Raw genomic sequence first — 69983 nt, forward strand, 5'->3', positions numbered from 1 at the left:
CTGGAGCCCAGGGAAGAGAGTGGGTTCTGGAGGAGGGGCAGGGGGCCCCCCAGAGGCCCCCACACACAGCAGGTGGTGCAGGAACATAGGGAAAACTCATAGCCTCGAGACAGCTCACTGGAAAACTTGGGGGTCCTGGAGGGGTCAGGTGACTATGTCCAGCTGCATCAGAGCATGTCTCGTCAGGAAGGGTACCCCGAGACACCCTAAACACGTAGCAAAGCTCAGGCTGGTCCCCAAAGCACTAGACACCATGTGGAAGCAGAAAGTTTGATACAAAACGTTTTATTAGCAGTCTTCACTTCTGGAAAGTGTCTGAGCTTCTGTCCACACATCTTCCCTCTGGGCTTCACTCCGATTTCTGTCCTGTTCATCCAACAAGAGGCCCAGGGTTTCGCTCCCACTGGTACCGTCGGCACCATGGCATGAAAGGAGAGAAAGTTCTCTTTCCTTCTCCGAGGTCAGGGCGGCGACAGTGAGGGGCTGGCGCACCAGAGATGAAGGGGACCCTGCCGAGCAACACCTCAGAGCAGGCGTGCACACGTGCACACACATGTTCACACACATGTGCATACATGCAGACGCGCACAGCTGCTGGCCAGGTGCCGTGCTAACCAGTTGAGGCCAGCAGGGGCAAGAAGGGCCCCCTGCATGACAAGGGGCAAGCGCGGCCCCAGGCAACACCCTTCCCTGCACGTGGTGGGCACTGCTGATCACTCTCTTCTGGGCCACCTGCCTGGGGCCAGAACTGGGAGCCAGCCCATTGCCTCCACCCTCCCCGCTTCCCCTTCCCTGCCTCGGTGTCCCCGGCCTGGAGAGAGGAGGCAGAACCCCCGGGCAGGCAGCAGAGAAGGAAGCTCCTTTATAGGGGTGCCCATGCGCCCTCCCATCCCCTCCTCCAGTCTCCTTGAGGGGCACTCCCTGGGCTGCAGTCTCCTCTGGTACCAGCAGGGGGCGCAAAGAGCCCCCATGGCTTCACACTTCTCTTCAGATACAGGAGAAAGGAGCACCTGGGCGCTAACAGCGAGAGGAACCCCAAGGCGTCAGATCTGGGGGGTCGTTTCCACCCCAGCCCCAGCCTCAGCGGCAGGAACTGAGCTCAGGACCCCCTCTTCCCACGGTGATTTGGAAAACAGCGTGGGTGACTGTGTGGTCGCGGCCTTAGGTCCTAGGAAGAGGGAGCTGCAGAACCAGAAGAGAAGGCAAGGGGCCCCGGAAACACAGATCTGAGCACTGGAACCGGGTGGCAGAGGGGGAGGGGAGCACACCCGCACCCTAAGGTGGCAGCCAGGCTCTGTGGCAACAGCGCCAGCCTGAGGGGCCCCCTGCACGCTGTCACCTGCTCAAGTTGGGCCCCTAAAAACTGACCTGTATCACCCAGTCCAGGCCACTGGCTCTCCTGTCCCGTGATGGACCTTTTGGGGGACTCTGGCAGACCCTCATTTACACAGGGTGAGAATAACCCATGGAGTGTATAACCCACTTCCTAGGGAAAGGCTCCCTCCAGGGCTGCGGCGCTACGGAGCCTGGGTGTGCCACGTGCGGGTTCTGTGGACGCGGCGGGCAAAGGGAGGCTGTCTTCGGGATGGCAGTGTGGCTCCCCCGGCCACAGCCCACAGCCCCGTAACACTGCACCTCCCTGATGCAAGGCTTCCTCCAGGACGGGCCTCACCAGGGATGCCTGCCCTGCCCGCCTGCACGCTTCTCCAGGGACTGTGGAGCAGGCCTTCCTTCCCCGTGTGGGGCGGCTACACTTGAAGCTAAATCAAGATTTTATTTATAAAGGCTGGGTTGGACCCTGGTTAAAAACTGAATCTAAGGCAATCTTCTATTTGTATAAGCGGACTTAACAGTTTGTATTAATACAGCTTCCACTGCGTTTGCCAAAAAAAAGATCCAGAAGTAAAAATTAAATTAAATTAAATTAAAAAGAAACCTCGAGGCATTTTTAAAGCCAAATCCACACAGTCAGTCCACTTTGGACCCTTTCCATTCTGCTCGAGCAGGAACGCAGGCCTCGGGACCTCGGGGTTCCAGAGCTGCACACAACCTAAATGGGCTCCAGAGCCATGATTTACAGGGCAGGGGCTGTCTCTTAAGGGCCACTCTGACACCAGGGTCATCCCATCCCGGAGGACAAGGCAGCCCTTATCCTAGCAGTGACCCGATCAGCACCGCCTGTCCAATCCAGCTGGCCCAGGTCCCCCTCGTAGTGCTGGCTGGCCCAAGGCTCCAGGGCCTGCCCGAAATCCCCCAGCTCAGCTTCCCAGGGGCGATGGAGGTAGTTCATGTGATCGATGAGGAAGGAAAATATCCTTCAAAATCAGTTGGGCTGATCCGCACAATTTTGTGTTTTAGGCAAACGAAGGTGGTCAGAAATTTAGCAAGAAGCCATCTACTTCGCACAAAGTAAGAAGCAGGTAGAAAAAATAATGTGGCAGGGCTGGCTGCTTTCATCTGAGAGTTGTCTGTGCCACTCTCAAGGACTCCGCATCTCAGCGCGGGCAGTGTCGGTGCCACCACCCCGGGAGCCCATGTCCACTTTTCACAGCGTCTGCCCAGAATGAGACAGCGCTAACATTAGGTCTGCTTTCTTAGTCTCTGAACACAGTGAGTTATTTACCCTGAACAGCTCCACAAGTGCTAAAAAGATACACTTTCTTAAAATGAAAGAGAGTTACCAACTTTTGGTTCTGAAAGTGACTTGTCAGAAGAGAGACAGACTTCAGAAGGAAAGCCAGGAGAAAGAAGCCGTAGAACGGATCCCTCCCCGCTAGGCTTTCTGCCCCGCTCCGTGGCAGGGACTCCCCATGTGACCCACAGAGGAGTGGTCCTGGCTCCCCGTCCAGGACTAATGTCACCTCCACAGCAGGAGCAGATTTACCGAGGAGGCCTCTTGTCACCAGCTGTGTTGCAGTTTTAAATCCTGCCCCGTCTGTGGGGCTTTAAATTCTGCATGTAAAAACAAAGCAAACCTTTCTACATCTCCCTAGGTAAAGCTAGAAAAGGTAGTAAGAGACGTCCCACCCAGGTGAGCGGCGAAGCTGATCGCTGGCTCCCACCGACCGGCAGGTGAGGCTGCCAGGTGGGGTCAGAGGAGTCTCCGTGTCACCGGACACAGGCACGCGGCCGCCACTCGGCAGTGCCCTCGGCCACCATGTCTAATGTTCCTCCTTGCTGGCATGGGCCGCTTTACCTCTCTGCCCGGATTTTGTACCGCAGGACAAGGTAGGCGATGAGGCGCAGGGAGACGAAGAAGACCCCCAGCACGATGAAGTCCAGGTAGAGCTTGGCATTCTCCACGTCCAGCTCCCGCAGGATGGCCTCCGACTTTTGAAAGTGGCAGGTCTCATCAATGTCACAGTGCAGGTCTTCTCGGTCCAGGCCGTAGATGGACAGGATGACGCCCTCAAAGCCATACCTGGGGAGGAGGGCAGTGCTGGGCATGAGAGGGCCCTGTGCGGAAGGCCAGGCTGCAGCCTCCTCCTGCCTGCCCAGGTTTATCCTCCAAAGCCCCCTGAATGCATTTGAGGGGTGTTGGGGAGGTGACTGGAATATGAGGGTCACAACTGATGTGCTCTTAGGAGGTGGGAGGGGTGGCCACTGGAGGTGTGGCCTGAAGGCTCACATCCCCCTTCCTCTGCTTCCTGTCCTCCACGCAGCATCGCAGCATCGAGCGGCTCTCCTCCGACAGGGCCCTCTGCTGGGCTGCCCTCTCCTGGAGCCAGCCAACCACAGGTGAAATGTTGGAAACCACAGGCCAAACTAAACCTCTCATTTAGGCTGTGGGTGTCAGTATTGCGTATGGCCCCAGAACAAGGGAGGCACTAAGGGACAAAGAGCTTTCATTCCTGGATACTCCCTTGACTCCTGAAACCTTCCTAAGACAGTGGTGTGGAGCCTATGGCAGGCGTGGCTCAGCAGGCACTCAGAGCCCTTGCCGTCATCCCAGCAGCCAAGCAGCTGATAGCAGTAGCCTTTCCCGGACCAACCCCTCAGGACTCAGGTTCAGCTGCAGTTTGTAATAAATAAGTGGGTTTGGGGCTGTAGTCTGGGTGCTGGGTCTCTACCCTAAGATGAGCACACACAATGCTCCACTCCGTGGCTGCACCCAGTCTTGTTTCTTCCAGACCCCCAGCAAAACCTGACGCGGAACCAACATCAGAGGTGAGGTGAATCAAAGCACACTCGGATTCCCTCCCTGGTTGCGTCTTCTCTAACAGATGCATGTGACGGTGGGTGGGCGTCCCGGCTGGCACATGGGAGTATCTGAATACCCACGCGTGCACCCTCTGCCCTTCTGTCCCAGAGTCGTCTCTGCGGAGCCCAAACACAGAATTCCAGAAGGAAGTCTGGGTCCCTAGAGTCCTGGTGCTGGCCAGCACACAGACTAGTGTGGCTGGGACCCAGGTTCTGTGTAGCCCCCATTTCCCTGCACGATCCACACAGGTCTCAAGGACACTGCAGAGGGGCAGCCCTGTCTCCAGCTTGTGAGGAGCAGCGCAGAGAGATGAAGGCTGGCTTGCTCCCACAGGACTTCTCATTCAGGTGTCTCAGAGAATCCAGCTCTTGTGACAGCATATTTCACACGAGATAGGGAAACAGTGCTGTGTAGGGCAGGCCTGGGACAGCCCTTTGGAGGACAGTGGGGTGCACAAAAAAAAGGCATCGAGCCCTCCAGCTGCGTCCCGCCCGGCTGAGGCCCGGCAGCGCACCCAGTCTACCCGCACCCCCGACCCGACTACCTGACGTAGGAGATGTACGACATCCACTGCAGGTATGTGGGGATGGTGTCGAAGCTGACAAAGAACCCCGAGAACAGGAGCACAGGGATGGCTGTCACGGGACCCACAAATGTCGCCACCTGGGGTGGGGCAGGGACACAAGCAGACCTTGCTGGAGGAGTGGGTGAGTCCCAATCCACTATCAGTTTGGGTGGCCCTGGGCGTGGTCACTGTCTGCTGGGAGACACAGTCCTGGGCAGGGCAGGCAGGGGCCCAGGAGCAGGTGCCATCTGATACTCCTGGTGACGCGGCTCCTTCCCATAGGCCCCCATCTCGGAAGTCCAGACCTCGGGCAGGAGGACAGTGCTGGGGTCTTGGGGAACAGCCAGGGCCCCATCAGGCTGCGGGGACCACAGACACCCCGAGGGCACCACACACCTGCAGGGACGTGGAGGCGGCACCGATCAGCAGGCCTAGGGACTGCGCCACGAGCGAGGTCATGGTGCCCAGCGCGGCAAAGAGCACGAAGCGCACAGCGTCAGACGGCTGGGACGTCATCCAGTACACGATGCTGCAGTAGGCCACCGGGAACAGGATCTGGGGACGCACGGCTGTCAGCCAGGGCACGGTCCAGGGCCCCCTTCCAAAACCCCTGACCTCCCTCTCTGAGCACTCAGCCCGCTCACCTGGAAGGGGACGTCGGCCATGGTCTTGGCTAGGTAGTAGGCCTTCAGGCTGTACCAGTAGTTCAGGTGCTCTCGCAGGAAGACGCTCATCTCCAGGGGGACTAGAGTGGAGGGAGAGCGGTCTGTGTATCCTGCTGGCCAGTGGCACAGGTCCTCTCTTTGCTATAGGACAGGTCCTGGGCAGGGCAGCTGTGGGCCCTGGGTCCCCTCCCCAGCACAGTGAGAGATGGTGCCTGGCCCTGCTCCGGCCTGCACCGCAGCAGGGGTCTCAGGATGACCTGGCTGAACAGAAAGGCCCGCAGTTCCTCTTCTGAGGAGAATCCAGGAGCTGAGCCTGGTGGGGCTTGGCTGTCATCCCAGCAGTCTGGGAGGCTGAGGCAGGAGAATTACGTTCAAGCCCAGCCTGGGCACTTAGTGACTTAGTGGGACTGTCTCGGGATTTGAAAAAAATAAAGAACTGTCAATGGAGATCATGGTTCAATTCCCAGCACTGAAAAACTGAAATCAAACAAAAACAAAGGCCCCTCCCCCCAAAAAAAACACAAAAAAGCATGACTACAGACAGGCTGCTAGGCGGTGGGAGGCTGGGGCTCCTGAGTTCCCCAGGCTGGCTACAGAACCGGGGGCTGCCGTGTCAGAAGCCCTTAGAAACCGCCCTCCATCTGCCCCCACTAGGCTGTGCGGTCTTCCCCAGATGTACGCATTGTATATGCTCATCTAACCCTAACCAGTGAAGCCTGCCGAGGCCACACGCAGGAGGGAACTGGAAAATGCAGGGCACCGCGCCCAGCCCACTCTGCACGGTCACTCACAGGTCAGCACGGTGGGCATGAGGGCGGCGAACATGAGGAACAGCATGGAGAAAAAGAGGAAGCCGGAGTTGCTCAGGACCTTCTTGGCCTCGTTGCCGATGCCCAGGTAGAGCAGGCCGATGAGGAGGCCAATGCCGATGTGTGAGGTGATGCGCAGGTGTGTGAGGACCTGGGGCAGACACGGCTCTTACCTCGGTGCCTGTGTGCATGCGCAGGGGCCGCCCGGGGCCCAGGAGCCCCGGCCTCCACTCCTGTCCCTGTGGATCTCAGCTCTGCCCACCTATGTATGCGTTTATACAACTGTGCATCACGGACAGGTGAGGATGGACTCATGCACACACATGTACGTGTGCATAGCACGCTCTGGGTGCTGTTAAAACCAAAGCCACCGCTGTCACTAAACTGTCTTCAAAATTGGTGGACGAGGACAGTGTCCCTGAAGACAGGGGGCAGCCAGGTTGGCCGCGGTGGGCACGAGCCCTCCTATGAGCCCGTACCTTTCAGCCGTGGTCTCAGAGGTCACACTGGACCTGGCTCTCACAGGCCAGCGGTTGGGCTGTCCCATGAAGGGCGGCACTGTTGGGGGACCCTGGCATCTCTCCCTACAGCCCCGGCAGGAGCTGTTCCTCCATCCCATTGGGCTGCTGCCCACAGAGAGCCAAGGAGGACAGGGGGCCCGGCGGATGGCTCACCGAGTCCCGCATGATGCTGAGGAAGGTCCTTTTGAAGAGAATGCAGAACTGCGTGAGACAGCTGGCGGAGAAGCTGTGGCAGCCTTCCACGGAGGCCGAGTCCTGGGCACGGAGAGGGTCAGTCAGGCCCCGCCCGGCGTCATCCCGCACAGACAGCGCCGTGCGTGGGCCAAGGCTGGCGGGTAGCCATCCCGGGCCGGGGTCTGCATTACCTTTCTGAGCCCCTTTAATGGTTTTGGCTGCTTTACCTCTTCGGAGGGCCGGTGCCAAAGGAAGGGGTTCACCTCGGCTTCGCCCGCGAGGTCCCTCTTGTAGGCCGCGTCGCACATGCCCTCCCGCACGGCTCTCACCAGGCGGCCGTTCTGGTCACCGTACTCGCCGGAGGCCACCTCCATGACTGCGGGGGCAGAGGGCGGTGTCAGGCAGCCTCCACGGGAGACGGTGACAGATGGCTGCTTTCCTCGTGGGGCCCTGGCCTGCGCCCCACTCTGCCCTGGGGTCCACAGACCCTGCCGGCCCCTGGCATCTCCCCACTCCCTGGCCCGTCCTCCGTCCTTCCCTGCTCGGTGGCACCTGGGGCACCGTTCCTTTCCTCTCAGGAACAAACACGCAGCAGCTGCCAGCTGCCGGCCCCCTGGCTCTTAAATGTGCCCGGGTCTCGCCCCCAAGGCAGAGCCCCTCTCAGTCTCCCTCCCTATCGTGGCCTCTGGGTGACTGACAAGCAGTCCTATCCAGTGTGGCGGTGCACACTAGTCATCCCAGCACTCTGGAAGGCTGAGGCAGGAGGATACCAAGTTCTAGCCCAGCCTGGGCAGCCGCATGAGTACAATTCAGGAAATGACAGAGTAGAAAATATGAAATTTTGGGCACGTGTGCCCCGAGGATTTACAGAAAGAATCGCTATGGTATGAGGAGGGCTGGGGGCAGGGAGGCCAGCAGGGGACACTGACGTGAGTCTGAGTGGCCAGGGCCCTGGGGCAGGGTCTTTGTGGGGCCCCGGGATCCTTAGTCCTGGCACCTGAGATGAGCTTTCCCTGGCTGCACCTGAACCGGCGACCGCCATCCCTACCAGGAGTGAGGACTCAGGGCAGGGGCCAGAGCCACCGAAGGAAAAGCCCTGCCTCGATTCCTCATGCTGTCAGCGGGGCACTCAGCAAACCCAGCAGTGCCACCCGGAGGTGGGAAAGGCTCTCCCTGGCTCTTACCGAAGTCCGCGGGGTTGTGGTAGGTGGGACAGTTCAGACCCAGGTCCCGCAGGTAGGGCACGAGGTTGGAGACTTTCCCCCGGTACACGCACTGCCCCTGACTCAGCACATACAGCTGCGGGGAGGAGGGAAAGAAGGGCATTCCATTCAGTCAGTGAGGCAGTCAACTGGCCAGTTATTCAGGCCATTGGCCAGGCAGAGGCCTGGGGACTCCCGGTGGCCTCTGGGGTTCCCAGGCCAGCCTCAGCCCAGAGGGTCTCTGAGGCAGGATTGGGTGGAAGTCGGGGAGTCTGCAGGGGACCCCGGCCACACACCTGGTCAAAGAGCTCAAAGAGCTTGGCGCTGGGCTGGTGGATGGTGCAGACAATGGAGCGGCCGCCCTGGGCCAGGCCCTTCATCAGAGACACCACCTGGAAGCAGGACGCACTGTCCAGGCCGCTGCAAGTCAAGGGCACTGTGAGAAGGGACGTGGCCCGGGGAGGAGGGTCCCCGCTGCCATTCCAGCCCACTGCACCATGGGGACAGAGGACGCCTGGAGCACAGGACCCTAGCACAGCCTGGGCAGGGACCCGGGGATGGGGTGCAGGTCTCAGCCCCCTTGGCCACCTAGATGAACTGGAAGTGGACAGGGATCTTCCCATGGTCCCCGTTTACCTGGTGGGTTCATCGAAGAACATGACTGGGGGGTTGTTGACCAGCTCCAGTGCGATGGCCAGGCGCTTCCGCTGGCCGCCCGACAGGCTGCCAGTCCGCGTGTTGGCACAGGACAGCAGGCCCAGTGCCGTCAGGATCTCCTTTACCTGGGGACAGGGGACAGGGTTCCTGTGAAGGACCGTCCTCTGGACCTTGATGCAACCAGAGCTCCCACCTTGCCGGTCACTCCTCCTGGGGCCAGCGCACACCCCATGAGCCCCTAAGCCCCCAGTCCTGACTTCCAAGCTCAGAGGCCGAGACGCAGTGGAGGAGTTGGACTTGTCCCTGGCTGGTGACCTGGCACTGGGCATGGACCACACTTCTGAGCCTGGCCCAGCGTTCCACATGGAGGAGGCATCCAGTTAGCACTGACCAAGGGATGGACCAAAAGACAATCGTTCTTTTTCCTCTCTTCTCTTCTCCTCCTCTCCCCTCTCCTCTCTTCCTCTCCTCCTCTCCTTTCCTTTCTTCCATTCATCTTCCTTTGCAATACTGGAGACTGAACCCAGGGTCTTCACATTGAGCCAAAACCCAGGCTCTTTTTATTTTAACACGGGGTCTTGCTAAATTGTCCAGACTGGCCTTGAACTTGCAATCCTCCTGCCTCAGCCTCCCAGAGTGCTAAGATTACAGGCGTGCACTGCCACACTGGGCTCCCATCGGGATCCTGACCAGTACAGGGGACCTCCGTGAGTCCCCAATGAAATAATGTAGACAAACTTGCCACAGCAAGCATGCTCTCGGGGTGTGTATTTCTGAGGCTGTCATCACTGATGGGACACATGGGGACACAGTTCCTGCAGGCTCACCAAATGAGCCAGGCCTCTTGGAAGGCCCCTTTGGTGTGAGGATGGAGGAAAAGGGCCTTGGAGACGGTGTTGGTGATGAAGAGACCTCGGCAGGAGGGCCACCCAGCCCTGACCTGGATGGTGGGAACAGCAGGTCCCTTGCACTTCTCCAGAGCAGCCTGAGGGAGGTGGAGGTTGGGCCACCCGTCGTCACCCTACCAGGCCCTCCATGGGGACACAGGCTCAAAGCTCCCTGCAGAATCTACCGGCCTTGTCACCACCCCTGGCAGCTGACGCAGATCCCTGGGGGCCATGGCCAGTGGACCCCAGGCCAGCAGCCTCTCCAGGAAGATGAGGTCATTGGGCGGAGGAGGGAATCAGAGAGTGGAAATTTCCATTCTGAACTTGTGCACGGGCAGTAGGAAAGGCAGCTGAAGGGACAGAAGAAACCAGTGCACTGGAGCCGGACAGCCAGAAGTGGTGTAGTGTTCGGTCAGAGATCTGGGTTCAAATCCTGCTGTGGCCTTAATCTAGGACCACCTCAGGTTCCAACATTGCTCCTCTGGGGGCCGCTACTCCAGAGGACACTGCAGGGAGGCTCCCAGAAAGGCCAGCAGGGGGCGCTGGTGGGCAGGACTCGTTCAGTGGCTCTCTGCCTGGTTTCCCAGCAGGAGGCTCCCAGCTCTCCTCTGACTGCTGGCTGAGGCTGCAGGATGACCCCGCTGTCCCAGCTCACATTCAGTGCAGTCCACGGGCACAGGTGTCTTTGACCTCCCCGCTCCCTGGAGCAGGAGAAGAGGCTACTGTGGGTCTCTGCATTGCAGGGGTCTGTCCTTCTCCACCTCTCCAAGGCCCAGCCTACGTGCTCCAGCACTGTCACAGAGGTGACACCTTCCAGGTTGGTTTTAAGTGACCCAGAGAAGACAAACAAGTAGCTTGTCTGCTTGTATCCATCTCACCAGACAAACCACTCCGGGGCCACCTGACTAGAGCCATCCTGGGGCCTTGCTGTCCGGGGACGAGTGATGCAGCCCCAGTCCAGTGCGCAGGGACCGGGACGGGGCCTTACTGCTGAGGGCTCCTTGGGGCTCCGCACCTTTTCCAGGGACAACAGCGCATCCTGCCACCTGTGGCGCACACCCCGGCTCATGCTTCCAGGAGGAATAAACACCTTCCCTGTCACTGTTACTCACAGGGGCCCAGATGCTGCTGCACCCCAAAGATGCCCTGCAAGGAGCAGGTCCTGTGGACGGCGGGGCTGGGTGCCACACTCACCATGGCTGTGTGCTGGGCGGTGCACACCTGTCCCCACAGAAGGCACCTGGGAAGAGGCTTCCTGGCTCTGTGACCCCTTCATGTGGGGCTCAGACTAACAGGTGCCATGCAGCCTGCTGCCCTGTCACATGTCAGGCCTTGAGTCTTGAGTGACAGATGGTGGCTCAGGTACAGCGGTGTCCATGGGTCCTTGGCTAGGGTGGGTGGGGCTCAGCTCTGCATTCCTGTGACTCCCTCCACGTGGCTCTGCTCTGCCCTGTCACTCATGCTGTGTGAGGCCTCCCCACCTGAAGTCAGTGGCCTTTTCCACGGCCTCCACAGCGTCTGCACTGGGCGCTTCGCTCCAAGACAGCCATGGGAAGGGCTATGGGGTGGACAGTTGTGATGGGCAGCCGAGCATGAGAGGGGACCCTGGGCCCCCCAATCCACTGGCCACTGGGTGGCAGCCCTTTCTGGCTCTCCAAAAGGAAAGCACTTTGCTGAGGGCCCTGTCCTGATGGCCAGGTCACTGCAGTCCCCCAGCAGACTGTGCTCTGACATCTGCTTTCTCCATATTCACCCTCATGCCCAGTGCCAAGTCCTTCATTTCACGTCCATGGTGTGCATCAGCACAGGCTGCTTCGACAGAGCCCTGCCCGCCCGGCAGACACCGTGGAGAGGCCCGGCTCCCGTTCTGGAGGCAGAGGCTGGGTCTCCTGCGGGTTAAGCCCCTCCTACTGCCTCTCTCCAAGCTCATGAAGGGCATCTTCGCCTTGCACCCTCGAAAGGTCAGCCCGGTGTGCGCGTCCTGACCTTTTCTCATGGTGACACTGCTGCCGCAAGGCACCCCTGAAGGACCCCATCTCCACAGAAGGGCGATGCCCAATCAGGTGCCAGCCCAGTCCCTCTGCCCTGGGAAAGGGCCAGGCCTATTCTCGATGCCACGCTTTCCATGCCTCTCCTGGGTTCTACCCTGTTCAGATAACCCACTTTTTGCCTTCAATCTCAGAATGACGGAGCTCCATATGAAATGTCTTCTGAAGCACCCCCCGGGAGTGTGTGTCCGGCACCTGCACTGGAGGGCGGAGGAGGGAGCCCTACAACTGCCCGGTGTTTTCTCCATATAAACAGGGTTTACATTTGCTTACTGTTAACTATTCTCTGCAATAGGGAAGGAGAAAACGGCATGAACAGCAGAGTGTCGAATGCATCCTCCAATGTACGACTGCACCCTGCTGACCATGGCTCTGCTGAGCAAGGGAAGGACCTGCCCCTGCCCTGAGAGGGTGTCCACAGGCATAGCTGTTATGTAAGTGGGATTTCATCAGATTCGTCTCACACTGAAAACCCCAGCAGTGCTGGCAGGAAGTGAAGAGGATGCCAGTTGGGCTTCCCTAGGACCAGGTGTCCACCCACTGGTCACCCTGATCATGCTTTCTGGGGCTCCCACTGAGGCCACTGACTGCACCCTTCCTGCTCCCTGGGAGTTTAAGGAGCCAGAAAAAGTGAAAATGGAATGAGGACATCTCAGTCACGCTGGAAACCTGTTTATTTTCTTTTTTAAAGGCTGGTTAATAACATGCAAGAGCCAAATTTTTTTCTTGCCAGTGTGTGGGCAGAGGGGGGTTATTTTTAAACCAATGACTAAATCATCTGTGTCTTCAGCACGCATAAAACATAGCTTAATCTCAAGTGTGTGTGCTGCAATCTAAAAGTGTCACAAAGGTTTACATTTTTAAAACTCTCTTACAGTAAAAGACTCACTGCTGCTAATCTCCCTCCCTCCAAGCACACCCGTCCCATCATCCTGGCCTCTTCCTGCAGCGGCTCTGCAGTCCTGTCTCCTGAGGGTCTTCAGCTGTGCTGTCCTGGCTGCCTCAGTGTCCTGAATGGATTAAAAATGTGTTCCTTTTATGGTCACTTTGACTTTGGGAGGAGCAGGAAGCCACATGGTATTAGCGCCGGTGAATCAGGCAGACAAGGACACAGCGTCCTGTTTTTACGAGCTGCCTTTCTGTTGGATGGCACTCGGCACAGCATTCACTGTGTTCTTTTCTTTTCTTTTTTTTTTTTTCTTCTTTTTCATTTTTATCGGTACCGGGGATCGAACTCATGACCGCCTGCTTGCAAGGCAGGTGCTTATGCCACTGAGCTAAATCCCCAGCCCATTCACTGTGTTTTTGATCACCTTCATAAACACACTCCAGGAAGAGGACTCCAGAGCTGCCGCAGGAAGGGACGGGGATGAGGGGATGCTGGGAATGTCCTGGAAGTGTGGGGGTTTGGGATGGATTCATAGCAATGTGTCTTTCTTCTTTTCGGTAGTGGGGATCAAATTTGTGCCTTTGTGCCCATCAGGCAGTCGCTGAGCCACTGAGCTACATCTCCGGCCAGCACTGTGGCTTTCACTAGAGTAATTTGTTAATTTGAACGTCCACTGTGTATTCCGATCAGACCCCGTGCTAACCACTGAAGGGGCAGTGCACAGGTCTCCACCCTGAGGTGGCATCTGCAAGGCCACCTGACCCTGGGGTGCAGCCCGAGTCAGAGCTGTGTCCCTGGACTCTGTGACCCATGGCCCCCCCCAAAGTGACCCTGACCTGTATTTGAAAGGAGAGGCGAGAACAAACCAGCAAGCAAAAGCAGATCTGAACCCCTGTGGGTCCTTCCCAATCAGAGGTCACCGCCTCTGGACACACTTACCATCTCCTTTCTGCCCTCATCCTTCTCCTGCAGCTTCAGGTGCGCGGACACCTGCAGGGATAGGGACAGAGGTGCACAGCTGTCAGGGCACAAGCCTCAAAAGCCACAGCGACCCGACAGCTCCTGGAAACACAGGAGGCTCCTCGAAGGTGGGGCTGGTCATGGAGAGGTGGTGGCACCAACCCTGCTTGCACGTCTCAGGCGATGTGGGGCACAGGGGGTCGGGGGCTCAGGCACCCTGCCCTCGAACGTGTGCCTGACTGGGAGTGCAGAGCATGTTTAGGAACCGCACCCACCACTGGGAGCTGGCAGCTGTACACAGTGGGAGCAGGGAGGTGCAGTCCCCAGGAAGGTCCTCATCCTGCCTCATCTGCTGAGGTGTTCTTCACTGGGAAAACTCTGGCAGAATCCGAGCAGAGGTCTGTGCACCCAGCACACATCTGGGTCCTGCTCTCGCAGGACCTGTGCTCTGGGGCCCCTGGGTGCCTCAGTTTCTTTCTCACTGCCTCACAAAGGAGGGACGCTGCTGAGAGGCCAGTGAGAGAGAGAGAGAGGCAGGCAGGCAGGCGTGAAGAGGCCCCAGGCCCCAGAGTGGTGCGGGGCAAGGCCTGACTCCTCTGGAGGACAGCTCTCTGTCACATGACACCGAATGTCATTTTGGTCTGCCTGGCTGCTGTGAAGGCAGAAGCAGCACACAGAAAGGAACAGCTGTGTCTGGTGTGTGGTCAGCATGGGTGGTCAGTGTCATAGCTACCCAGGAGGTGGGACCTTGCTTGGGAAAAGGTGCAACAGGCTCAGGTTAGAAGCAATTCTCAAGGGCATTGTGGAATTCCCCAAATCAGAATCTAGCTGAGTTTGATTCTGGAAATGGACATTTTTCACAGTACCATCTGGGGACAACATTGGGGCGGGACAGAGCGTCACCACCTGTGCCTGTGAAGCAGTGCAGTGACTGAGCTGGAAAGTCAAAGCAATGGCTCCGTCCATCACAGCCACACTGAGGGTGAACTTGGGTCACCAGGATGCAGATGTGAGGCGGGGACCAACAGGTGATGTGTGAAGACAGTGTCCACCGAACACACAGAGCAGCAAGCGTGGGGCAGGAGGAAATCCCACGGCAGGCTGCTTGTCCTGCTCCATCTGAAAATACTCCTAGTTCCCTGTGGCCATCAGAATGCCCACGCAGGGCTTCACTCTACCCTGTTTATGTAGAGAAGTATGCTCCGACCTACAGAACACTCAGTACTGGGGTGATGAATGGGAACAGCCCTGCTGAGCCCTCTCTTTCTGTTCCCTGCAGAACGGGTGAGAAAGAAGACTACGTTGTTTGAAATCACAGCCCGCTTCTCTCTTCTTCTCTGAGCCAGGAACCCCTGGGAATCACGGGAAACGCTCGTGGCTGCTGCTCTCTGACATCTCAGGGAACAGGCTGCACCCCGCCCAACTCAGGAACACAGACAATCCCTCCCTGGGTAGGGACACCACTGCACACGCCCATCTGCTAATCCAACAGCAGCCCAGGCGCCACAACCCTGGTGCTGCCTGGAGAGGCGCCAGCTTACAGGGGGCTTCATGTGACAGGCAGGGAGAAAGCCGAAGAGCAGAGAGCCACATGCTATGAGCCTGGCCAAGCAGCTGGAGCGAGAGGCTGATTGGACTGGTGGCTTCCACCACTTGCATCAGTGAGGCATCAGTGTGGACTCAGCTGCCATGGGCTGGTCCCACCCAGCAGGGTCATAGTCTGCTCAGAGTGTAACCAGTCACTCTGGAAATGTGCTGGCAGCTGCTGCCTGGACACTTCTGTGCCCCAAAGGTATGGATGTTTGTGACCTCCCTCAACACTGTTTCCCCATGGAGGACCCAAGTGAAGACTATGGGAATGGAGAGGTGTGGAGAGAAACAGGGGCGAAGTTGTCACAAGGACATGTGTTGCTAGCCATGGAGCGCCTATGGGCTTCCACCCCACCTCCTGCACCACCCTGTGCCCCACTCCAACCCTGTACCACCAGGCTCCGAGTCAGCCTGGGACCCTGGGCTCCATCTCACACCTGCTTTCCTGAGCTCACACAGCTGATGCATGTGTGCAGGGACGCAGCAGGGGCTCAGCCATCATGGGCTGCCTGCCTGCATCTGGTGGACAGGTGAGCGGGGGGGTGAGCCTCTCAGGGCCTTCACCGGGGCAGCCAGAAAGTCCCTCCACGGCAGGGAGTATCGCCCAGGTCAGAGAGCAGTGATCTCAGAGGCCAGACTGTGCCTGATGAGAAAGGTGTGCTGCACTTGTGGCCTGGGGTTATTTTTTGTGTGGCTCAGCACATAGTGGGCCAAGGCAGGCAGGGTGCTACTGGGAGGGAGTCCAGAGAGGGTGCCCAGGGCAGAGGCACTGGTGGGGTAGGACTCACCATCATGGCCTCCTGCACGGTGAGGTGGGGCAGCAGCATGTCATCCTGCATGATGTAGCAGGACACCTTCCGGAAGCAGCGCAGGTCCCGGGGCAGCCCGTTGATGAGGACCGAACCCTTCATGCCGCTCTCCCTGCGGGCCGAGGACAGGGCAGGCCGTCAGTGCTGCCCCTCCTGCCCTTGCTGCCCAGCTGGGACAGCGCTGACTGAAAGGGGCCCTCCCAGCCTCCTGCAGGGGGACTGTGGGCACTAGGGGATGCAGAGCCAGGAGGGTTCCTGTCCTCTGCAGGGAGATGGCAAGGAAGCGACCACCACACACGCCAGCTCGCTGGGCCAGCATTGCTTCGACAAGGGGAAGCGGTGGCACTTTCTTTGCCCACTGGAAACAGGGATGCAATTAAATTCTTCCTTGGCCTGGTGGGGCTGGAAGATCTACAGCTGCTTCCTCTTCCTCCTCCTCATGAGCGTGTTTGTGCACGTGTCTGTGTTACTTGGGACTGAACTCCAGCCCTTTCTATTCTATATTTGAGACAAGGTCTCTCTAAGTTGCTAAGTGGCCCAAGCTGCGCTCAAACTTTTGATCCTCCAGCCTCAGCCTTCCAGAGTGCTGGGTGTTGTACTAAGATGCTGAAAAATTAAAATAATTGATTAAAAGATAATTAGCAAAAATAGTTAAAAAGATAGTTATTAGCAGTATTGTCATTCTGTACTGAGCTCGTTACCTTAGTAACCAAGCACCAACCACATAGTTATAGATTAACTGACCACTTCGTTATGCTGTTCTGTACGCATCGCCCCCCCCCAAGTAACCTGTGTGCTATGTCAACCTTTGTTTTCCCTTGTAAGAGACAAATGATGCTGTGTCAATCATTGTTCCCTTTATGAGAGACAAATGTTCCCGGAATTGGCAGGCTGAGGGCTATGAATTGGCTAACCACCCACTGTGAAACGCCTCTGACCTCAAGCAAAGGGGAACAAAGGCCCACCTTGTTTCTGTTTCTCATCACTATGTACTTAATGATCAATGAGCTAATCATAAATGAACTATAAAAACCAGTCAAAATTCTAACTTAGTTGCACAGCTTTGCAAATTTCATCTGCACTGTGTTGCTGGGCCAGCTAAAATAAAAACACTTCTTTTAAAAAAGATGTCTTGCCCCGTTTTTCATCATGGGGCCTTCTTTTTGGGTGGGTTACAACATTGGGATCACAGGTGTGCATGTCACGCCCAGCTAACAGACACTCAAGATAAAGTTTCATGTACAGACTGAGCAGGGAAAGATATTAGTAACTGCAAGCAATAATAAAACAGACTAGCAACAATGCACCATGCTGTTCTAAAGTCGCTTGTGTCTGCAGTCTCACAGTTCGGGGCCATTATTTAAGTAAAACAGGAGTCACTGGAAGTCACATGGGGACTGAGAACCAGGGGGCTCCCAGGGATGCAGTGTGGTCAGGCTGCAGAGTGTGGGCTGGGGCAACTTGGAGCTCTTCACAATTCTCAGAAACACTAAGAGTTACACATTTCTAGAATTTTCCACTTAATATTTTTGGGCTGCAGTTGACTGTGGTTACCTGAAACTGCAGGAAGCAACACTGTGGGTTAAGAGGCATTCTCCTGCCGGAGAACTGCAGAGGCCTGAGGCTGGCCTTAGCCTGGCGTGGTGTATACACCTCTAATCCTAGCACTCTGGGAAGCTGAGGTAGGAGAATCTAAGATCGAGCCCCGCCTGATCAACTGAGCAAGACCTGTCTTGGAAAATTTTAAAAACGGCTGAGAATAAAGCTCCGTGTGAAGCCCTTCTGTTCACTGAGGTCTACAGTCACTAAAGTTCCATTTGTTTGTTTTTTGTTTGTTTTTGAGGCGTGGTCTTGCTATGTAATCCAGGCTGGCCTTGAACTCACTCTGCAGCCCAGTGATCTTCCTGCCTCAGCCTCCCAAGTGCTGCAGGCACGCACCCTTATGCCTACCACAAAGTTTTGTACAACTAAGGAAACCTCGACCCAGCCTGGCCGAGTGCTTCCCACTGTCCCTTCTGAAAATGCCTCATCTTATTTCCCAGCACTTCCTGCTTGTTCTCCCAGCTCTTCCTGCCTTCCCTTTCCCTGACCTTGATGATGACTTTGAGCTTCCTACTTCCTGCACCAGCAGGGCCAGCCCAAGGCTGAGCTCACAGGGACACCGCCTGTCTGTCTCACAGCGGGATGCCCTGTGAGCAGCTCGGCACAGCCCCTCCACCCCACACCCCTGCTCACCTGTATCCGGCCAGGATGTTCATGAGCGTGGACTTCCCGGCCCCCGAGGGGCCCATGATGGCCACCAGCTCCCCGCTGCTGAACTTCCCCGAGATCCCTTTCAGTAGGGTCTTGTATCCTGCAAAGGCAGACCACAGTCTACTGGGGACTGTGGCAAGCTTGTCCTCCTGATGCCATTGGACAGCATGCTGGACCCAGGGTCCCCATCTGCCTCCCCAACATGGGTGACTGCCTGATCAGCAGCAGCACCACCTGTGTGTTGCTGGGCTGGCCACCAATCCCTTCCCACACAGGGTTGAGGTCCCACTGCAGGGCTGGCTGTCCCCCACGATCGCATTCACTTGCCTGCCACCCCCGACACTGGGCTCCCTGTATCTTAATTAAACCACCCCGACACTTAACTGACCAATTACTTACTTATACCTCATACATTCACATATACTATTTAGACACAATGCTAAATAACTGCTTTATAGTTAAATAATCAATACATTATTAATTTCTTCATTAATAATGAAAAGTGTTATAATCACATCAGATGGCTTTGGAATTTCTGCCAAGCCTCTCAGATGCCAAGCCTCTCCGTGACTTCCGGAGCAAAGTCACAGTAATTTATGTTCCACGCAGACTGCAGAGATGGTCAAATGGGAGGGACCAGGTGCATAAACTCTGAGCCAGCAAGTCGATGGGGGCAGGCCACCGAAATGCATCATAGGAATGCATCCCCTTTCCAGGGACCTCATGAGACAAGGGATACATGGGATCCTTGCCTGTCGCCAGCTGCCGACCCCGTCCTGGGCTCCATGGGCCGCCAGGCAGGCATGTTTGCCGGGCCCCACTCTGTGGGTTTCCTCCCTGCTGGTTTCCTGTCTCTCACAGATGGGATGCTAACATTCCAGTCTGTCACCAGCTGCCACTTAACTAGGGTGGGGAGTCCCTGCAGCCTTGTTTAATTAAGCCTGGCAGAGAGCAGAGGAAGTCAGGACATTGAAGCAGAGGAAGGTGACTGTTACCCTAGGAGGGCAGGGATTGTCATCCCCATGGGAGAAGGGGCCCAGGACTGCAGGGTGAGCATGGAAGGGCAGCCCCCCTGGTGAGGACAGGCCAGCAGGCACCAGGTGCAGGGACGGCCAGAGAACATGGGGGTGGGCCAGACCTACATCCTGCTTGGCAGGGCTTATGTGGTAAACAGACAGACAGAAGGGCTGGGGACCATGGGCTCTGTCCTCTGCAGGGCCAGGCTCCCAGCACAGCAGGTCCCCACAGGGAGCTAGACTGTGTTGGAGACCAGTGGCTGGGAGAGATGTGCTCCCAGAGACATGTGTGCATCACTGAGAGCGTGCTAAGCCCCAAGCACCTGCTCATTACTGTGTCCATCTGTCCCAACTGACCCAGGGTTACTTCCGGGCAAACCCTCCCTGAGTGTGGCTGTCCTGTCTGCCTTGGGAGAGTCCCCAGCAAGGAACCTGTGTGCCAGAAGCCTCCTGGGGAGGTGGTGAGGGACCAAGCGCAGTCACAGGGCCACAGTGTGCCGGGGACCCAAGGATATCGGGTCCGACCAGCTGACATCAAGTCAATCAGTTGAGTGCGGAAAAGCCTCAGTTAGCTCAGGCCCTTCTGAGCAAGGACAGAGGGGACAAGGGACATCAGTATACAGACCACCACTGCTGGGCCCCCATGATGGCAGCCTTGAGTTCAGAGTGGCCGTGGAGACCCAGACCTCAGGGAAAGGGAAGGGAGAGTTCCTGTGGACAGCTCAGGAGCCCAGGGTCCACACCTGCCTGGCTCCCATGATCGTGTCCCAGGAGCGCTGTCCAGCTCATGAGAAGGTTCCTCTAGTAGGAGTCTGCAGTCACCCACACTCCGGAGGCCCTGAGCCTGACAGGTGTCCCCAGCTGAGTTCCATCTGCCACCTGCAGCCCTGGTCACCTCTGGCCACCATAGGCAAATGAATGCACGTAATGCCACAGCCTTGGGGCCCAGAGCAGTTGGCCTCCCTCAGTGATGCGTCCTGGAGTTCCCAAAGCATCCAGGACCTGAGCAGCTGCTGGTGCCCCAGGCCGTGGTGAAGGAACAGGGATACAAGGTGCCATGGGACAGCCTGACCCTTCCATCCCCTCCTCTCCGCTTCCCTCTCCTCCTCCCCTCTGCTCCCTCCTTTCTCTCTTTTTCTCCCCCCTCAATCCGATTCCCTCCTCCTTTTTGCTCTTTCCTTCCCCCTTCTGTCCATCTGCCCACTTCTCCTCTCTCCTCCTCTCTGAGAAGCAGCACCCCTGACCTCTCCCCCGGTCCCCCGCTGCCGTGGGGCCTCCGAGTTGCATCCTCCGTGTGCAGCAATAGTTTTGGGCACATCAGATCCTGGGTGCTGTCCAGCTCATGAGAAAGGTGACAGCATCTGGGCGAGACTCCCCAGGGGCCCCAGAAGGCCTGGCCTGGCCCCACAAGCCACTGCTCCCACAGAAGCTTTGCTTCCCACACAGTCCAGGGGACGCTGCTGCATGAGGGTGCGACCAGGGCATCAACGAGTGAGGGGCTAAAGAACTGTCCAGGGGGCTACTGGGCAGCCGTGGCTGCTCTGCCTGGGGGAATGTTGTGGCAGCCATTGTCTGGAGCATCAGCTCTCCTTCCTGCTTCCCAGTAGGACAGACCCCAGGGTGCCAGGCACTATGTGCTGCACAGTGGGAAGGCTCGGGAGTACCTGTAGCTGCAGCTGCCTGCACCTTCCAAGGTCCAGCCACACACAGGATGGCATCGTGCCTCTAGAGGAGCCACTGGACTGTGTCTCATGCAGTGGGCACCTAAACCGGAGAGCCCTTCCTGTGGAAATCCTCCCTGTTGGCCCCGAGCCTGTCTGCTGTCCCGACCCTGGCCCTGTCTGGCCGCAGCTGACACCAGGAAGCCAGAAGCTCTGGGGCGAGCTGGTTCCAGGCCGCAGCACGTTTGAGGAGCCCACTGCCCACTTCCCCCAACACGAGCAAGGCCATGGAAGGGAAATGATACCAGTGGACGCCTGTAAGGACTCAGGACAGCGAGCACTCACTGTGTCTTGTGGTAACACGAGAGCCAGAGGGGTCAGTGATAGCCTGAGGCCACACAGCCCAGTTCCCCACCACTTCAGCAGAAGCACGGGCAGCTCTCTCAGCAAGGCTGCAACTCAGCTTCCATGCCATCTGCCTCTTGTCCCTTCTCCTGTGCACGCACTCTTCCCACTGACCAAACCCCAACCGCTCAGTCCAGGAATGTGCACCCAGTCTGCCACTGCTGGACTGCATAACAGGGTAGAAAAAAATCCCACACCCCAGAAAACAGAAATCCCCTGGGTTTTCCAGAGACAGGTGGGTTCTGGGTCTGGGCAGGGCCTTCCCAGCACCAGTATCAAGAAAGCTACGGCTGGAAAAATCCTTTTTTCCATCAGAGTGTGCTTTACTCCTCCTCTATTCATGGCCTTTTCAACCCACGAGACCTCCTAGACAAAAACAAAATAAAACAAAAAAACACACAAAAATCTTCAAAACCTCTCATCTGGGACTGGTGGTGCATGGTCTGTCTTCCTAGAACTGTGGGAGGCTGAGACAGGAGGATTGCAAATAGCTCAGTGCAAAGGCCCTAAGTTCAATTCCCAGTATTGCAAGCAAACAAACCACCTCTCGCCAGAGTGCTTCTGCCTCTCAGGGAAAACTCAAGCCCTGCTTGGGTGGAGCTACTTGGGACAAAGCCCTCTTCTACCACCTGCCACCACAGGCCACCCAGCAACAAAAGGACTGGCCAGCATGGGGGAAATTGTTGGCTGGCCCTTGGGAGCCTTTTGGCCCCCAATCCCAGCTCCATGCAGAACTGATAAGGAATGGGGACCCAGCGACACACTGGTCCTTGGCAGGAGGCGTGGCTGCAGGGACTGTCACCAGCCACACAAAGTCGCACTGTCTCCCACGCCGTGCTGAGCAAGTGCAGGTGCCGTGGGTGTCCAGGAGAAGTGGGCGCTTGCTTTGTGATTGTGCAAACACAAGATGCCACGGGGTTGCTCAGCGAGCGTCACACTCCCTGGGAGTTAAGGTGCCTGAGCACATTCCCGGACCAACAGAGATGGGTCCAGGGCTCCATGCAGGGCCGTCTTGCCTTTGCTTTCTTCACTCTCCAGCCACCTGCTAGCCAGGTGGCCAGGCCGGGAGGAAGGCTCCTCCACTAGGCTGAGGATGACAATGTGGCTGTGGCATAAACGGGGGCCACACATACACAGGGCAGCTCAGGTCCCGCAGGGAGAGTCGGACCTGATGTCGCCCAAGTCTCTCTCCTGCACTTGCCAATTCCTGCTCCCTCTGGACCCCTGGCACCAGATGGCCTGGCACCATCTCGTGGGGAAATGGTCAGCAGAGACTGCCCACCCATGTACCCCTGCTCCTATCACTGCACCCGAGAGTGTCTTCTAGCCATGGCACCCGGGTGCAGCCCCTCCCTGCCCACAGATGCACAGCTACCACAGCCCCAACAAGCCACTGGGGTGGCCTAGGGGCCTCGCTGTCCCTGCAGGAGGAACAGAGGTGCCCAGGAGTAAGAGGAAAGCAAGGACCAGATCCTGCTCCCTTGGGGTCTCTAATGTCACCAGCTGGAACAGGGTGAGGCAGGCAGTCACAGCAGCCCCCGCCCCCTTGAGAACAGCAGGGTTCAGAATTCTCCAGAGCTCCTGAGCACAGTCTCAGCTGTCCAAGAGCCAAAGGCGACTCACCTGGCAGGAACCTGGTCCACAGACCCAGGACCTCGGAGCTGGGTCTGGCTAGCACCATCGACATCTAAGAACACAGCCCCAGGGGGGACATTTCCAAGGCCGGATGAAGGGACCAAGGTGACAACAGATGCACCCCTTCAAGGGTATATGTGTGGGGTGCAGAAGTGGGGCCAGAAGGGCCGAGGGCGGCCCCAAGAAGGTGCACTTATACCTGCTGGGAAGCTGGGGTGCAGGGTTCTCCTGGGTGACTTTCACCCACCAGTAGAGTTGCTGCCTGCCCCTCACTCCACATTTCCCACTGTGCTTTGCTGCCAGGGCCACAGCCTCCATGGCCACCTGCAGCGGGCAACGGTCCGGGAAATGGCTGAGGGTGGTGCCTTGCTCCCTGGGATCTGGGGAAGGGGACTCTGTAGCAGGACATTCTCACATCTGCCAAACCCAGCCAGGTCCTGCAGGAGGGCGTTCGAGCCAACTGCCAAGCGCAAATCCAGGCTTCAGTGAGAACTCAGCTGTGCGTGCGTGCGTGTGTGTGTGTATGTGTGTGTGTGTGTGTGTGATCTCTAGGTGGAGGGGAGATGGGCACAGGGAGAGGTGGAGGGGTAGAAGGAGGAGCTAAGAACAGAGGGAGGAGGGACCAAGTGTGGCTGGAATCTCTTGGGAGACACCCAATCAGAAGCTGAGGGGCCTGGCGTACTACTGAAACACTCAGGGGTCTTAACCGGAAGGCCAGTGGCAGGAATCCCCTGAGCACACCCGGGACTTGTGGAAGCCATGGTTTTCACTGAGGCAAGACCCATGTGCACAGCCTCCTCGAGACGTGCCCAAGGTCCCCTTCACAAGCAGATCTCTCCTGCCACAAACTTTTTCCAGTTGGCTCTAAGAAATGTAAGAGTCTCAAGAAAATTATAAAGAACTAGGTGACAAACGCAGATCGTTGACTATTTTTAAATGCCTGTATGTCCAATTTTTTTATGGCTTGACCATGCATGGTGTGTTCCCCAAATTCTAGAGCGAGGCAGCTCCTCTCTCCTCCAGGAAAGGACAAGGGTTAGTCACACTCCAGTCACAGACAGCACCGCCTCTGGGGCACGATGCCACTAACGCTGCCCATCTGTTCCTCCTGCCGCACACCGAGGACCCCCAAAGCATGTCTGGATGCACACACAGGGGCCACCCCTTGCCATGCGAGAACAGTCTCCCCAGTGTGCTGCGTTTCAGTGGCCCAAGTCTAATCCACACCGGAATACGCCACATTCTCTTTCGCCTCTCACTTCAACCTGCCCAGATTTTCTAGAACCCTGACTCTGCTGAGGAGGTGCTAAGCATTGTGGGAATGTGGCCCTGGTGACCTCCCAATGCTGTCAGCCCAGGGGTCACTCCTGTGTCCTTCACAGCAGCACTGGCAGCTTCTTGGGTGGAGAAGCCGAGGACACACCTGTGTCCCCATGTCCTCACCTCTCATTCCCAAAAGGGCCGATGGGGGATGAGGAAAGCAGCATGATGGCCTGGCAGAGTGGCTTCTCCACACACGGCTGTTGGGAGCCCGACACATGGCGTGCAACAGACATCACGCATACCCACGCTGCATGGCCACTGAAGCCACCATCACACACCAGTCAGTGTCACATCAGTAGGGAAACGCAAGCAACGCAACAGGGAGGGCAGGAGGTCTTTCTTATCGCTTCAGGTAGTGACAGTTGGGGGGAGCTGTACACATGGTTTAAGGATCCTGTCCCACCCGATGCACACACAGGGCACAAATTCCCCCCCGCCAGGGGCATTGACCTAAGGTCGGACATCTGGGGTCACATCGTTGAAGCTGGTGACCATTCTCAAAGAGCTGGAGTGGCTCCAGGACACTCAGCCCCTGCATCAGGCGGGGCACAGAGCAGCCATCAGGCTTGGGAGGGACCCCATCTGTCCCCAGCAGTGAAAGCCGCCCTGCTCCTGTGGGCTGTAATGTCTGGCATTACTTGTGACACCATTTCCTATCACCCAGGGCTCGAAGGCCACCTAAAACCAGAGCCACCTGCAGCCAGTGCTCCATGGCTGGGGCACTCACTGCCTCCACGACCCAAGCCCAGAGGGTGGTGAGACTACAGCTGGCCAGGTTTGGACTAGCCTCTCACACTACTGCCCAGGAAGGTGGGGCAGGCCAGGGTCCTGGGGTCACTACCCACACTTTTCCAAGTGGGACCCCATTTGTGGGCCCTTCAGGGACTGCGCCTTCTACACTAGACTCTAATCGCCCTCTGTGGTCATAGCAGCCTGAAGGGAGTGGAGAGGCTCAGGGAGGCCAAGGGCTCACCAGAGACCACCAGGTCTGGGTCACAGCAATCCAACTCCTGGTGGCACTTCCTCCTGACCCGGCCACCCAGACTCCAGCCCTGGGGCAGGGAGGGAGACACATGAAGACAAAGTGGACCTTGTCAGACAACAAACGTTCCCAAACTAAAGGGGGAGCTCTGCCCTGAACCTGCAGTGAAGTCCGGCAGGATGTGAGGTCACCAGTTAAGAAGGAAACTGGAGAGTGGTCTGGGCAGCTGCCTACGGGCAGGTGAGGGCCTGGACCTCAGAGCAAAGCAGAAAGGCACAGAAGCCATTAGCACTATCTCTGGGCCCCTCCCTGCTGTCTGTAAAAACACTCGGCTGCCAACGGGAAACAGGAGAGCCCACAAATTAAACCCTCAAAGCACTGAAGCCTGCTGGCACCCAGGCAGCGCATTTACACCTACAAGGGTGCTCAGTGCATACCTGCCTGCACACACAGCAAGCTGCACATTCCCGACACATGCACAAGTGTGCATGCACACACATCATGTGCACTCACACTGCACAGACACACACTCTGCACACCGCATAGGCACATATTCCCATGCACCTCAGGCTTGTTGAGACACACGATTGCCTGCATGGAAGCCCCCACCCGGGCCGGGGGCTGGCATGCAGCAGGGAGGCGGCTGCAGCTGTCTGCGGGTATGAAGCAGTTTTCCACGGGGAAGTGCTTCCACACTTCCGGAAGTGGAGCCGTCCTTTCCAGGCTTCAATCTGCCCAGAACAATGAAGGAAGATTTCCTTCTAGTTGTTTCAACCTCACCCACGACACCAGTAAGGCCACTGGTGATTACCAAGCACCGGAAGTGACACTGTGGCCTGGTTTCTGCATGCAAAGCCAGGCTACGAGCACTGACCCTGATGACAGCACCTGCCGTTACCTTGATGAAAAAGTGCAGGTTCTCAAGGTCTTTGCCCAAAAGGCGAGGACCACACAGCTGGATGGTGCGCAAAACAGACCATGGGAAATGAGGTGCAGGACACACGACTGAGGGCTTTGAGTTGCAACATTTTGCTGGCAAAGCTATGGTCAGGTGCCTGTCCACGGGCTGCTGTTGTTGTTCTGCGGTGCTGGGGATGGAACCTAGGACCTCGCAGGTGCGTCAAGTGCCCTGCCGGGTTCGTTATGCCCAGATCCCAAGAGCTCGGACGGGAGATGGCGGGGACACCTGACCTTACTGTGTTCTGAGAAGGCAGCAAAGAGCTGGCCCAGCTTGGGCTTGGCAGTGCCGGGCACTGGGAGGAGCCAGAGAAGTTCAGGGCTGGGACGGGGCGTGCTGAACACCGATGACCCACCCGGGTCGACCCTGGGCCCCTCTCCACGCCGGCACCTCAGGCTTGGCTTCTGCACACTCTGTCACCACAGTGATCTTTTAGCCAAAGAGCAACGCTCCTGTAGCCAAAGACAAGGCGATGTCCAGACAGGGAAGCTGCACACTGGGTTGGAATCGCACATCTCCCGGCGCCTGTCCAGTGCCCGGGAAGCCTGTGCCAGCTGCACCTCCACTCGCACAGAGCCTTCGAAGCGGCCCTGGGCACCAGCTCTTCCCAAACCTCACAGAGGCCGGGGTGGGAGAACAAGCCGACCAGATGTGCACGTAGACGGGTTTCACAGTCAGCAGAGGGCACTTTACCTTCCTTTCCCACCCCGGGCAACAGTGCCAACCAGCACCCTAAAACATAGGGTTCACCTGGGGCTCCTGGGAGAGTGCCAGCCCGTCATACTGGTGGCTGCCACACATCTGTCATGAGGCAAGCTCACCTGAGGGCCTGGTAGCCCAGATGTGGAGGCCACCAAGTCCCCTGCGCAGGTTCCTTCCTCCCCCAACTCCTGCCACCAGAAGGGACACAAGGCCACGTCCTGCTCCTGCTCTGAAGGGTCCACTCCACTGGGCTCTCGGCCAGTGGCTCCCTTGCCAGCCTGGCCAACCCCATCCTCAAACTTCGAGGCCAGTGGCCACCTGCGCTCAGTCCCCAGGGCCAGGCTGGGCTCACTTCACAGCAGCTTCTGGAGCTGTGGAAAGGACACAAGCACAGCTCTCAGGGCAGAGGACTAGGGCAGTATAGGAGAACCAAGATCCCAAATGAGTCTACCACCTGAGGGCTGCAGGGTCACTGCCTGAAGGGCAGCCCTGGGTCCATCTGTGCCTCAGAGTCCTCCTCCAGTCCCAGGAACAGTGGCCTAAAAATCAGTGCCCCCTGGTGGAAAGGCAGGAGGTTGGGAGGGCATCAGAGCTGCGTGAGCAGCAGTCAGGCTGGGCTCTGCCTCTCAGCAGTGGGACTCCACACTCTATGCCTGTTCCTTCCTCCTTCATGTGGAAATGGTGTTGGGACACAGTGTGGTGAGGCTTGGGGCCGGTCCCAGCACTGCCCCACTCAACCCTGGCCCCTGCCCCTGCCCCTGTCCTTGTCCTCCTCTCCTACCTGACCCAAGTCCCCTGCTGGCCCAGGAGGAGCGTATGCAGGGTTCCCAAGCACCCTGAAGGGGGTGCTGTGGGCCACTGGGGCCCAGCAATGGGGGCGGACCAATGTCCTCTCCCCTCAGGGGCTCAGAGTTTAGAGAACAGATGCTTGGAGCCTGGCGAGTATTAGGCACCTCAAAATGACCAAAGAGGAATTTTCTGGAGCTCAAGATCCATGCCCAGCACTGGACTCTGAAGAAGCCACTGGACTAAGGCTTGTCATGTCTGTCTGTGGCCAGCTGTACAGGCATGCTGCAGTGGGAACAGAGCCAGCAGGTTACCAGGGGACAGCTTGTAAGGGCTTCAGTTCCATGCAGGAAGCCAGGATCAGGAACACCTGTGACCCAGAGACAGAGAGGCAAGACAGCCTCGAGGGGGACCTAGGCTTACCTCTCCAGCTATCCTGAATAACCTTCCTCTCTCAGAAGGGTGTGCGTGTGAGTCCCCTCTCTCTCACTGCTAAGGCCCCAGGCTGTGACCTGCCTCCTCACAGGATGGGAACCCCGGGACTCTGTGCTGCCATGGTGCGCTGACCTATTGTCACTACCTTAGCAGACCGCACACAACAGCTGTGGGAACTGTCATTACTGTTTACTCCACATGACACTCGAGGCAGGGGAATCCAACGAGGTCACGCTGTACCTGCTTCCTTTGGCCGTGGAGGGTGCCCCACCTGGCTGCCCAGCTGGTTATAGAGGTAGAGATGGTTTCACACCTGCCTCCTTCCATGGCTGCGTCCAGCCTCCCCCTTGACTAAGTGTTTTGCTAAAAGGCATAAAGACCTGGAATAAAAGGTGCCTTTGACAAAAAATGGAGCAAGAAAGAATAAAAATCTTAACTAAACTCAGACCGTTTTTATTCATTTGAACCTCTTGTTATGCTGTGCTAATTACTGCAAAGGTTGGGAAAGGCCTTGTCTATAAGAGCCAAGACACTCACAGTCAGTGTGTGCAAATCCAAGAACAACCTTCATGCGTGGCCGGGCTCCCCACAAACACCTGTGTCCCCACTGACCTGCCAGGCACAGCCAGCTGAAGCAGTGGGAACAGCACCCTCAAGGCTCTGACATGAAAATCTAGCCACAAGACTAAAATACACAGGGCCTGATAAAATCTCACATCCTCCTAAGATGACCTACATTAACCTCTCTCATGAGGCAGGCTCTGCAGTGTAATGTTGCTTGAGGAGCCCTGCTTCAGTGGTGGAAATTTCCACCCAGCCACTCGCAAATGTTGAAGTTTGAACACAAGTAGTCTCCAAGATGCAAAACTCATCATGCAGTGACCCAGAAGATCTTAAAAGCCCTCTGGGAAGGAAGAAGGCTCCTCCGAGTGAGCACACAGCCTTCACTGAGAGGCACGCATCAGCATTGCTGAAGTTTCAACTGTTGGTTTAATCCTGATCTTAGCCCCGAGGGAGAACCTGGGGGAACAATTCCAGGAAGCCCAGGACTGTCCTGAGCTCGGAGATTAGTCACTCCGTCACCTTGTTGTTAGGCCCGGCATTTCCAGTCTGTACCTGCTGCAGGACCGCTGGCAAGGCCATCCACACCAGGCTGATAACGTCGGGGTCAGGAAGTGTGTGTAAAAACCCTCAGTGAAGCCAAGCACACAAAACCCACACTGGAGTTCTGGCACTGAAGTCCATCAAGCACTACTGTGTGTGGCCCCTGCTGAGTGATGACTATCACTCTCTCCGGGGCCCCCTGAGCTGGCGCTCCTATGAGCCCCATCCACTCTGTAAAAGCAGACCCCAGGTTACATAGTCAATAAGGTGGGAGCACAGACCCGGAAGCAGTGACCTCACATAGAACCCGGGCTCCTACCACCACCTAGCTCCCCAATCTGCCATCCTCCATGTCAGGAGCAAGGCCAGGGTTTTGGGTGACCCAAGGAAGTGACCTCTAGAAGCCACCTCCCTGACAGGGCTCATGGCACAGAACCAATAAGCAGGGGAAACGGAAACCTTCCTCCTTCCAAGACTTTCGCTCTCCCTCCCTAGTCTCTGAAGCTTTCGGTTGGTTGGGGTTCAGGGAGAGGCCATTGCTTTGGGACTTCCTGCATCCCCCTCCAGGGCCTGGGCTGGGTAACAGGACACAGAAGCAAGGGACATGGTCTGTCTGCACAAACTCAGAGAAGGAAGGCACAGTTCAGGCCCTGGATGCCGTCATCCTAGGGTCACAGGAGTGCAGAGGGACCCAGGAAGGAGGCTCCCAGCTATGGAGGTCAGCGAGCATGAAGGACAGCTTCCTCCAGCCAGGACAGGCCAGGGAGAGTCCCACCAAAAGCACGCACGGGGAAGAAAAGGGTCCCCTTCCCAGCAGGCAGGTCAGCCTGGCTGGGGTACACAGGAAGGAAGCAGGAATCCGGGGCCGGGAGAGGGGCAGCACGGGCTCGGGAGCTGGCTGGCTAGACTCGGTACCTGGAAACTGATAGCTCAGTCCAGCCTCATCAGAAATCCTGATGGGTCCTCAAGCACAGAACAGCATAGGAAGGCAGAAAGTGACAAGATGATAACAGGCATCCACACCACTTTCCAAACCAGACACAAGTCAGGATGAGGAGGGCGGGGTGCAGGGTTTGGCCCTGGCCCAGGGCATATTTAGGCCAAGCTGGGGGGAGGAGGGGACAAGGAGAATCTGGGTGGAGAGCTCCTGGTGGGCTCTATCCAGCACGTGGTCATTTCCGGGACAATCAGATATGTGTGCCTTTAGAAACAGGGACTCTATGAGCTCCCTCTGAGATTCCTAGTGAGAACTCCCGCAATATATGAGAATAAATGTCAGAGTTCCTCACCAGACTTTTGCAAGTTCTCATGTTAATATCCTTCTGTCTCTGATAGTGTAACGCTGTAGTCATCATATGCATGTCCTTCTTTCCTGTTGCAAAAGGTTTACCCACTGCCTGGCAAACCCTCAGGAAAACACAAAGAGGATTACTCCATGCTTATTCACCTTCAGCACCAGCTCCAGGAGGTCCCACCAGGGAACTGGAATCACAGCAGCTCTGCAATTATGAAACCAGAGAAGCAAGCAAATAGTGGAAACTCAAGACGGAAATCATCAGCCCCAAGGGTCTCCCTGCTCTCCAGCTCAGAAAGACAAAGGGTTGAGTGCCTTTGAAGGATGGTGTTTAACATCTCACAAGGCACTTAAATTAAGCCCAAAGGAACCTGTCAGGTCAGTGTCTAGAGAAGGCTTTGTTGTCCCCAAAGAGGGCTCAAGGTGGCACCTCCCACTTCATGCAGGTGGTCCCAGCCCTTCCAGATACCAAAATGGGACACACCTGGTGGAAACCACGTTGTTAATTGCATTTGTGGACACACGCGCGTGCACACACACACAGATGCTACAGGAAACACACCCAAGTTCACCTGGTGTTTGTCCCCATGCCCTCCCTCTGCATGCCCAGTGTTGAAGTGACTCAGCGCAGCAGGGAGTCGGTCACCTTGCACATGACACTGGATGCCAGGCAGCTCCGAAGACTCACCCTTTGATTTCAAAGGGAAATTCCAAGCTAGGATACCACGGAGGGGCTGGCTGCCTCCAGCACACACTACTGCCCCAAATCCCCAGGACGCTGCCTGCCTCTTATCGCTTCCCCCCATGGAAGGAAACACAAACAGGACTCGGAAATTAGTCGCCTGATACAGGAAAAAATGTGCAACCTGAAGTCGGACCACTCTGACTGTAAACGGAAGCCTGGGAATTCAGAAGTCTCTTACTCTGATCAAAGGGACAAGGACAGAACGCCAGGCGTCTCCCAACCGGGCTAATGACCCTCACACTCACACCTTTTATCCCCCTGGTCTCTCAATTAAGATTAACCAGAAAACCAGCCCAGATATCAAATAACCATCAGAGGATCGCTGCTCCATCCAGCAGATCCGCTTTAGCGTTGTCTTCTTGCTGCAAGAGTGCTTACACTTTCTGGGTGGCTTTTGGATCTGAAGTGGAGAGTTGGGCGCACACGGACCAGGGACCTGCACCCCATCCCAATGAACCCCTATGCTGGCTGGGGCAGCCCCAGTCGGAGAGGCTGAACGGGGGTTCAGCTAGCATCTCTCCTCCCTTAGCAACAGAGCTGGTTGTGCCCACAGCCAATCGCCAGGCTCCCCGCCGCAGCCGCGCAGCCAGCCGCCGAGGTTACTATCGAGCATTGACCGGGAGTAACCTCGGCGCCGGCAGTGGCAGCGGCGGGTGGGCATTGCGCATGCGCAAGGATGCTCCACCCTGCCCCGCCCACACCTGCCTCGCCCACGTGTTGCTGCTTCTTGCAGTCATTCAGAATTCAGTTTCGGTAGAAATTCTCTAGAAAGGCTCCTAGGCAGCTTCCGCCAAACCTGCAGCCAGATCTGTATCTGAGCGAGATCAAGCTGCGTCAGCTGGCACCTCTAGCTTCGAGGCCACAGTCAGTACCCACCCTGGCCGGCCAGAGAACGGAGGACTTGTACTAGGTTGATACTCAAAGCCCTGTTTGTGCACCCAGATCCACCCTTCCCTCCCAGGAGTGTGCAGGGGACAAGTGAAGTGTCCCCTGGAAGGGCCGTCTGCAATCTCTTCGTGAGGGCAGGTGGAGTTCTCCTGCAGCCCAGGCCAAGTGGAGGGGAGGGGCCTCTCACTCTGGACACAAGTCAGAGGCCCAAGCCCACCCAAGATTTTACAGGAAGTTCCTCCCCAGAGGGAGAGCCCCTGCTGTGACACAGCCACTGTGTCACCTCTCTGCCATCAGGGCCTGGTCTTTACCTCCTGGGCAGGCAAACTTAGTTCCTTGGGTGTGGATCTGCTCCCCACAGGCTCACTGAGCTGCAGAGAGGAGTACAGAGCTGTAAGCCTGATCCTCAGAGGCCTCCACCTTGTCAGCAGAGGTCCCCTCTGTCTGGCCCTGACTTTGGAGGCCAGGAAGGCCAGGGCCCTGCCCATGGATCTCTGAGGGGTTCAGGAGACAAGTGCTTTTGCTCAGTAAAAATCAGCTATCTTTAATTAAAAATAAACACTGCCTGAAAAAGTTGGGAAGGGAGAAATAATAACTGGGAAATCTAAAACCTTTGCTAAAAGGTTTGCTTTTAAGATCACTGGGGTGTCAGGGTGAGGGACGTTGGGTGGGAGGGCCACCCACTGCCCCAGGACAGTACACAAAACAGGAACTGTGTGACTCATATTCTGCTCTGTCCTGCGTCCTGCCTGCCAGCTGACACAGAACAGGAAGCCTCTGCAGGGGAACCTGTCACTGCTCCACCCCACGCATGTCACCTCTCTGCAGGATTCTGTCCCTACTTCCTCTGATGGCCACAGGCTCCTACTTCTGCTTTCCAATGGCCTTGGATGGCCTTGGGTTTGGCTTGCACTTGGTTGGGCTCCCCATCACCCCCAGATTGCGAACTCATTTCAAGATCAGCCTTGCTTATTAGAAAGCAGAACTTGGACAGAAGCAATTTCTAAGCGTTGTGCAAACAGGCCGTGCTGCAGGGAAGGAGTCTCAGCTCCGGCAGCCCAAGGGGCTCAGGCAGGCAAGCCACCTGCAGCCAGTGTGGTACAAGGAGCCCAGACTGTGGCGTGGAGGTCGGGCAGGGAAACTCCAAGGCCCCTGCTGGGTCCAAGATTTGGACTCTAACACCGGTCTTGGACAGACAGAATCGCCTGAGGTTGCAGTGGCAGGTCTTGCTCTTGTGCTCAACGCCCTCTGCCCGACTGAGCGTAGAGATGACTAAGAAAGCTCAGCTGAGCTGCTGTCGGTGCAGGTGCGCCTGGCCGCTTCCTGGATGCCAGATGCTGTCCGATTCCTTGCTTATGGGCAGAGGCTTTCATGCCGGATACATTTGATTGGAAAGTGAGTTCTTCGTGTGCATGGACCTCAGCACCAGCCTGGTGGTGGCTGTGCCTCGTGACAAACCCCACTGTGGGCTTTCTAACTATGTTTAATCTGACCCACGTGGTCACTTTGTTCCTTAAATAAACCAATCTGTTGATTCTAGAACTGAACCCTAAAGGAGCAGGTGTGTGGTTACTAAACATGTTTTTCCTGCCAGTTTATAAACAAAAGAAATGGTCTCATGTTCACAAAAATGTCAGCTGGGGTTATTTCTTACATGGGAAGATTAGAATCCGGTTTAAAAGAGAGAACTTCAGTTGGAAAATGTGAGGTTTTCAAGTTACAAGCCTGTTGGAGGCATCAAAGACAGACAAGCAGGTACCCGCCATGCAGGGAAAATGAGCCAGGCAAGAATGTCCTGGGGGATGGGACCAATGCCACTGAGGGCACTGAGCAGAGCAGAGGGCACTGCAGGAAAGGTCTCTTGCAGAGGCCAGGTGGCCCTGAGAACAGGAGCGCTGTCCAGGAAGTGAGGGGGTGACAGAGCACCCAAATAAAGAAGCTGCCAGTCAGAGGGGACAGAGAAGAGGCCAACGTCAGCAGGCCTCAGAGCTCTGCAGCCCCATGACACAAGGCTTGGGGACTGTGTGCCTCGGACCCCAGGTAGACCCTGATGATGCTCAGTCTTCCAGTGCAGGATTTCCCAGGGCAGGGGGAGAAGAGACTGGCACGAGGAGGGGCCTCCAGATCGCTGGGTGCTAAGACTGTCCTTAGACCCAGCAGACTTCCATCCTCAGCACTGTTCCAAGGCCTGAAGACCTTCCCAGCTGGAAGGGAAGCCTGCCTATGTGTTCCCCGAGCCACCAAATCCTGAGAAACTACAAAATGCCCCCAGTGGGGAAGGAGGAAGCTCTCTGGTCCCTGGAGTTCTCCAAGGCATGTGGGCTGCGGGGCTCCTCTCTGTAAATCCCTGGTCTCAAGCAAGGATCTCTGTAAGCAGACTGGGCCACCGCACAGCACTGAAAATCAGCTGCATCCTTAAGAGAGACACAGACAAGACACTGAGGGCAGTTTCCTGCTGGGCCCCAAAGCAGGCCACCCTGGCGTGGCAGTGCCAGGAGGGACAGAAGCAGGCGAGGTGACCATAGGCCCTCTTCCACGCCTGGTCACCCACCCTCTGCTCTGAAGCACCACAGCCACCCTCCACTGGGCTGGGTTGGGACACCCTGCACTTGATTAGAACCAAGCTTCCTACTAGGATTCCTGAAACAGGTCAATTAACTGCCCTCTGGTCAGCCAGCCTGTGAGCACAGGTCTCCTGCAGTAGCCACGGAAATTAAGAGAAAGCAAACTTTCATTTGAGAAGGGGTCCAAAAGCATTTTTATAGCTTCAAAGCACACCTAGCGGATAATCGGATTTGGAGTGCCTGGAATGTTTAACTCCTTCCTGGTTTCTAGGTTTCTACGGAGGAGGTCATGTTCCACCTCTCGCTCCAGAGTGGCCATCTGGAAATGGCAGCCAAGCTGGAGAAGAGCAAGGAACGAGCAGGGAACATGCACACTTGTGCTGTGGCCCCGAACTCTGTCACTAGCTGGCCTGATGGGCACATTCCGTTTCCATGACCAGCTCCCAGGCTGGGGCACCACCGTGTTACCCAGGGCAGCCCTAGCAGAACCAAGAAACTTTTAAGTTTCCCTGTAGGTACCTGACCAAGTCCTGCAGAGCTGGTTTCAGTCTTGTCTTCCCTGCTCCCACACCCTGAGGGACCTCCCAATGTCACAGCTGAATCTGCCACCCCTAACAATCCCCCTGTGCCTAGCAGGAACTCTACAGGGAAACTCATCAGAAGTCCTTCTGCGGTGGGTTGAGGGTTGGGACTAAGGGTCCTCAGTCTGTTAATCACAGCCACCACATCCTAACACAAATCAGCTCCCAAGTTAATGGCTGACGCTGCGGATAAAGTCCCATCTTTCCGGAGATTTCGACCCGGTGGACTCTTCCTAAGGAGAGTCTGACCCACACCCACACCCACACAGCACCTGCTGGGGATGAACGAGAGGGACCAAACCCAGGGATTCCTTGTGTGTGATGGCACTAAAGTCAACACTACTCCCGATCGCCCGCCCATCACCTAGCACACGACGTGAGCGGACTCCCCTTGGGTGGGTAATTACCGTGCCAGCAGCCGGTGAGGCGGCCCTCAGCGGGCACCCGCTCCCCCCAGAGCGGCTCCTCTTACAATTACGTTCTCTACTAGGAATCTATTATGTGATCCAGTTTTCCTCTGAAGACATCATTAATCACACGGTGAAGATGTAACTACAATTGAAAATACAAGCTGTTTCGTTAAACACTGTGCTGGATGCTGGGCGATCATCAAGCTGTCAGATGCTAAAATTCAGGGCCTGTGCCGGGCTTGGTGGTGCACACTCATCACTCTAGCACTCCGAGGGCCGAGGCAGGAGGATGGTGAGTTCCAGAGTCTGACTTGGGCGACTTAGTAAGATTCTGTCTCAAAAAATATATGAAAGGACTGGAGACATAGCTCAGTGCAGAGGCCTTGGGGTCAATCCCAGTGCTAAAGAAAAAACAATCAGGCCTGGTTCCTTCTTCAAAATGTTGCTATGATCTCTCATCATTTCTTCTGAGGATACTGAAGTCTCTTTCTCTGATTGTCTTTAAAATGGTCATGGAGGAGCCTAGAATGTTCTCATCGAAAGTCCCCCCTGGGTACAGAGCTCCTTACAGCTGGAGGAACTGTGTGAGCAGTCAGCCCTGGCTGCCACTGTGGGGTCCGGTGTCCCAGTAAGGGAAGGCATAGCTGGGTCCCAGTTTTGGTTCCTGCTTCAGGCAAAACCCTTTCTCTCCAGGGCACCCGTAGCTCCACCAGGCTGTGTGGGGCCCTCAGAGCAGGCACCCCTGAGCTCCATCCCTCTTAGACTCGGAGAGGTTCCCCTGCAGGACAGCGACCCTGACCACTCCTGACCGTTAGCTCAAAGCATGACACTGAGATGTAAAAGCTGGTGGTCAGCCAGGTGAGACACCAAAGCCATCAGGGGTCATGGAGCCAGAAGTCACCTGCTCAGAGGTTGCCAGCAAACTGAGATGCTGCCAAACCTGAGGTCGCCACTGTAGGGAAAGAGAGATGCACAGGGTGGGGGACCTGGCTGCTCAGTCTAACACTCAGACCCTGCTGGGAGCCAGGACGGTCACCAGTAAGCGGAGGGTCAGAAACAGCAAAGGCCGGGGAAGAAGACAGGTGAGGACAGCAGGTGTGGGGCGAGGCAGGGCCTGTGGGCGAGCAGAAGGACATCAGTGTGTCCTGGGCCCAGAGAAGGCCTCGAGGGCAGCTGGCACCTGGGTCCATTTGCTGTTCCAGTACCTTTATGCTGAGCTACATCCTCAGCCCTTTTTATTACTTATTTTGAAATGGTCTCGATGAGTTGCCCAGTTGGGCTCAGACTTGAGACCCTCCTGACTCAGCCTTTCGGAGTACTGGGATGACAGGCAGGTGCCAGTGGGCCTGCTGTGGGTCCAGGTTTAACTCACACTTTATCATTGGGAGTCTGAGCAGGGAAGATGGTGCTGGATGATGAGGGTGCCGGTGGGGAGCGCAGTGAGGAAGAAACTGGCTGAGAAAATGCAAGGCTGCCCTGGCTGTGGACTCTAGTCTAGGCCACCACGTCACTGCCCAGGACACCTGAGGGTCCTGGATGGGCCCCGCTGGGCTAGGCCAGGCATGGCCTCCATGCCAAGCTGACCGGAGGGGGAAGTCAGCGCACTGGTTAAGGCTTTCGCCGCGCTGGCCTCAGTCTCCTCTGTGCCTCAAGGAGAGGGAGAGTGTGGTGAGGCATGCCCGCCTAGATCCTGAAGGATGGGTCCTGGTGATAAAGACAGGGATGGGGCACACAGGAGGGCAGGCAGGGACAGAGAGGACACCGCTGAGGAGGAGGAGGAGGAGAGGGAGGAGGAGGAGGAAGAGGAAGTCAGAGAGCACGGTCCCCGAGCCTGTCTGTCATTCCCCTGGCTCCATCACCTCTGAGTCACCAGTGAGTCCTTTAGGGCCGTTTCCTGCTGCCCCACACCAAGGTTACTACAGGGCAAGTATCTACCCAGGGCCACCTGGCTGCCCCAGAGCCATCACCCACTGACTGACTGCTGGCCAATATCTCCCAACGCAGGGTGGGCGAGACACCCAGCTGGCCAAGATATACACTTGCAAACAGCTGGGTGGCACCTCGTGTGCTGGGCTTCATGTGCTGCCCAGCTCTACTGTGTGGTAGACCATGCACGACACCCACGTGCATTCTGATGCCTGTGGTGACATCCCTAAGGCACACAAGGTAGGTGGACAGAGAGTACACTACACCTGACACAGGTTTGCCACAATTTACACAAACAAGTGAGGCCCAAACATGACAGGGCCCCTGGCTTCCTGTTGCATTTTTCCTTAAAATCTTCCTGCCAGTCAAGAGGGCGAAGGCTCAGTGCCCACATGGAATTCCAACGGGCTCGACAGGATGGGCCCAAACTCGAGGCTGGCACAGAACTTCTACCAGAGCAAGCTGGCACACACTGAAAATGCCCTCATCAGGTGAGAGCACCCTGTGAGCAGCCTGAAGAGGGTGTGGAACTGGCCCCTGGCTGTGAAGACCTCAGACCCAACTCTACTGCCCCTGACCCAAAAGTCCCAGGGCTCAGCCGCCTGCAGAGGCTCCACAGCTGTGCCAAGTCCCCAGTACTTGTGCCAACAGAAGATGGAAACACAAAACACAAGGGCAAAGGAGAAATCAAGGTAGAAGAAAAGCAGAGAAGGGCTGGGAATTTAGCTCAGTGGCATAAGTGCTTGCCTGGCAAGTGTGAGGTCATGAGTTCGATCCCCAGCACAAAAGAAAAAAAATAGCAGAGAGTTTTTGTTGGTTTTGAAAAAGAAAGAAGGGTTGAGTCTAGATTAAAAAGTTGAGTCTTAAAAAAACGTTACACTATTCCACCTCTCAGATCTCTAAGCCACTTTCAGTGACACTGGAAACCAGAGCCACCTTGGCGATGTCTGGTTCCAGTCCCTCCCCCATAGGCAGGTTCCTTTGTGGGTGGGTGACCTGTGTGTGCACATAGTAGGGGCAGGGGATGGAGACAAGGTCCAGGGAGGCAGCAGACCCAGAAAGACCCAGCCACCCAGGGAGGCAAGTGCTGCTCTCACGTGCCACTTCTGTCCCCACCAGCTGGTGACAAAGTTCTGCACTGTGTACAAGCTTCAGAGACTTCCTGAGCTCAACCCTCCGGATTCCTTCCTCTTCTGATTTACACTGATCACCTTACGACAGTTTGGTTTTCTCTACAGCCCACCAGGATCAGCCACCCAAGACTCCTTCCAAGGCCCTAGAAGAAAAACAGCTCTCAGCAAGGGCATGCCAGGCCCATCGCTGCTTTTAACACTTCAGACTCAAGAAGCAGCCCCCAACTCCTGTTTTGCTCTGAATGGTCAGAAATGCTTCAACCTGAAAGGCTGCCGTGAGCCAAAGGTCCCAGTGCTCCCTGAAGTGGACCCTCGGGCATGCACACAAAGCAGCTACCAGCTGACCCTGCCCAGCTGTCGTGGGTTCTTTGCACAAGAGGGGCATCTAAGCCCAAAATGCTCCAAAGTCTCAACTTTTTGATGCCACCTGACTGTACAAGTAGAAGTTTCCATACTTGACTTCACATATCAGGTCCCAGCCAAGACACAGGTACACTGTCTAAAATCACCTCTAGCCCAGCTTGAGGTATACACGCCACCCTGATGATCGTCGTGCTTACACTGGGGTCCCTCCCCAAGACATCGAATCATGTACGTGCACGAATTCCCAAAGCTGCACAAATCCAAAATCCTGACACGCTTCCTTCCGGTTCCAAGCGTTTACAAAAAGATACTCAACCAGTAATCGTATCACAGAATGTTAGTGTCACTGTGAACAGTCAGATCGCCTAATCCGACCTATTTGTTTCACTGGCGAGAAACAGCCAGGCACAAGACAACTGAATAAGCTTGCAGGAGTGCCAGAAGAGAACCCCGGACCTCCAACTTCCAGGCCCAGCCGGGTTGCACCCCCACGGCGCCTTCGCTCCTACCTTTCTTCCTCCACCAGGGTCCTTCGGGAACAGAGTAGGAAAGGTCCTTGAACTCGATGTTCACGGCTGCCCTCCGGGGCAAGGAGGAAAAGCGCTGGGCCTCAGTGAGGCTGTTGTCCACTTTCTTCAGGTGCCCATTGAGCAGGTCGGTCTCTACTTCGTCCACGCCGCTGGAGACGACCTCATCCACCGAGACACACACGGACTTGGGCTCCGTCATTGCAGCTGAGTAACTGCTGGCATTCTAGAAGGATGAGGAGGCCACAAGACGCATTACAGGGTGCATGGAAGAGGGATATTGAGACGCTGGTCACTAGACTTGGGTCACTGGTTAGGGAAACAGCAGTGCTTCTTACACTGCTCCAAGGCTGAAGACAGACAGCTACCCGCGGGGACTGTCATCGCTAACCATCTTTCTTCCTTCTCCCCAGGACGCGCTTGGATAAAATGTCACCTGACCTGCAGCCCTGCCTCTGGAATCATGAAGTCTAATCACAAAATCATAACAAAGGAATCCCCCACCTCAATGGAAAACTACTGAGCACCGGGAAAAGTTATTTACAGTTCACTCATAAAGAACCCTCAATAAAGACACACAGAGCGCTTAAACAATGCGCGGCCGTAAATGTTTTAATACTATCGCGCTGTACCAGCACCTGCCCTGCGCGGTCTCATAACAGCCTCCGGAAGGAGCAGGCTTCAGACTTTGAAAGTTTCCGAATCACTGTCAGCTCTGTGATTTCATAACGACCCCGAAGGGCTGGCAAGGCTCGCAGGTGTTTACTGTGATAGAGAAAAGGAAATTGAGGGCCAGATAATTTAACCTGCTCCAAGGGGAGTGAGCAGCACGAGTGATCACAAACTCGAGGCACTGGAACACGCGTGGGGTTGAGCTGGTGGCACGGTAAGGCTGCTTCGCTGTTTGTTTTTCTCTTCCAAACAGAGCTGGCGATGGGACCCAGGGCCTTGTACACTCCGGGCAAGTGCTGCCCAGGAGCTGCACCTCAGCCCCCAGTGCTGGCTCCCACAGCTCCCACCGGGGGTCAGATAGACTGCAGCAGCCAGGCCAAGAACCTGAAGTGCTGGGGCAGAGAGCGTGCTCAGCGCCTCTAATGGCTTGGCAGCCCCGATCCAATCAATACACTGCGGGGACCTCGGAGTGCAGCAGTACCAGCAGCAGGTACTATGCTGAACTTTCCTGTCTCCCAAACTGAGTGAGTACCTCCCGTGGTGCCATGATGCGAGCCTTCTGCTACATCGCCTGGGCTGTGGACATCAGCTGCCCAGAGAGCCTGCCCCTCACTGTGGGAGCCCACAGCCCAGCCACACTGGCTGCGCAGGGCTGAGGGCGGCTGCTGCTGCCGTCAACTGTTTTCTGACTGTAGGGTTTAACTGTGTCTTTGAGTTGCTTGCTATTTGTCAGTACTCTCTTCCTTTATTTTTTTAAATTTTGTTTTCTGAGACCAGGCTGTCACTATGTATTCCAAGCTGGCCTTGAACTCCCTAAGTAGCCCAGGCTGGGCTACCTCATGGTGGTCCCCATGGTGATACTCCTGCTTCAGCCTCTTGAGTGCTCAGATAACAGGCGTGCACCCCCATATGCCCAGCTCACTACTGTTTATCAAAAACCCACAACAAAACCAGACCACAGGGGCTGGGGACTTAGCTCAGTGGCATAAGCACCTGCCTTGCAAGCAGGCGGTCGTGAGTTCGATCCCCGGTACCGATAAAAAAAAAAAAAAAAAAAAAAAAACAAAAAACAAAAACAGACCACAGATTGTCCATAAAATCCTCCACAAACCCAGTGGTTTCTGAGGTCATCCCTGCACATCGGCATGCGCTCTCGAGAGCGCTGAAGTGACTTGGGTAGGAGCTGGCAGTAGACCCCGTGCAACTGGAGGGTTCCATAGTCTGCCTAACCTGGGGGCCTCTAGATGCTTAAAGCACAAGCGGGCTGGGTGGCAGAGGCTGGCATGGGAATTCTAGGTCTCCTGGAGATGGAAAGCATCTTTTTGGATTTAAGAGAAAGATGTGCAAAGATACACATGCTTTGCAGGCCTCTCCTCCCTCCAAGAGACTTCACCATGGCAAAACCTCATCACTGCCACAAACCTGTGGGCATGCACCGTCTTGGGGGCCAAAGGAAACTCCAAGTCGGCCTGGCAGCACTGCGTGTGTATGCCACTGCGAATGCCCACACCAGCAGGTTTGCAGGTCCCAGACAGAGCCAGGGAAGGTTTGTGTCCATCCTGCAGGTCCTCAGCAGGGCATTCTGCAGGCAGCCTCTGTGTCTGCTCCAGGGCCCTCCACACAGGGGCTACTGACGGGGTCCTACAACACTGTCCTAGATCACCTTGGTGACAGCTTCTAAGCAGGCCTCCGGACACTTTCTCTCTGGCCATCCTGGCTGCCTTTCGAGGCCACAGGTTTATAGCCCACGTGGACCTGAAAGTAGCCTGTGAAGCACCTGGTCCTGGCTTTGGGAACAGGGGTATCAAGCGGCAGTGTGGCAAGATGGTCAGCTCTGGCCAGTTCTGTGGGCATCCCAGGCCCCTCCTCACCTTGTAAGCAAAAAGGCTCAAAGTGCTGTCCCCCCCAAAACCATGCCTACGCCAAGTCAGAGCCCCCAGGGCTAGGTGTTCAGATGGGGCGAGGTGGGGGCAGTGGTCTGGCAACTCTTGCAACCCTTAGGTTCCAGCTGCAGTGGATCATCCATCCCTCCCCATAGGCACCTCCTGCAGGTACCCAGGCCCTGGAAAACCCACAGAAAGCCAGGGGGTGAGCAGCCATGGTCCCAGCCAGCCAGCTGTGGTGCCAGATGTGAGGCATCAGACATGTGGCATGAGGGGGGGGGGTGTCCTCTCCCCCAGGCCCTGAGCCCATCTGGTCTCTCCTGCACGCACTCATTCACACCGGCGACAACAGCACCAGACAAAGCCGGCAGCCAGACAAGCTTCCTCCCATCTCAGCTAACTCAAGTTCAAGATGAGGCCACAGGTGAGAAAGGGGCCAGCACAGTGGGTGAAGTGAGAGCCAGTGGCACAGAGCAGAGCCTGGGCAGCAGAGACAGTGGAGGCTGGAGGCTAAACTCAGCCAGGTGCCATGGTGGGCAGGTGCCTGGTGGCCTTGACCAGCAGGCCCTAACAGGAGTGGAGACAAGTGGACACACAACAGGCAGAGCTGGTACTCACGCTGCTTTGGGGGTGAGGCAGACAGGCCAGCGTTAGGAGCTCACAATATAAAGCATTAATGAAGGATGCTGGGTGCCTGCTAGGTGACTGTAAACAACAGTGCCATTGATTCAGCGGGCACAGCATGCCTGTTAAATCCAGCTTGTGTAGATTAACCTCTACCATCTCCTGCTCTAACGGGTGGGGAGGGATGTGACCATCTCCAGGCTGGAACCTCCCTTGGCCCCAGTTCTGCGCTAGAGGTGGGGCGGGGTCTAGCCTTGCAAACCTCAAGCCAGCATCACTGGGGCATTGCTTAGCTCTCTGCAGCAATGTGTGGGAGCCCCCAGGTCCATCCACCCCCGAACAGTCCACAGCACACTCTGGAGACCCTACTGCAGCCCCATCCTCCCACAGCCCTACCCCAGCAACACACACGATCCAGCCCTCCTCCACAGTGTCCAGTGGCCTCACCCAATTAACAAAATCACACAAAAAATGTGTGACGGGAGGCAGTGACCTGTCACTCCAAAATAGACCAGCTCTCTGGAAACATCCTCGGATGCGAGCTGCCAGCAATATAGGTTACATCAAGCATTCCCTTCGTCTCCTGAGCTCATTAAAAATACAGCAAACATCTATCCCTCCCATTCTTCTCTCTCATTCTTGTGTTTCCGGGTCCTTCCCAGGGGCTGGCTACCTTGGATCCCGCCCCACACCCATGCTGCGGATGGTAAACAACAGCAGGTCACCCTGAGGCTGCTTGTTGAGGGGTCTGTACCTCCAAGCACGGGGCTCCTGGGTGCAGGGCAGTGGCTGGGAGCTCATCTGGAACACAGGGCATGAGAGAGGCCGGTGCAGCTGGGAAAGCCCGAGATACTAGCAAGCACACCGAGATACCAGCAAGCACACCGGGCACTGCCAGACTCCTTTGCTGGGACACAGAGTTGGGAAACATTTTCTTTATGCATTGTGGCGAAGAGAATCTTCTCCCTCTTCTCTCTGCTGCCTGCTGCCTGCTGTGGTGCCCACCCACACCACAGCTCCCTGGCATCCCGGGAACATCAGAGGAAAATGTGCTGGACCCACAATCTGCGTGGCAATTGCACACAGCAAAGTGACTACAATGTCACACCCCACCCTGAGCTGAGTCCCAAGTGCAGACTGAGCTCAAGTGGCCCTTGAGAATGTGCTCCTCCCTGAGTGCCCACCTGAGCCCAATGACCCCAGCTGCAGTCTTGAATACCCTGGTCACTATCAGATCAGCACCCGTTAGACATCAGAACAGGGGAAAATGAGGCAATGAGGGCAGGGGTGCTGGGGATTTGTCAAGGTCCCTTGCATAGAATTTTTTTTTAATTTTTAAAATTTGTTTTTCTTTATCCCCACAGCACCCACTATTTCTCACTTGCCTCCCATGTATGGTAGTTCCAGCCAGCCCTGACCCTGCCTACCTTGGGAAGAGACACATTAGGGTGGCATGCCCATAGATAAGCACAGACATTCCCAAATTCAAAACAAAACACAACAAAACCCACTAAATTTTCAGGAAGGAAAGTGATTATCAAGCAAAACAAGTTTCCCTGAAAACAACATCCTTGACAATTAGCATCTCCAAGTGTGAAGAAGACACACACAGCTCTGGGGCTGCATGAAAGCATAATAATACTAAAAACAAAAAACAAGCAAACAAACAAAAACACTACAAAGAGTCTGTATCTTCAAAGATACTTTAAAGCCATCTAACTCATTCATTCAAATCTCCTAGCTACCTCTGCCGCCCCAGAAAGAGCAGGAGGGTTACCCTGGGCTCCATATACCTCCTTTACCTGCAAAAGACACCAGTAACCCTAAGGCTCCATTGCCAGCAGAAGGCAGAAAATGGAGAGAGTAAGTGAAGACTTTTTCAAGTGCTACCCAAACATTGAACTAGCAAATGTCATCAAGCAGGGATTTGGCTTTTCCGATTTTTTTTTTTTTTTCTCATTGCTTCTTGTGTGTAGGAAGCCAGGAAGCAAGCCGAGAAATTGGGGGGGGGGTTCCCCAGCCTGCTCGCCCCACTCCCCACCGACCCCATCGCCCCATTCTCTCGGTTTACACGGAATCATTATGTAATGAGCTGGCGCAGCTGGTATGTTCTACAGTAACCTGTTTGGAATCATAGGGTGCAATCGTCAGAGAAGGCATGCGCACAAAGCAGGTTACTTTTTTTCTCCCTGAGCTCAAGGCAAGAGGTAACTGTCGGTCAAATCCTGCTGAGCCCTGCTGACTTCAAACACAGGATGCTAAAAATGAAATGAAGGGGCGGCGCGTGCTCTGCTCTGTGGGTTGACAGTGTATGGGAAGGAGCCGGCAGGATAGTAATACACTGAGATGGGAGGTAGGGATGCTCCAGGGTGGGTCACGGACGACCTGCTGTGTGAAGACGCTCTGGGTGGCCTGACACCCTGCGCAGGCGCCCACCTAACCACAGTGTGGCTGTACTGGACGCAGACCTAAAGGGCCCGGGCAGAGGCGAGGTGGGCGCGCGGGTGGCTGACGGTGACTTTGGTTTTCGTTTTCCCGGGTGAGAGAAAACGCATCAACCATGATGCCTGGCCAGCCAGGAGCAGCACTTGTGCCGCCAACAGTATCTACAGCCCTGAAGACGCCAGCATCGGGTGTTCTTCGCTCTGAGCTGGGACCTTTGCCACCCTCCAGAGCGAGGTGCGAGCCCCTGTGTCCACCCTGGTGCAGAAGGCCGCACGGAGCTTCAGGCTCGCCTTCCCGTCTCCGGGGACTCCGCCGCCCCCTCCACGAGGCGCTGTCCCTGGGGAGCGCAGGACCAGCACAGGATCTGTTGGGGAAGTAGCTCTACCTTTTGTTCTCAGCGTGTGCAGAGCTTCTTGGGGTGCAGAAGTCCCCGCTCCCCAAGCGCCCCGCATCAATGTTCCCTTCCCAGGGGCCCGGGCCGCACCCCCTCCCTGAGCGCTCCGGGTCCCCGAGGCCCCACGCCCCTTTGTGAAACCGAGCATCCGTCCACCTGTGGGGCCGCTGGCTGCCCCGCGACCCGGCCAGGACATGGAGTACCCGAAAGGCTCTATGGGCGAGGGGCTCTCGGAGACGAACGCCTCCCGGGTCAGCACCCCGAGGGCAGGACGCCGCTGTGCGGATGGCGGCGCGCCGGTCTTTGTGCGCCGCGGGCTCTCCTCAGAAAGAAACCCAGCCCGGCGCCGAAGGCGGCGCCACTCACCATGGCGGTGCCGACCGAGAAGGCGGCCATCAGACAGGCCATGCCACGGCGCGGCGGCGGCGGCGGAGACGAGGCCGGACGGGCTGCGGGACAAGGATGCGCTAGCGCCTGCTCCGCGAAGCGCCGCGGGCTGCGCAGGGGACCCCCACGCTCCGCCCCCGCGTCCCGCCCCGAGCCCCGATTGGCCGGAGACGCACTCCCCGCCCCCTCTAGCCCCGCCCCGCGCCCCGATTGGCCAGCGACACGCGCCGCAGGCGCAAGCACCCGCGGTCTTGTTTTGTTCCTACGGGGGCGCCACTGGTCTACCTCCTCCACCTGCGCCACTAGAGGCCCGCGGTCCCGCGGCTGGAGCTTTCCAGCCAGGGGCACTGATGGTCCGGGGCTGGAGGTGCTGTTGGGGAAAGAAACGAGGTGTCCTTATTAGACACCTCTGTGTTGGGAATAAACTTGTGGACCAAAGAAAAGAGCACACTAACCCCGCCCCTACCCCTCCATTGCGGGTAGACCCACGTTGAGCTGGCCAGGCCCTCATCCAGGTGTGATGGGAAAGTGCCGTGTGTGTTTAAATAAAGAAAAACATTTTACAGTAAAGGAGATGTGGCCATGAATCTTATCCACACCGTCCCCCACACTTTGAACACACTCATCCCAGTGAGTCCTGTGGTATGTGAGTCCAGTGGTCCTGGACACTTCCTGCAGGAGCTCTGGAGTCTTCTTTCCTGAGAGCCTTTCATTGCACTGTCCTGGTGGCCTGGGTGTCCTGAATGGATTCAAAATGTTTCCGAATCATGGTCGTTTCGACTTTGAGGAGCGGCCGGAAGTCACATAGTGCTAGGTCCGGTGACCGAGGGACCGAGGACACAGCGTCATGTTGGGTGCACTCACTAGCAATGTTCACCGCATTTTTTATCACATGTCATAAAGACTCTGAGGAAAGAGGACTCCAGAGAGGCTACAGAAAGGAGCCAGGACGATAGGATGAGTGTGTTCAAAGCGAGGGGGAAGATTCCGATGGGGATGTGACTTTTACTGTAAAAAATGTTTTTAACGTGCACATGTTTTTCAAGCACCTCTTGTGCATTTCAAGCTGCTGTGCACCGAGGTGCTCACTAAGGAAAGCTGCGGGCTGAGCTGTCCCTGCCCCACCTCTTCAGTAAAGGGAAAGCTGGTTTTTGCAGATGGAGCTGTTTTTTGTGCTGCCCCACAGCTACATAAAGAGTGACCTGGGGCCCTTCTCATCTGGCCCCAGACTGCAATATCAGATGGCCTGGCGTCCATTAAAGCTCTCATTATATACCAGAGTGGCATTTCCTGATAACTATGGCGACAGGCCTTTCTTGAGCACCGACCTCAGTGCTAATGCTTTTGTTTGGCTGTTTACATGTTAGGACGAAACCCAGGAATGTTTCCTGGGGCCTCCAGCACACCTGGGCCTCCTGCCCTGCCCCACCCCACCCGCCCCCGCTGCAGAGGCCTCTGTCTGTTCTTTCCTTGGGAGAAAGCAGTGGGAGGGCCTGGCACCTGCACCCATACCCACAGGTCAGGGACCATGCTGAACTCCCACCTCTGACCCAGGGAGGTCTGTCAGTGGCCAGAAACAAAACCCAGCAACCCACGCCAGGGAGGCAAAGCAGGAAGGCGGGCAATTGGGAGTTCTAGGAAGAGAAATGATGGCTTTGGTCTCAATAGCTTTGCTACCAGAAGGGTCCATCCATCTCCTTTGCATCTGTATGTGGCCAGGACCAGAGAGGTGACATCGGGGTGCCCTTTGCTGTGGGTATCTATTTTCTATCCAATGTCCATTCTCCATCTCCCAGAATGTGTCTACAGTTTCCTTCTGTTGTCCTCTGGCTTGCTCCTCCCAGCCCTCTGCTGTGATTGTATTGTACAACTGGCTTCAGCCACTGAGTGAACTCTGGCCACCCTGGCTACTGTGACTGTTCAGGAGCCAGAGATGGGAGTGGCTGAGAGTACCCAAAGGACAGTGAGGTACCTGAGGACACCAGGAAGGATGGACAGCGATACCCAGGGTCCTTGCTGGTGTGGCAGGGGTTGCTGGGTTTTCTGTTTCTGGCCACTGAGAGAGCCTCTCTTGGCCTAAGTATATTAAGATAGTGGTCCCCTCTACCACGTGAGGACCTCATAGCATGGACATTTCTACTACAGTGGCACATGGTCATCACCCAACTCAGGGCTTTCCTGATGCTGTCCCTGTAGTGTCCAACTGGGGAAGGAGTGGCAGAGTTGGACAAGGCCTGTGACACTTGCTCAAGGACTCCTGGTGTAAGTGACAGAGGGCCACCTCCTGTTGGCTGAGTGAAGGGGAACACTTTGCCATCAGTAACAGAGAGGCAGTGTGATTTGGGGGCTGCCAGGGCCAGGGACCTGTGCTGGGTGTTCGGCCCCTGCTTTTTACCTCCTCCAGGGCTCCCCCTGTCCCTGCTAGCTACCCTTCCTGGACTGTCCCCCATGGAGCCTTCCAGCAGCTCCCAGCTCAGACGTCTTGCCCACAGGTGTCTGAGCTACAAGGCCTGGCTCAGGCCCCATGGAGGAAGGCAGAAGGTAGCCCTGATGGGACCCCACCCCCCTGAGGGCCAGGGCACTGGGGCTTCCCCAAGGCCAATTCACCATGGAACTGTCCAGTCAGGCCCCAGCCCTGACAGGAATTTTGTGAACAACGCTGGCCAGATTGGACTCAAGGACTTCCGATGGGAAACTGTCTACTGCCTCAACAGAACCGTCAGTGGACGGTTCTGCTGTTCCTTGGAGTGCCAGCTCCTGGTAAATGCCACTCTTTGCTCTGGGCAAGTGTGCTGTGTAAACTGGTGGGGAGGCTCATAGAACTTACTCAGTCCCCTCCTGTGTGTTAAGTACCTAATGCAGTGCAAAGGCTTTATCACCCAGGGAGTAGTGTCAAGCAAGACTGTTCATGTCCAGCACAGGCGCTTTTTAAACATAGTTCTGACCCAGGTTGGCTTGAATCCACAGAACCAGAGGGTTGCAAATAGCCGCCATGGTCACCAAGACCTCCCTGGGTCTGATCCCCTTCTCTGTCCCCGTAGGTCTCCTAGACAGAGTTGGTGAGCTCCTCTAAGGCAGAGGAAACTCTAGCTAGATGATCAGGGCACAAATGATCTTCCCAGACCTCTTTCCTCTGCCTAAACAGCCTGAGTCTTCTGCAACGAGGCTTCCAGGAACATGCACTTTCATCCCATTCCCTGTCACTAGTTGAGTTGCATTTCTCAGGGTCCCGAGTGACATTTTAAAAATTAAGTTTGTGGGTACAATTTAGATACACATGATGATGGCATTAATCATTGGGAGTTTGTACTTCTCCATGATGTATCTTGAGTTCCCCTTTTGCCCCAGTCCCCTCCCCTCACTTCAATTCCTCTTCCCCTTCTTATTTACACAGCTTTATTTCTATTTTATCCTTCTTTTCTCAATTTTTCTTTTCTTTCCCCTTTCCCCCTCTCTAGTTACACTTTACTTTTGAACAATTGCTTCCTATTTCACATTATCTGTTGTACATTTTGGTCCTTATTTACACTTTCAGATTCTCACACCAGGGAGACAAAGCAGTATTTACACACATGTGTGATTTACTTCACTTAAGAGTAGGGTCTCAGGGTGTGTTCATTTACCTAAGAATGTCTCCAGTGTATCCAGTGTTCAGTTGATGGGCATTTGGGCTGTTTCCAGGAGTTAGCTGTTACAAACTGTGCTGCTGTAAATGTGGGTGTATATATGTTGCTGTGGTACGATGTCTTTAATTCTTCCTGGAAAACACCCAGAAAAGGAATAGCTGGGTCAATAGGATCTCTAATTCCTAATCTCCACATTGATTTCCACAGTGTTTGTACCACTATACACTCCCACCAATAGTGGAGAAGGGTTGCTTTTTGCCTACAGCTCCATCAGCATTTGTTCCTGGGTGATTGCTTGGTTATAGCCATTCTTTCTGGGGTGAGATGGAATCTCAGTGTTGTTTTGATTTGTATCTCTCTTGCTGAGGATTTAACTCAGTGGCATAAGCACCTGCCTGGCAAGCACATGGTAGTAAGTTTGATCCCCAGTACCAAAAAAAAAAAAAAAAAAAAAAAAGAATATTAATTTGCATCTCTCAAATGACCAGTGATGTTGAACATTTTCTCATATATTTATTTGCTATTTGTGTTCCTTCATCTGAGACATGTCTATTCATTTCAGATTTTTGGATTGAGTCTTTTGTTTGTTTTTTTATTTAAGGAGAAAAACAAAAAAATAGAAAAAGGTACAAGGTATACAGAATCTCAGAAACATAAACAATAGGAAATCACTAGTTAATAGATTACATATTGTTATCTTAGAAATAGTTGTTCAAGTTACAAAATTAAAGCATACAAAGTGGACTTTCAAATAGTGAGACTGGAAACAGTTCTCTTCAATGATCCAACAAAACTCAGTAATATGGTTATCTATCTTATACACTTAAATATATATGTAGTTATATTCTTTAGAGCACTTTCTTTTTCTTTCTTTTGTACAATGACAATTACACATGTTGGGTTTTGTTGCTCCCACAGTTCTTATTACTTTTTTTTGAAGAGAGTAAAACCAAATGTGACATAACAGAACAGAGTCAGTCAAAGCAAAAGGATGGACATAATAGATAATGTAAAAACAAAATACTAGGTGATCAACAATGATTATCATACTGCCTCTTGCTATCTTAAAAACTATTGCCTATATCATCAGTTATAATAAAACTGAACAAAACAGTAAAGAATAAAACCAAAACATTGGAGACATTACAGGACTTTAAAAGAAGATAATAGTCAGCCAGAATGGGCGTCATAATGAATCTTATTGTCTTTACGGTTTTGCCTATACTTTTGAACTTGGTACTATCAAGCAAAACAGAATAGAGGAAAATCAGTCAAAGCAAGGTGGTGAGGACTATACAGGGTTTCAAATCAAGTTAATAGGAAATCAAGCGGGTTACTATAATGTATCCCTCTATTTTTTTTATTTTTCCCTTAATTAAAAAGATAAAAATAAAAAAGTAAGTAATTTTAAAAAAGGATATTGAAATAAAAGAGGGCAAAACAACAAAACAGTGCAGGTCAAAGCATAACCATTTAAGCAAAATAGTGTTTCACCACCAGATATCCTGGCATAAAAGTAGTTTACCATAGTGTCTCTTTCCTTGAAATCTTTGAGTATAACTTTGTGTACTATAGCACCAAACATATCAAGACAATGTAAAACCATTCAAGAGAATGACAGTATTACAGGGTATTTAGAACCAACTATCAGAAAATGAACAATGGTTTCTGTATAATCTCCTTGTCTATAAAAGTTTTTGCTTATATTATCACATATAATAAAATCCAATGAGATATAACCTGTTAAGACGGATGGAGACAGAAGAATAAAAGCTTGATGGGACTTCAAAGCAAGATGATACTAAATCAGCACTAGCTATTATGATGTCTTGTTTTCTCCAAAATAGCTGTTCCTACCATCCAATCTTCTCTGCCTCATTTCTGTTGAGCTCTTTTTCTGTTGTTTGTTGTCAGTTTGTCTTCTTCATTTCGCTTTCTGCTCCATTCATTGTGGCCTCTCTGTCACTGTTTCTGAAGTCTTGGTATTTTCCTTTTTTAGAATATCCTGCAGTATTCTCTGTAGAGTTGAATTGGTGGTTGCAAATTCCCCTAGTTCCTCTTTATCCTGGAAGCACCTTGCTTTTCCATCAATTTCTAGGGAGAGTTGTGCAGGATATATCAATGTTGGCTGGAGGTTGTTATCTTTCAAAGCTTGAATTATTTTCCCACACACTCTTCATGATTTGATGGTTTGTGCCAAGAAGTCTGCTGTAATTCTGATGGGTGTTCCCTTGTAAGTGATCTGTTTCTTGTCTCTGATGGCTTTTAATATTCTGTTCTTATATTGGATTTCTGGAATTTTGATTATTATATGCCTCGGTGTAGCTCTGTTTGGGTTGTAGGTGGCTGGGGCTCTATATGCCTCATACATCTGAGTATCTTTACCTTTTGCTAATTTAGGGAAATTCTCCTGGATTATTTCTGTGAATAGCTTTTGTAGTCCATTTGTTTGCGTCCCTACTTCTTCTTTTATGTTCTTAATTCTTAAGTTATAGATCCTCTTATCATCTTCTAGCCTTTGTATTATTGCTGTTTGTTTTCTTGTTATTTTTAAGAAGTTTTTCATTTCATGCTCCCATATGTATACAAATCTGCCCTCCAATTCTGATAATCTATCCTTAGTTTCTTTCAAGCTGTTATGCCAGCTTTCAATAGAGTTTTTAGTTTTCTGGTAATCTCTTTGAACCTGCTTCACATATTCTATGTTTTCTCTATTTTCTCCATCAAACAATTCTCCCCTTTTTTTCTGTTCTTCCATTCCACCATGTGTTTTTTCTTGGGCGGTGCTTTGCATTTCTCTAACTATTTTACTTATATCTTGCTTTATTTTGTTAAATACTTCATTTTTAAACTCGTCTATGAGGCTCTGGAGATACCGCTTTATGTCTATTGGTGCTGTGTCTGATATTGCATGTTTTCTGTCTTCCTTTGCATTCACCTTTCCTGGATGATTGTTCTCAGGATTGGGGATTGAGGACCCTTTCTTGTTGCTTCCTCTTCCCATACTTTTTGTTCCTTCCATACAAGCGAATATAGGAGGCCCAATTTTTTTCTCTTTTTTGGTTACAGTTTGTTTGAATTGCGCCAGCTAGGTGTTCCCGCTCACTGCAGTGTACTAGGGAGACACAGACCTGGGCAGCCTCTGCTGGGCCCGCCCCTCCAGGTCAACCTGCCGAAGGCTTCACCGCTAGGGTGCGCCTCCAGGCACTGGGACCTGGCTTGGGCTAGCCTATTGTGTCTTAGTCAGCGGTGTTACCCAGGCCAGGCACTCCCCACCAATCCCACTTGAGAGGGGAATATGCGACTAATGTCACTGCAGCGCCCTGTTCCGGCAAATCTGCCCGGTCCCAGTATGTCCTTTGCTGGAGCCTCCTACTCTATGAAAGGGTCCCCGTTTTGCTCACTCACCGCAAGTCAATGTAGGGCTCCCTGCTAGTCCTGCTCTCAACTCCATTCGCCAATTCCCACTCTCAGAGTTTTTGCCCAGTCTGTCTCCCTGCCCTGCAGCTTTGGACACAGCAGCGGCAGCAGGAAATTAAAATCTCCGCTTCCAGTGGCGCGGGTTCTAGGTTCCCGCGCTGAGATTTTATCTGTTCCTGTTATAGCACCAGGATTGGATTTCCAGTTGGTGTCTCTTAGCTTAGTTCATTCCTGGGTTGGCAGGGTGTATCTCCCCTTGCTTAGGACTCCTCATACCGCACCATTCCTGGATTTTAAGCAGGGTATCTCAGAAAGCCTTCATAGCTGCTGCTATCTATCTTCCATGTTCTCCCCTTTGGATTGGGTCTTTAAATTTGCAGGGTCTGATTTATTTTCAGCTCTTTGTATATTCTAGATATTAGCCTTTGTCTGAAGAACAATTGGCTAAAAATATTTTCCCACTCTGTGGGTTGTTTTTTCACTCTGTTGGTGATTTCTTTTGCTGTGCAAAAAAATTTTTTGTTCATTTGTTTTTGGTACTAGGAATCAAACACATGACTTTGAGATTGCCAGGCAGGCTCTATGCTACTAGTAAACTATATTCCTGCCTGAAAAAGCTTTTAAATAGGATTAAATCCCAGTTATTGATTCTTTGTAGTGTTTCTTGTTTGATTGGAGTTTCGTTCATGAAATCTTTGCCTGTATCTGTTGTGTCTTCAAGAGTTCTGCCTATTCTCTTTCCTAGCAGATTTAGTGTTTCTGATTTAATATCTAGATCTTTGATCTATTTTAAGTTTAGTTGATGCATGGTGATAGACATGGGTCTAGTTTTAGTGTCTGGCATGTTAAAAGATGCTATCTTTCTTCCAATGAAGATAACTGTGTTATAGATAACTCACTGAGTATTTTTGGAGTTGTTTCTGCATCTTCTAACCCATTCCCCCAATTCTCAAGTTTGTTTTTTTGCCAGTACCATGCTGTTTTATTTTTTATCACAGTAGCTTTATAGCATTATTTCAAGTCAGGCATTGTGATGCCCACTGCCATGCCTCTGTTGCAAAGAATTGTTTTTGCTACCCACATTCCTGGCTTCTCCAAATTTCTGGGATCTGCATTGCAACTTTGGTATCATCCTTGCAGTTTTACATACTCAGTAATACACTGCTTGGCCTCCAAGTCCTTCTGAAGTTGGAATGGAAGTCTTTTTAACCCTGTAACTCTTGCATTCTGTATGTACCTAAAACCAGTAACACATGGATGATGCCAGGGTCTGCTGAAAGCTGGAGCAGTAGCCAGGCTTCCCTCTATCCTGGTTGTAGGGGTGCTGGATCCCTAGGCACTCTGAATTCAATTCCAAGAAACAAATTCTCTATGCCACTGCCATACCTGAACATTTTGCTCCATGGCTTTGTCCTTAAAACAAAGTCATTCACTTTAGCAGTTTTTGAGGCTGTAAAGGATGGAGACTTGCTGCTTCTTGTGATACGCTCAGGCCACTTTTGTATTCTCTTGTTCTTCTTCAGCAATCAAGATCTCCTCAGCTCTATCTTTGCAGCCTGCATCTTTACTGGAACCTAACAAAACTCATAACATTTTAAATCACCCAGCTGGGCTCTTTCCTCATGACTTGCAACATAGATCTAGCTAAAAGCCCACAACAGTAGCCATGCCACAGCCTTGAAATTTCTTCTGTCAGATTAATCAGTCTACTGCCCTTAATCTTAGTTTCAGGCAAAGTCTCTGGATATGAGAAAAGTACAGATAAACTTTTTGTCAAGTCATAACATATATCATCTGGAATCTAGCACTTGGTTCAGTTCTTCTTCCCACAGAAACCTCCTGAATCTGGTGTTTATCAACAGGATTTGTATCTTCTGATCTTTTGAGTTCTGATCAGAATCTACCACACAGAACAGTATAATGCTACTCTTTCAGGAAATATCTCTGAACCTTTCCAAAGTCTTCCCACAAGCCATCCCCAAAGGCTCTTGAACCACATGGTCAAGTACAGACTCAGCAATGACCCCACTCCTGGTACTAAATTCTCTTTTAGTTACTTTTCTCTCATTGCTGAGACAAAATACCTGACACCCAAAACTAAAGAAGGAAATATTTATTTAGCTTATAGTGTGTGGAAATTTCAGTCTGTAGTCAGCTGACTCCAAGGCAGGGTATCATGATGCTGGGGCAACAGTTCAAGGTGACAGGAGACAGAAAAAGCAGCAAGAGCAAAAGGGGGAAGAGCAGACAGAAATCATATGATCATCTCAATAGATGCAGAGAAAGCCTTTGACAATGTCCAATGCCCATTCATGATAAAAAAAAATCTACAGAAAATTATAGTAGATGGTCTTCATCTCAACCTAATAAAAGCCATCTATGGCAAACCAACAGCCAACATTATACTAAATGGACAAAAACTGAAAGCTTTCACTATAAAATCAGGAGCAAGACAAGGATGACCACTATCACCACTCCTATTCAATAATAGCTCTGGAATCTTTAGCCAAGTGACATTTGTTGTCCACCTTATAACAGCTAATCAGTGCTCAGAACAGACAGACTGGCTAGATGACCTAACTGGCTCTGGATTCTATCCTATCTGTGTGGTGCAGTTAGGTTGGATGTTTGCCACAGTAGCCCCTAGCTGACTTCAAGTAAGGTTCCAGCCCAGGAATCCCAGACTGGCCACAGAACAGCCATTCCATTTTATCTCTGAGAGTGGACATATGTCCAGTTGGTCTCCTAGACCCTGTTACAGTTCACATTCAGACATCTCTCAAGCCTCATGTGATCAGACGGGGGGCCAGTGGGAGGTGACTGGATCATGGGGCACACACTGGCTTGGCATTGGGAGCTGGGGCAAGTCAGGAGATGCTGCTCACTGAGGTATAGCCTGGAAGGACCCTTTGCTCTCTGCTTCCTGTTCACCATGCTGCAATTACTCTCCTCTACTGGACCTGGAGTTGGCCCTACCCAGAGGGAGAGCTGAGCTGCAGGGTGACGTGAGTGGCTGTGAGATGGGCATCTTCCTATTGACCAAAGGCTCATAGCAACCTGGGCTCCACTGCCAAGGCTCAGGCCCACCCAGGAGCACAACCACCTGGACCTGGTGGGTGCCAGGCTGTGCTGGAATGCAGGGAGGCCCAATCTGCCTGGCCCAGTTGGCTACAGAGAGAGGATCCAGGGTGCAGCCCTCAGCAGACTGGGCAGCACTGTTCTCCAGGAGCCTCAGCCTGGGGGCACTGTGCAGATAGAGAGCCAGCCAGAAGCAGGGCAATGAGGGTCTCTTGTCTCAGACTCCCACCTGGTAGGGGTCAATCCTGGGGACCTGATCTGCAATGAGTCCTTGAGCTGCCTCATCTGATGCTGTGGGTTGTGAGCAGGCCATGTCCTGCTAATGGATTTCAGCTCCTGGGGCAGGCATGGCCATCCACAGCTGGACCTAGCCCTGGAGAGCACCTGGGGAAGGATTCTGGCTATGTGTCCCTGCTACTGAGTGGCTGAGCCAAGGGTCCACCCCAGGTTGCTCTCCTTATAGATGCAGGATATGAGTGCTTGCAGTGTGGCCATGAACCTGCCCCACGCACTACATGTCTTCAGATTCTCATGCCTCATGGGATGGCTGGACACAGCTTCCCCATAGACATGCTCCACCTCATACAAAACCTAAAGGACTGTCCCTTCTGTGGACTGTGCCATGGCAATAGAGGCTGGGGCACTATAAGGGCTTTCCTGCCCCAGATCCTCAATGCCAGATGGGGCAGAGTCAGAAGGTGTTTGGGTTCCCCTTGCTGTCTGCACCCCAGGCACTGGCCCTGGCAGTCAACGAGGAGCGGAGTCTGATGTGGCCTCGTCACATCGAGAGGGAAGCCCCTAGGCCCCAGCTTGGGGACAGGCTGCCAGGAGCTGCAGGATGGGGAGACAGATGTGAGGCGTGAGGATCGGGGAGATGAAGGGGAAGTGCTGAGAAGGCCAAGCTGGAAGATGAGATGAGGATGTTTCCAGGAAAAGAAAACTGCAAGTAAATATTTCACAAACTAAATCGGGAAGAGGCAAGCTAAGTATTGCAAACAGATTGTTTCTGCTCCCTGTCACCAACACAGAACCAAGAGTGGCTGGGGGAGAGCTAGACTGTGGTTTCTCCAAGGCCAGCAGAGGAAAGCTAGCTGGCTGGGGGACTGCCTTTGATGCTGGGGACTGGGATGAGTGTCTCATAGACAAGCCTGGGGACATTATCCAGGGCCTGCCCCCCCCCCAATGCCTGGCCAGGGCCTCTGCTCACCCCCAGGAAAGGTCCACACTGCAAAATAATTGGTGCCCACAGACCACAGTGCTCTGAACTCTCCTCCTCTGAGGAAAATCCCTCCTGACTCCAGGGGGTCAACCCTGGAACACCTCCCATCCCCAGGAGCCAGGCCAGGGCCCTATATTGCTGGTGTCCTGCAGGGGCAGGACATTCACAGCATAATCTGTAAAATGAGATACTGGTACTCAGACTGTGTCCAAGTGACTGGGTTGACGCTGAGATGGGTCCCATTGAGAAGCTGAAGAGCCGAGCCACAGGCACACAGGGGAGACGCTGTGTGCAAACCTCACAGCCAGCAAAAGGCCAGACCTAGAGTGCGTGAAGAGCACTCAGCATTTTACCGTGAAGGAAAGGCAACTCTGAATTAAATAGGTAAAAACTCGCAGACAGGCAGCAGTGTCACTGCAAGTAGACAATAATCTGTGTAAGTCAGCTCATAGGCCATCACAAGCATGCAAGTTAGGACCACCACACACCTCAGTACTCAGACAAAACACAACAAAACAAAACGTCAAGAACTCCTGATGTTGGGGCTTGGACAATCGGACTAGCGGTCCCATATGACCCAGATATTCCACTCCCGGGTGTTTTCCCAGGAGAATTAAAAACATCACACCACAGGGACATATATGCACCCACGTTTATAGTGGCACAGTCTGTAATGGCTAAGTCTTGGAAACAGCCCAAATGCCCACCAACCAGTACATAGATTAAGATGTGGGTATTTCTTTCCTGTCAGTCTTGCTGTGTCCTCTGGCTCACGTGATCCGAGGCGTCAGCAGCAGATGCATCCCCTGGTAACTCACTTTGCCAAACTCGGCAAAGGGAGTCGTTGAGCAGCATCGCACTGAATTGGCCTAATTCTACTAGGAAAAAAAAAAGAAAACATTTAATAAAAAATTATAAATGCACAAAATGTAACGTGGTGCATGACATGGGAAAAGGCACCTTTCAAGCTTTGTTTTTGTACCTGGGATCGAAATTCTCGACCTCACGTTTGCCAGGCAGGTGCTTGTGCCACTGAGCTGAATCCCCAGCCCCCACTTACACTTTTAGAGAGAGCCTTTACCTGTCCTCGTTGTGGTCCGGGAAGGTTTACATGTGTAATCCAGGGAAGAAGTTACCGAGAGCCTAGGGAGTTAATTCCACTCCACCACTTCCAGTGTGACCCACAGAAAGAAAAAGACACCAAGGCGTAGTCATAGTTCCGGGGGGCCCAGGGATCCTAAGTCCAGCCAGGATGAAGGTTTGTCAGAACAAAGGCCTCGACCCAAGGCCTAGCCCAGAGTGCATTAATTCGTGAAGAAGAGGGTGGCCGAAGAACGAGTGACCGTGAGGATGGTGGCAGACCTGAGTGCTGTGAGCTGGGCTGGCAGGAGCCCGAGAGCGCCTCTGCAGTGTGCAGGGAGAAGGAGGTGCAGGAGGACCAAGCTGCATGATATGACTGAGGGAGCGGTTACTATTTTGGGGGCTGGCGCTCCGGCATGCAAATGTTTCTGCCCTGGGCAGCCATGGCCTCTTGTCTTGAGGCTGGAACCCAGAACCCAGCTGACAGCCCTGGAGAAGGGGCTCTCATGCCACCCAGCTCAGTCATGTTTTGGGTGTCACAGGTGGCGAAATGTTATACCTCAGCACCTCAGCCAACCCTGTCTGCACTGCTTGCAGCCAGCTAACCATAAGATGAAATGCTTAGCCAGCTCTGCACACAGCAGTACGTGGACACGGGGCCAGCCATGGCCCAAGAGAAGGTCAGTGCTCTGGAGAGTCGTCTGGGCAGTCCTCCACACACTATGACACACACATATAGGCTTTGCCATTTGCCCTGCACCAAGTGGGTGGACACAGTGTTACCTGTATCCCCAGTATAGTACTGAGGTGCCCAGCTGGCTCCCGTTATGCTCACATTATAAAAGGGTGGTATGGGTTTGGGGACCCGGTATGAGGAATCGAGATTAGGAATGGCAGAGCTTCAAGGTTCACCCCTGCAGATGTGTAAAAACCCCAAATCGTAAAGGATGCTTATGTTTCGTTTTCGTGCTGTGAGGCAAATTGTTTTGAAATAAGCATGGCGTGACCACGAGTGTGATGATCCTGTCTGGCAGACCTGACTGCAGCGGCCGGAAGCCAGTGGGGGGGGGGGGCAGTGGTTTCCTCTTCCAGGTTCCTGGCCATGAAAATGGCACCTACAACCTGGCCCTAGGCAGGGACCCAAGTGTGGAAATCTACCTGTTTCCTGAATTTGCTTAGAGTACAGATTTTGCACTTGTGAACCTGGTGGGATTTGATTTTTTATGACACATGAAAGACATTTCAGCAGAAAGACTTCATCTGAGTGCATGAGAGAACAGCGGAGTGCAGGGCAGGTTCCCGACTGAGCTGTGGGGTGCTCCGTGGGGCCAGCCCTGGCCGGGAGCCCGGACGCTATGCCATTTCCTCTTTGAGCTGTTGATTTAAAAGAGTGAGTGACCACACAGGGCAGAACCACTGAATCACATGTTATTGACAATTGTTCGTTCCATACACGCATTTATAGATGGCTGACATTGCGTGCGTCAGTATGATAGTCTTTGATTTATTCAGTTAGGATTCGGTTCCTTGAGTCTGTAGGTCACTGTTTCTCCTGAGATTTAGAACACATCTGGCTATGGTCTTTGCACACGTCGCCTGTCTTCCCTTCCTCTCTTCTTTCTTCTTTCCCTCCCTCTCCCTCCGCCCCCATCCTGGCATTGCCGCCCTGCACATGGTACTCTTTGCTCTGTTCTTCCCATTTTCTCTCTGGTCTCCATGGGATGTTTCTGCTGATGTGCTTAAAGCTATGTCCCTCTGTGTCCCTCTGTCTTGTCTGCTTCTGAAGTCGTCCACCCACCTCCTCCCCAGGCTGTCATTCAGTGATTTTCCTGTAGCTCCTGGTCCTCCAGAGACGGGCTTCCCTACCCTTTACTCTACCTCTAGCACATATATTATTTATTTAGCTTTGGTGGCTAAAGCTCCCTTCTCTGGACCATTCCCTGTAGCTGGCCTCTCAGCATGCATGCTCTTTCACAGAGGAGGTAACACGCGACTGTTCCCTCGACCACATCACCTCTGGCCTGGTTCTGTCATCGTGCTCTGTTTCCTAAGATTCGGTGGCTGCGATCCCAGAGACCAGGCGGGGTTGGTGCCATGGGCCAGCTCTGACACCACACCCTGCGGTCAGTGGCTTTGGTGAGGACACAGCAGATCTTGGGGATCTTGGGCAACAGCAGCTTTGTCATAAAAATCATTTCTCCATTTCCCCAGACGTCCACAGGGAAGATCACCAGTCTACTCACTCACTGCCCAACACCACATAACACTGCATTCTTTAAAAACGACCTGAAATGTGCTTAAGTGGCAGCTTCACTGAAGTCGAAGTGTTGCATTGCAAACTATTTGGTTAAAGACAAAGATAGAGTCACACACTGTGCCTGGGGCCCTGAAGAGGCCAAGTTAACACTGATGTCAGTGGAGATGTTGAGCAGGGTAGCTCTGGCCTTGGGATTCCCCGCTGCTGCTGCACAGGCAGGGGCCCGAAGGGTCCCTCAAAGGTTCATGACCAGGGTGGCTGGGCCCTTGTTTGCAGGTGACATCTCTGCAGCACACAGGGCCCTGGAGTTGCTGAGAGGCCAGAAGCAGCAGCTTGGCACAGAGCTGCTCTCTCAGATGATGCAGGACGGGCTTGAGCTGCTGCCTGGGCTGCCCCACGGCTGTGCCCACCAAGGGACCAGGGGAAAACCTGAAGTCTCCTGAGGCTCAATCCTGGGACGAGGGTGGGAGATGGCTTGGTGAGAGCCAGAGGGTAGAGCTGCTCCTCGTAGCGGGTTGCACCCACGATAATAGTGCTAACAGACTCAGGGGGCACAGTGCTCAAGGCCCAGGTCCGCCTGTCACCCTGGGGGCCAGGTTTCCGACACATGGGCTTCTTCATGAGGCTGAGCCAACCACAGCACGGCCAGAGGCCCTGTAGTAGGCAGGGAGGCAGGAGGTGGTACAACTGTGAGCACTGGGTACTGTTTCTCCAGGTTCCAACCAGGCTCCAGGGACCACAAGTGTCACCCAGTGCTTACACAAGGCCCTGGGCACAGGACCTCCCACCCTTCGATCATGCAGCCAGGACCTTCGGCAAAGCCCAGCGCCTGGGCCTTGATGTCCACAGCAGCTCTGCCTGACAGATTCCCAGTCTGCCAGGCTGTGTGGGGGCAGCACGCATGACACTCACAGCACACGCCCTCAGCCACCTCTCCGGGCACCAGCTCCTGGGGCCTGGCTCTTCGGCGCCTCATAAGGAATCAGGTCCCCGAAGGGTGTGAACACCGTCTCAGTGGTGCCTCATTTCATAGCCTCTGCAGCCTCTCTCACAAGCTCATCAGTGATTGTCCCTGTGCCCTGGGCTCTTGGTCTCCGCCAGCTCTGCCTGGTGTCTCAAAAGGCCCAAAGCCAGAGCTGCTACCCCATGTGGTATCAGCTCCAGCTTGGGATGCTGGAGGGCCACTCTGCATTCCTATTGGGGCCCCCTCCTAGAGACAGGGGGAGCTCCAGGGACCTGCCCATCCAGCTGCAGAACCACAGACATGTGAGGACCCGGAGACTGTGCCTTCCTTCCTTCCTCTTCTCATGAGCACAAGAATCTGTGACAAAGGTCACTTACCCTGTCCCTCCCAAGCTATGGCTTCCTGTCCCCACTGCAGTGACACAGTCCGGATATGTCCAGCTCCAGGAATCCGCCTCTGCCCTTTTTAGGTAGCTGTGCCTCAGACCCAAAGACCCGCACAGTCCACGCTGCCTCAGACACTGCTGTCACAGGTTGTCCCGGGACCCCTGGGAGGGGCTGCTTTAGAAGTTTACACAGCACCACGAGGGTCACTGGGCCCAGGTCCAGGCTCAGGGCACCGGCACTGAGCTGGGATGGGAGAAATAGAGACAGGTAGGAGGAGATGGGGAGGCCATACGAGGGGTGACCGTATAATGCAGTGACGAGTTAAATTTAAAATTCGGTTACAGTGCAGATGTATTGGCAGGATCCCCCTCAGAATGCTGCTCCTCGCTCACCACTCCTGCCACTTTGTAAAGCAGCTGGGGAGTCCTCTTTCCTGAGTGTCCTTATGAATTATGATAAAAAACACATAGTAAGCACTGCAGCCGAGCACCTTCCGACAGAAAGACAGATTCATGAAACACAGGGAGCTGCACCCCCATCCGCCTGCCACTTCCGGCTCCCCTAAAGGCAGCAGGACAGGAAAGGGAAACTTTTTCAATGGATTCAGGACATGGGGCAGCCAGGACAGCGCAGCCAAAGATCCTCAGGAAAGAGGACTCTGGAGCTGCTGCAGGAGGGCCAGAAGGATGGGCTGAGTATACTCAAAGCAAGGGAGAAGATTCTGAAGGCAGCTTGGGGTGGTAGGTCTCCTATTATAAAGCAGTTTTATTGGAACATACTGTATTTTTAGCACCCATTCTAAGAACTGCAGGTTTAAGATATACTCAGGTACCCAAGGTTACTATGACTCTTCTATCCCAGGCTTGTCTTTTCTCTCTCCATGCTCCTCAGTCCTAAATTCCTAAGTCTTAAAGATATCAAAAGACCATACATTTGGCCTGTGTTTCCCTTTTGCGACTATAAGCCCATAAAGTTCAAAGAAACAGTACTATTCAATGGGAATCATCTTCTAAACTTCCAACATGCCCACACTTCCTGGTTTTCTGGTTGAAACGGTCAGTTTCTGCTTTAGTCCACTGACCAGCAATCCTGATCTGTCAACTTGACTGGACAAACAGATACTCAGGTTGATGGAATACAATTCCGGGTATGTCTGGGTGGTCACAGAGGCATGACCTTGCGTAGCGCCTCTGGTTGCTCCCCTCTGTTTTTGGCACTGTTCCCAACCACAGAGAAGGGAGTATCTTGGCTCCACCTTTCCACCATGTTGGCCCTCTCTGGAAGCCAGCTGACCATGGACTGAACCCCTGAAATTGTGAACCAAATCCTCCTTGAAGTTACAGGGTTTTATGTTCCAGCCAAAGAAACAGACACTAGATAAATGACAAATAACTCAAAAAATAAACATCCCGGCTGGATCACCCAGTTCTGAGTTTCCCCAAGGCCCCAGAAAGACCCTCAACGCTGGACCACAGTGTGCCTCTCTCTCCATTGCCTGTATCCCTTCTCTGTGGGTGTGTACTTCTGTGCTTCTGCCTGGTAAATCTGTCCGTGCCTCTCACCATTTCTCTGCAACAAGATTAAAGCCTATCCTAGGTGAGTGGAGTTCTTCTCCTGAGAAGACCCTTCACCCGCACCTGGTGACAGTGCAGAGCCATGGGAGTGGCCGAGGCTGAGGGCCGGTACCACACCCTGTCTGGCCTATACCTCGCTCCCTGCCAACCCACCGCCTGCTGTATTGACCTGGAGTTGATATCGGGCTGCTCAGCTGGGAGTGGGTCAGCTCAGGCCCACGAGGACCCACATGCAGGAGCTGTGTTCATCTGGATGAATCACGGGACAAGAGACCAGAGGAGAGCCTGTGCTCATATCACCTTCCTTGCCACCCTTCCAAGAACCTTCCAGAACATTCTTTTGATGCCCTAAGGGTACAGGGCTGGAGAAGAACTTCCAGGCTCCCAGACAGGCCGAGAGGGAGGCTGGGGTGTTAGAAAAAAATGTGCAGGGGTGAGAGATTGAACACAGAGTGGGGACGTGGGGGACCTGGTGGGGAGGGGAGGAGACGGTGAGGACGGTGTGGGAACCGGTTGGTGCACATGGAGGCTCTTCGCAGCAGGGCTGGAGGGGGGAATAAGCCCAGAGAAGGTGGGGAGGGCGACCAAAGGGTCCTGAAGCCCCCTTCTGCCTGGAACCTACTCACAGATACAATCACCCTGTGCCCTTGGCAACTGGGCAGACTTGGGACCAGTGCCCACATGAACGTGGTGCCATTCTCCTGGACCCTGTAGCCAGGTTGACAAGGACATGCTCTCAGGACTGTCCAGTAGGAGCCCTGGGGTTGAGAAGCCCACAGAATCTCGTTTTAGCCAGGAGATCGCCAAAGCTTTCAAGGAATTTGGAGAATCCTGGGAACGGCAAAATCTGGTTTTGCGAACATTGCAGTAACCTGGCACTGTTCTGTCCCTGCCTTGGGGTGAAGTTAGCCAATTTCCTGGGCTCAAGACTTGGTGCGGCTCCCATGGGGCTCCCATGGGGTGCTGTTACCATAAACGGCTCCCAGGGAGCTCTGAGAGACTTTCGGTCCCCAATTGGTCAGGCAAGATGGGCTGCTGGTATGACAGGCAGTGAGTTAGATGGAATCTTCTAGGCAGATAGGACTGGGTCCCAGAAGGAGCCAGTGCAGAAGCCCGGAGACCTTGCAGCCTCAGAAGAGACAGATACCTCCTGCTGTGGGCCGGACCTCAAGACAAAAGGCAAAACAAAGGTACCCACAGCCTAAGGTAAACCTCAGGGGCTGATAGTCTAAATAGGGTTGGGTCATCTCACTTTGGTCACCTGGAGGAAGCCAGAAGGAGCCACTAACCCAACCCGCAATAGGCAAAGGCCCTGCCCCCGCTGTGGTGCATGACCGATTCCCTATTGGATCCTGATTTAATCAATCTTACTTAAGGGATTACACGCATAAGCTTATTGGTTGCCCGCAGTTCTGTCCTACCTCATGCCTAGCTTGCGAGTTCCCATTTTCCCCACCTTGGACCAACCTCATCTTGTGGTTTTGCTTTGTAAAAATCCCTGGAAAAGCAGGGTCCTCAAGCAACCCACTGGGCCATCTCCCTCTTGTACAGAAGCTTTCTTTCTCGCAGTAAATATACCCTGCTCTTAACCTCTGTTGTTCCTAAAATTTATTTGTGGATTTTAGAGAACACAAACTCGCACTGGACAAACAGTTGGTAGGCTGGGAGATCTTTCCACAATATCAGTGGGAAATCAGACAGTCCCTGTGAAACCAAAAGGTGGGAAGAGAGGTTGGAAGATGTGCCCAATGGAGTCTCAGGTTTCTGGAGCCTCCCTGTGGGCTGCATGATCTCAGGCTGTAGGGGGAGGAAGAGGTGTCTGACATGGTTGGAACAGATAAGCACATGTGGCGGGGCGCCCTTTGGTCTCAGCCACAGGGAAGTTGGCTAAGTCTCAAAAGTTCCACCAAGTCCTGCCACTCGGCCAGTACAGCAGGGTCCTCTGGGCAGCACAGGAGCCCTGAGAGGAGACAGAGACAGACCCGCAAGGCCATCCTGGAGTCCGGCGGATCCCAAAGGCAAGTGGCAGATAACTGGGGTAGAGACAGACCATCCTCCCTTGTGGCACTCTGGCCTTGCCCAAGGTCACTGCCATGCTGAGGTAGGATAGGAAAGTCATAACTTTAAAATTGTGCTTTTAGGGAAAAAGAATGTGAAAAGCTGCAGCTTTGAGTCACAAAAGTTACCCAAACCTTTTTCTCTTCCATGAAACTTGCTTGAAAAAAAAAAAGAGAGAGAGAGAAAGAAAAATTCCTAAAAGTCTCAAACATGCAGAAAGCTTGGGCCAGTGCTTTTCGGCTAAAAGTAGTATTTCCTCTCACAGAAAGCAGGCAGCGTGTCCCAGCTCCAAACCCAGGGAAGTGATATCTTCCTAACCCTCCTCACTGGCATCAGAAGGATGACCTGTGAGACGGGGGAGATAACACTTCCTGGGCTGCCAGGTCCACACAAAACCCCTACCCCAGATTGGGGACCACACATCACTATGGCTAATTTTGCATACTTCCCCAAAGGGTGACCAGAGGCTTGGGACTATGGGCGTTGCCCTTTTGAGGTTTCCTATTACCCCTTAAGGATGGGCCATCCTCTCCCACCCACTAAGACTAAGACTAAAACCACTAATTCTAAAAACACTCCAGGGCAAGATGCTTCTTAGCTTAAGAGCTTCTCCAGCCTCCTAAATGGTCCCCAGGTTACCCTTGCCCACTGAGTTACAGACCTCTTCGTCCCCCCTCTAGTTTAAGTCTTCTGCTAGCCCTGCCCATTGCTGTACACACCCAATACAGAGTGGCTGTCTTGGGGTGTCCCACTCTGGGCCCATCTGCAGGTACCCACTTCGCGTCACTCATCACCTACTACTAAATTCGTCTGTCTCTTATTTTATCCTCTCCTCATGCCCTTGATATAGGCAATCGGGGATCCTGGCTAGGTCCCCGATACCCAGAGCCTCTCTCTGGCTGTCTGTCTCTGTCTGTCTGTCTCTCTGAGCCCCACTCATCTTGAGGTGCACTGTTTAATTTCACCTGACACCCTCTCTCTGCTGCTCCCTGAGGCATCTGCAAGTTTCTCCTTCTGTGACAGCAGTCAGCCACCTACACCCTATCAGTGGGTAAAACGAGCTGTCCCCCCACCCCTGCTGCATGGGGCACCTCCTTGAACCCCGTCTGGTGACAGTGCACGGGGGACTGTGTGTGACCTGAGGTCTCCGCAGATGGAAGCAGACCTAGATGTGGAGCTACTCACCGTCAGGCCGCTGAGAGCTCCCTGGACTCCTGTGCCCTTGAGGACCTTGCCACCCAGCGCCGTCTGGGAGCTCCGGGTTCCTGGGTTCCACGCTTGTGGTTTCGGCATCTGAGCCTCAGTCAACCTCAGATGGAAAATATTTGGGGGGAAAAGATTGTGTCTGAACTGACACAGACTTTTCCCTCGATACTGTTTCCTAACTGATGGTGTGACTGCGAAGGAGCAGTGTTCTCACCCACCACAAGAGGCCTCGCCCATAACCTGGACCTGGGGCTGAGAAGTGCAGGGGGCATCTCCTATGCTTGGTGACCAGTCCCAAGCAGGGCGGCTGAGCGGGAAGCAGGCGCTGGCTCTCGCAGCAGCTTCTGAAGCGGGGTACGCGGGGGCAGAGATGGTCTCAGAGTCCGACACAGCAAAGCTGGCTCCGCTGTCCCAGAGAGCACCTGGAGGTGGAGGAGGCTTGTGTTCTGTGCCCCGTCAGGGCCATTGGTATGCCTGCCACTTAGGCCCAGTCCAGATTTGGCCAGGTTAGGTGGCCTGATCGATTAGTGATGTCCACCATGGGAAGAGGCCAACCCAGTTTCTACCCCGCTGGGACCGGCAGCGCTTGCTGTGCTTGGAGTGACTCCGATGCCAGCAGCCACCTGATTCATTTCCCGGAGTCCCTCACAGAAGCTTCAGTCACCCAGGGCTCTATGACAGGCGAGTAGATTTAGAAATGTTCTGTACCAAGTGATGTCTACACAGTGTCAGGAGGGCCAAGGTGATCCCCCAGGGCCACTCAGGGCCAGACTCCTTTAATGCTACCCAGCCTGTTCCAAGCCAATCAGCAGACTAATTTGGTAATCAAACACTCTAGATCATATACTCTAGATCATACAGTCTAGATCCAGCCCCCTCTGAAAAAGCCCCGCCCATAATCCTATGAAGCCCTGAGGAGGGCCATCTAGACACAGCCATGACAATAACTCAGGAGATGCTTTCTCTCTTACACAGTGTCATTGGATGGAGACCACTAGAAGTAGCTCTGAGCAGGATTTAAAATGAACCAATCGGCTTTCTGTGTGTATCTGTGAGTCTGTCCCAGGTCCCCATCTGGAGATGGGAGCTGATCCATAGTAAGTGAACCTCTATGAATCACTGGTCCTGGCTGGGGCCCGCAGTGGCCTTTGATGCCATGAGACTGCCAAGAACAAGACGAGGCCACAGCTGAGGATGCCGACCCCAGTTAACTAAGATGGAGCCTGGGCCTGATCAGTCCACAGTAGTCATTTTAAACTGCTTTTCATCTGTAACCACCTGTACACATTAGGCATCTTGTCAGCAGATTTTGGGGTAGCAGCACATGCTCTAAGCTCTCTGTGGCAGTTTGGGGGGAATCTGGGGGGATCTCCACAAGCAGGATGCCTTACTACAAGGCCACCCTGTGACACCCTTAGCTCAGCAAAACACCTACACCCCTGCAGCCAACACCCCCAGCCCGGAGCAGTGGGTACCAGTCCTCAAGTTTGGGGGAAGAGCTCTCTCCTGGCCTGCAGCTGCCAGCTCTCCACTGAAATCCACTGTAAAAGTTTCCTGCTTTTTAAAAAGTATTTTTTTATTTGTAATATCTGCAGTGCATGATGATCACATTCATTGCGGAAAATCGATACATGTACGTAAAACATCTTCTACCCTCATACGTGCCCTACCTTCCCTTCCTCTTCTCTCCCACCAGCTCGTGGTCCTCTTATCATTTTCCCTATTTCTGCTATGAAACAGCTATCGGTTTAGTCACATAGTGAGCTCAGCTCATTCCAGGCAGCCACACCCGAGATTGTTTTTGAATGAATAGGTGGGTGGACAGATGGATGAATAGGTGGATGGATGGATGTGTGGATGGATGGATGAATGGATGGATGGCTGGATGGATAAATGGATGGCTGAATGGATGATTGAATGGATGAATGGATGGATGGATGGATGAATGGATGAATGAATGAATGGATGAATGGATCACTGGATGGATGGATGGATGGATGGATGAAATGGATGGGTGGATGGATGGAGGAACGGATGAATGGATGGATGGATGAACAGATGGGTAGAAGAAAGAAGGAAGGAAGGGAGGGGAGGAGGAAGGAAGAAGTGGCAGGTGGACAGCTGTACTGATGGACAGGCTGACTCTGAGGTGAGCAAACGCCCCTCCTGAAGCCCCTCTTGCTAAGCCCATCTGACCTCCCCTCTGGGTTTCCTCTCCTGCTGCAGTCAAAGTTCCTAGTGACTACAGGTTTACTAGCCATTTCACAGTCACCTTCTCCACTGCTGGTAGCCTGGTGGCATCTTTGTCACTTGCTGGTAACTATCCCACAGCCCCTCCCAAGGGCCTTTAAGACCTGGGCTCCCCCAGGAGCTGAGGACGGGAGTGACCATCCCTCTGACTGCCCTTTCTGTGCAGAGCCTGGCTATTCTTGTGATGAGCAGCTTCTGGGGCCAAACAAGCCAAGAAGAAGCTTGGCCAGAAGGAGGTAAGGAAGGAGGGAAGGTGAGAGGGAGGGAAGGGAGGGAAAGGGGAGGGGTAGATGGTGGGAAGGGGGAGGGAAGGGAGAGGAGAAGAAAGGGGAAGGAAGTGGGGAGGGACCCTCCAGCAGAACCTGGCCATCCATTTGGCTCCTCAGTGGCCTTAAAGGTAAGGAAACCATAGACATGGTACTATTCGGGATCTGTTTTATGAACTAAACTTTACCACTTCACACTTCCTCCTGAGCTCAGAGTGTCTGTAACTGTCCTGTCATTCTGAAAACTTTTTTTCCCCACCAGCAGGCTAAGAAGGAAAAAGGGCAACTCTTTCTGAAAACTCTTGATTCACCACCCACCCACCGTGGTCAGCACTTCCCTCGGGAGGCCTGAGCCTCTGGGTGTGTCGTGTGTCAGGTGGCCTGTGGAGCCCGATGGGAGCGGCAGGAGAGCAGCTCCTGGGCTGCAGAACTTATGGGACTAAACCCGCTAGGCGGCCACCCTGACACAGCACCCACTCCACAGATGTGGAGACGGAGGCACAAGGGCATCTGGAGCTGGTCCGGG

At 54.1% G+C, this 69983-nt stretch overlaps 1 protein-coding gene and 1 long non-coding RNA gene across 4 annotated transcripts in view; both read right to left on the reverse strand.

The window, feature by feature from the left end:
* Positions 1 to 269: 269 nt before the first annotated feature.
* On the reverse strand, positions 270 to 46211 carry Abcg1 (ATP binding cassette subfamily G member 1). 3 transcript variants are annotated; one of them, XM_003463958.4, is made up of 15 exons: positions 46053 to 46211; positions 39651 to 39894; positions 18213 to 18330; positions 15957 to 16089; positions 13558 to 13608; positions 8774 to 8919; positions 8434 to 8557; positions 8120 to 8234; positions 7163 to 7311; positions 6915 to 7016; positions 6223 to 6391; positions 5411 to 5511; positions 5163 to 5321; positions 4746 to 4864; positions 270 to 3421 (listed from the first exon to the last, which is right to left on the reverse strand). In XM_003463958.4, the coding sequence occupies exons 1-15, from the start codon at positions 46092 to 46094 to the stop codon at positions 3193 to 3195; spliced, it is 2001 nt and encodes a 666-aa protein (XP_003464006.1). In that variant the 5' UTR covers positions 46095 to 46211; the 3' UTR covers positions 270 to 3192. The 3 variants fall into 3 exon arrangements, with proteins under 3 accessions (XP_003464006.1, XP_003464007.1, XP_023418250.1); XM_003463959.4 differs by having other exon boundaries at positions 7127 to 7311; XM_023562482.2 differs by lacking the exon at positions 4746 to 4864 and having other exon boundaries at positions 3237 to 3421; positions 7127 to 7311.
* Positions 46212 to 65269: 19058 nt separating this feature from the next.
* LOC134470440 (uncharacterized) overlaps positions 65270 to 69983 on the reverse strand; it is a 5719-nt gene continuing 1005 nt past the window's right edge. Inside the window, exons 2-3 of the long non-coding RNA XR_010039320.1 lie at positions 66921 to 67363; positions 65270 to 65381 (exon numbers count right to left, since the gene is read on the reverse strand). This is a non-coding gene — a long non-coding RNA (uncharacterized LOC134470440). The remainder of the gene's footprint in view (positions 65382 to 66920; positions 67364 to 69983) is intronic.

Source organism: Cavia porcellus, unplaced genomic scaffold (assembly GCF_034190915.1).
Source record: "Cavia porcellus strain 051 isolate PalLab524CR breed Dunkin Hartley unplaced genomic scaffold, mCavPor4.1 scaffold_15, whole genome shotgun sequence".
Lineage (NCBI taxonomy): Eukaryota > Metazoa > Chordata > Mammalia > Rodentia > Caviidae > Cavia > Cavia porcellus.

Excerpts from the sequence above, each read along its gene's own strand:
- Abcg1 (XM_003463959.4), bottom strand. The coding sequence starts at position 46,094 with ATGGCCTGTCTGATGGCCGCCTTCTCGGTCGGCACCGCCATG. Across the intron at positions 39,895-46,052 it reads TCTCGGTCGGCACCGCCATG|AATGCCAGCAGTTACTCAGC; the intron begins GTGAGTGGCGCC and ends TCATCCTTCTAG. Across the intron at positions 8,920-13,557 it reads ATGAGGGCAGAAAGGAGATG|GTAAAGGAGATCCTGACGGC; the intron begins GTAAGTGTGTCC and ends CCCTGTCCCCAG.